Consider the following 51,549-nt stretch of genomic DNA (forward strand, 5'->3'; position numbering starts at 1 on the left):
AAAATGGGCAGCAATGAGCCTAACAGTTAGGCATCAGATAGATTCACATCAGAGTCAGAGAGATCATTGTCTTTGTCGGAGGGAGCCATATCCTTTTCAAAGCTTTGGAGAAGCAGATTGATCATTTCATTACACTTGTTCCATGCTTTTTCATTTTGATAAGCCTGCTTACGAGCTTCTTTGTAGGAACGTGCCATCAGTTTGGACATATGTGAAAGCTCATTTACAATGTCCTTGATTGATTCAGCAAGCTTAGATGGCTCAGAAGGACGACTTTCAAGATCACTATCAAACGACATGGTTGGCATCGAGCTTTTTCCTTTATTTCCTTTTCCGGTTCTAGAAACTCCGCCTCCTTTGATGGTAGACACCTTGTTTTCTACAGGCTCATTGATTAAATCAACATGAAAATGTTCAAAGATACATGTAAGAAAAATACCATAAAGCATATTCGCCTTCTTATCACTACGTACACAGTCCCACATGTGACGCACCATTAAATAAGCAAATAAAATAGATGAAGAAGTAAGAATAGCAAAGAGAACTAGGGTATCACAACCTGTTACTCTCTCATAGGAACCGCTCTGTGGCATTAGAATGTAGTTGATAATGCGGTGAAGCAGAGCTCTCACAGGCCCGAGAGCTTTGTGAGTCAGAACAGTCCCATCAAGTGCAGAGAAATTTTCACAAACTTAAGTTAGGGCAATCTTATAGGAAATCCCAACTTGAGAGTCCCACTTTTCCTGATATTTATGCTGTGGCTCCTTCATCAGTATACCCTAAGGCAGTACTAATAGTTTCTCTGTTTAAGGTCAGATGCACCTTCTTGACATAAGAATGGATTGCTCCATCATGGTACATCATGTTCGCGTAAAACTCACGAACTTAATTTGGTTAAATCGGCTTTTGAATCTTGAATAGTGGAGTCCACTTGAGATTGTCAAACAGAGTAGAGAAGTCAATTCTCTTTGTACCCAGAGTCTCTAGATTCACTATGTGAGAGGCACACAGTTGACAGTTGACTAGAACTTGACCATGGAACTCGTAGGCAACGCAAGAGTTGAACCGAGCCAGATCAAAGTGAGAATGATTCTTGTTGAACTTATTCTTGAAGTCTAGAGAATCCAAGTTTGGTGGTTCTCTAGTGTTGCGAAGAACGTAACCTTTTGAACGCTGAGAGCTTCGGCCAGATGGATGAGGAGTTGATCGCCTTGGGGTGAAGGAGGTGGAGAGGATTGTGAAGCTTCTTCTTCTTCGACCATAGGCTCTTTCTCTTTTCCAACCTTTTTGCGAGAAGAGGTTCTCTGAGCAATTACTTTCCTCCTCATGGCTTCGGTTGATTGTGAAGAAGGGGAAGAAGATGAAGTAGAATGTATATGGATATGGGTGTGGGTTTGAGGAGCAGATGAAGGATTTTTGGAAGATGGGTTCGGTTGCTTCTTTTAGGTGCCAACTTATTTTTCATGATAGAAAATGAAGAAGAGAGTGAGAAGATGAAGGGATGGCCGAATGGATTAGAGAATGGAGAGAGGTTACAACTGCATTTAATGCTGAGTGGAGAGAGGATTAATAGAATAATGGATATTTAATGGAGCGGTTATCATCAAGGAAATCTTTTAAAATTAAAAAGTAACTAAAAGATCTTTTCCTTGAATCAAGGGAGAGAGTAGGGGAAAAGATTTTGATTTGACATGAACTCTCCCTATAAAGATATGATGTGATAACCTCCAAAAATTAATTTTTTTAAAAAATGATGAAGAAATCAAACGGGCCAGAGTCATGGAATGGGTCAAAAGAGTTTGGTAGGCCTTATGTTCAGTAACGCTTGTGATCAGTCTCCCCCTGTTTCCTGGCTTATTCACTACCTTCCCAGATTTGTCTCCTTCCAACCTACGAGACAAAAACAAACAGGATCAATAAAATCACGATTTTTCAACAGAACTTAAATCCAGCATACCCAAATTGTTCCTTAATGAACAGAACCTATCTTCACACAAAGGTTTAGTGAATATATCAGCGAGTTGTTCTTTGGATTTCACAAATTGAATATCAATAGTACCTTTTTGCACATGTTCTCTAATAAAATGATATCTAACTTCAATGTGCTTAGTTCTAGAGTACAGAACATGATTTTTAGAAATATTTATTGCACTCATATTATCACAAGGTATGCTATTGATTTTCAATTTATAATCCTCTAATTGGGTTTTTAACCAAATTAATTGAGAACAACAAGCAGAGGCAGATATGTATTCAACTTCAGCCATGGATAGAGCAACTGTGGCTTATTTCTTGCTTGACCACATGTTTAGTGAGCTTCCAAGGAAGCAACACATTTTGGATGTGCTCCGTCTATCCACCCGATCTCCCGCATAATCTGCATCACAAAATCCTACTGCACAAAAATCATCAGATCTAGGATACCATAAGCCAAAATCACAAGTTCCCTTAATGTATCTAATGATTCTTTTGACGGCTGAAAGATGGGATTCTTTTGGGTGAAATTGAAACCTTGAACATACACCCACACTTTGAACAATATCCGGCCCAGAGAAAGTAAGATACATGAGTGAACTTATCATTCCTCTATACCGTGTTTCATCCATATCTTTGCCGTTTTCATCATTTTCAAGTTTAGTATTTGGATGCATAGGTGTTTCCATTGGTTTGGAATTTTCAAGGCCAAATTTTTTGATTAATTATTTTGCATATTTACCTTGGTGAATAAAAATACCACTAGGAGTTTGTTCAATTTGGAGACCAAGGAAAAAGGTTAATTCTCCCATTAAACTCATTTCAGACTCACTAGTCATAAGTTTTCCAAACTCTTCACACAAGGTTTTATTGGCCGAACCAAACACAATATCATCCACATAAACTTGAACAAGAAGAATATCATCATTAGATTCTTTGATAAATAAAGTAGTATCGGTGGTACCCCTTTGAAAGTAATTTTCCATTAAGAAGGCACTAAGCCTTTCATACCAAGCTCTTGGAGCTTGCCTAAGGCCATAAAGAGCCTTTGAAAGTTTAAAAACATGATTTAGAAATTCTTTATTTTCAAAACCGGGGGGTTGTGCCACAAATACTTCTCTATCTATAAAGCCATTAAAGAAAGCACATTTAACATCCATTTGGAACATTCTAAAACCTGAGAGCTTTGCACCTTCGCATTCTTTTGTTATGATGTCAAATACACCAAGCTCTATGACTGTCCTCAAAACCATTGGAACCACAACTGATGAACTTGTTATTTGCCTTGCAATCAAGAACCCATCCTCTTGTTCTTGTTCTTGATCATCAATTTCTGGTTTCACAACTAGAAAATGGATTAATACAGACAGATTTACAGACGGATTTAGTCTTTATTACAGACGGATTTTTGGTTACCGACGAAATTACCGATGGATTTTGTCCCTCTGTAAAAGCTCCGTCGGAAATTATTCACCGACGGATTTTTTTCCGTCGAAAAATTACAAACGGATTTTTACCAGTTACCGATGGATTTTCCCTCTGTAAATTTTCTATCCATTTCCCAAAGGCGATGAACTTTCTGATGGATTTTCCGTCTGTAATTACAGACGGATTTTCAGACGGATTTTTCGTCTGTAATTACAGACGAATTTTTCGACGGATTTTTCGTCTGTAATTACAGACAGATTTTTCGACGGATTTTTCGTCTGTAATTTGAACTTTGAAAAATCATCTCACACTATGATTATAGACAGAAAATCTGTCTGTAAATCCGTCGGTAAAGTAAAATAGAAATTTTTTTAAATTTTTCCATTGCAAAATGAATACTTTAGGTTTATTTTTTAAATTTCTTCCATCAAACACACTGTAAATTGAAAAAAAAAAGATACCCAAAAAAATAAACCATTGACAGAACTATAACTATTTACATTACTCATTGACACTACTAGTTCCTTTATTTTTAACAATTTAAACAAACAAGATTTTATATTAATCCTATTCCTTTTAGATTGCATGATGGTGACTTGCTCAGAGCCATTGACAAATACACCTCCTGGATCTCCTTGTGGTTGTGTGTAGCCACTTCAAGTTAAACTCCACATTAGCATTGCAATATACAAGTTCTTCCCTTTGGTTTTCAAGCTAGCTGAGGAAATTGCAGCCAATCTTTTGTTGAGTCGCAACCAGGTTTGCATTGTTGGAGCTAATGCAGCAAATCATCAACTAGAGAAAACCATTGTTCTCTTAAATTTGGTGCCTCAAGGAGTTAAGTTTGATGATACAATAGCATTCTTGATATACAAGAAATTCTGGCACAAAGAAATTCTCACTGATGCTTCCCTTTTTGGCACAAGAAATTCTGGCACAAAGAAAATCTAATGGCTTATTCAACCAGAAAAAGAATATATTTCAAGGTACCTAATTACTTTCATGGCTTATAAGGCAACTCGCAAAATCTTAAAAACCAGATCCTTGTGACATTGATTAATGGAAATACTGAGATAATATTCTATATATTTTATTTATTTTAATCAGCAAAGGGAAGAAAACACAGTTTGTATTGACACAGCTCTCTTCTTTATTTATAGAGTTTGCTGATATAGAAGTTGTCACAAAGCAGAGTTTTAAAAATTCATCCTTCTAAATGGTCTTCACACACACATCACAACTATACTAATATTTGGCAACTGAATTTGCCTTTCAATTGAAAGGCGCAATATAGATTTACCTCAACAAGGACCTTTGCCTTCTTTGACTTTATCTTGAATAAAATAGCTTCATCTACTAAGAAATTGCCTTCTCAATCATCTCTGCTCCAATAAATTCTGTGATTCCAACAGTAGCAGCCATGTTTGATGTTTCTTCTCTACTTTGCTTGCTTGGTTTCTTCAATTTCATCTTTCTTAGAAGTTAGAACCCTGGTTTCATTCAAAACAGTAGAATTCATCTAATATTTACATGGTATTTATTAATAAGACTATGTGATATTATAAGTCAGAAGAAGAATGAGGAAACTGGCCTAGAAAACACTTGCTTCTTAGAGTAAAAAACTATATACTCACCAAATGCTTATGCCATGTCATTCCTAAGAGGCCATCTCTGTCAGTGAATGCACGTTCATCCATCATAAGTCTATCATTCACATCTCTTACTTTCATTTGGTACTCTTTCCATGTTCTCCAACCTTTACTTGCTTCTATTTCCTGAACAAAAAGAAAAACAAAAGAAAAGAAAAGAAAACACTTTATTATATGATAGTTGTTATTTTAAGAACTTGTGTTTGTTTTAAGTTTAAACTTGGCCAAATGATACCTTTCTCTGGTCATTTATCTTGATTGCTGCTTTCTCAAGCTCCTTGATTGACTTCAATATAGGAGACAAATTCATGTCTTTATTTGAAATCTCATCTTCCAAGTTCTTCACATTAAGCTGTGATTCAAACATTTTGGTTTCATGAATATCTTTATAAAATTCAGTTACAACGATCCTTATCTCATAATGTGAGGTCGGCTACATAGATTATATGGCACTATATTGCCATGTCGAATTCAGTGACAACAGTCTGAGTGTAAAAAGTACAAAGTTAACACACCTGGAGCTCCTTAGCATATGATTGATAATCAAAAGGTAAGAACTCTTCATCTGCTAGCCATAATGCTACTAGACCCCAAATACTTGCAACTATTTTCCACAACAGAACCAATTGTCATTCAAGTGAATTAAGTATATGTAGTTACAGTTTCTCTTGTGGTTTCTATAGTTCCTTCACCTATTCTTTCGCCTAACATATGAAATGACATAGATCCTGTTACCACTTGTTAGGATTTGATTCGATTCAATGCGGAGAAACATTCTCATATCAAATAAGGTCATGAAGTGTCAAACATGATAACAGAACTTTCCCATTTGTAACACTATGTGTATATATTGTGAATATACTAATTGCGGAAAAGTTAACATATTTTAACCTGTAGTTGTATATGTAATTATTAAATTCTTAACTCTTCAAGAAACATTTTGATATCATTAGAGTTAACTGAGATGGAGTTTAATGTGACATAAACTGAAAAAAGAAATTGAATGCCACCAACCTGCAACATGCCTATGAAACATAGGATCTCCAAATTTCTGCATTCAGATGAAATCATCATACAGTGAGTGGTATACTGGATAATCTGCAGAATTCACAAAGAAACAAAGCTTGAGAATACATTTCAAAAGGAAAGAAAAATCAAATGGCTGTAGAAGACAGGGAGAACGCACGGCATAACCATAGCCCCTAGGAGTGAAATCGTGAGACCAGTAGCACCGCTTCCTTTTAGTTCTGGCACAAAAAGACCCTTCAAAACTTCTTTAGCAACAGGTTTTGCATATCCAAGCTCAGCAAAAAAGCATGCAGCAATTGTAAATACTAGAAATGCAATCAAGAATTCAAGTTTTCTAACCTGTTTCAATAACAACATAGAAACGGGCTCATATTGTTGTTATATAGATAGATAGTACCTAATATAACATGCAATGACGACCATAAATTTGTTCAGGATACAAATAATTTCCTGTCGTATAATAGTAGAGAAGAATGGAACACAGAAAACTACCCCATATTGCTGGAAAGCTAAGAGGATCAATGTACTGAGTATTGTCAGAATAACACCAATCCAAACAGGTATGCTGAAAAGCATGTTTAATGCAAAGGCTGTCCCAATTACTGCACATGTAGAGTGAGAGATCAAGATTTCAAAACATGGAAATATATGGTTGCCAATCATGGATCTAACTTTTATGTTGGTGGTTGTGCATGTTTTAAAGTCATGGACTCTGTTGTATCCTATAAAACATGGTAATTATACAAATAAATGAGATAAAAGAAAATTGCTAGATGAATCTGAATACCTTCAGGAATGTCACAGGCGACTATGGCAATTTTAGCAATAAACCAAAGAATAAAGTTGGTAGCCCAAGGATATTCATTTCTACAATGCTCTGCTAAGTGCTTTCCTGCAAGCAGTAGAGAGTGAACGAAAAACAAGAGAAAATTGCTAGTTGCTTGCGTACTTGAAAAGTATCTATAAAATGAAATTGATTTAAGTACCAGTGATGACCCCAAGATTGGCTGCCATGGATTGAATTAATAGAGCAGCGCAGGATGCCACCAATATGATCCAAAGTAGCTGATAAAACAAATGTGAAAAGGAAATGAAGGATAATTTTGACTAACCAAAAATACAGTCTCATTATACGACCTTAGAACAGTAACCACAGCCAAATCAACGATCATCAACGACTCCAGGAGCCTCCAATTTTCTAGATTCAGGCCAAATCAAATGCAGAATTTTCACTACTCAGCAAAAATTCAGCAAAGCTAGCAACAGAAAATTCAATAATCACATATCTCCAATTTTAGAATTCAGATTCAGAATATAAAATTGCAAAATTAGAGTCTACAACAGCAAAAGCTTCAAAATCAGCAAGGAATCCAAAACTTACAGAAGAAGTTCATATCAAAGGAGAAGAAGGAGACTCATCAGATTTCAATTTTACATTTTAACCTCAACAACAAACAAAATCAACAGAGCTGGCAGATCGAGCAATAATTCAGCATTCATCTTTGTCTATTTATGCAAAAAACGAAGAAGAAGCAACAGATTTGGCTGAAGAAGAAGAATTAGCTTTCAATTTTGAATTTCAACCAGTATAATCAAGAGCAATTTCAGTTTGAGTAGGATTCCAAAATTCAATTCCAAAACTGCAATCAAAATTAGCTCTCATTCCAGAACACACAAGAGAAGAACACATGGATCTACATTTGGCGCATTTGGAGGAAATGGCTCGGGCCGAGCTGAGGAGGAAGTTGCCATCCAGGACGGCGGAGTAGCAGCGGAGGGGTTGAATCGCCCACCGCCAAAGCCACCTTACTCGTTTACAAAGGTTGTGGTTGGCTGGGCGACAGACAGCGGCACCGTCGCAAAGTTGGAGGGAGATGACACCGTGCATGAAGGAGGCGGATGGGCCCAGAGCGGTGAGAACGATGACGACGCAACTACCTCCGCGACCACTAGAGGCAGAGATCTTCCCTGAAGGATGAGTGCAGTGATTCCTGAACCGGTAGATGAGGATAACCAGCGAATGGCCGTTGCTGAGGTCAGTGATGAGATTGTGCGACGCGAGCGGCGGCAGCAGCGGTGAAAGCAACTCGTGGACGGAGAGAGAGCGTGGACGGAGAGAGCGTGGACGGATAGAGGAAGAAGCTCTTCACTAGCGTGGAGGGTGAATGGAGCTCGAGAGACTAGGGTGTAAGTTAGGGTTAGCTCAATGTTTTCGACAGAAAATTTTAAGTTATAGACGGATTTTTCCGTCTGTAATAATTTGATAAAATATAGTATTTTGTCTATTTAATTACAGACGAAAAATCCGTCTGTAACTATTTTCTATGGAAAAAAATTAATTTTACCGACAAAATTATCGACGAATTTTGTTTTTCGTCTGTAATTTATGCTAATTCATTTTTTTTATTTTTCGACAAAAAAATCTCTCTAAAATTTCGTCTGTATTTTCGTGGGATAAAATCCGTCGAAAATCACCGTTTGTAATAATTAGTTTTCTAGTAGTGTTTGAGGTAGTACTTTTGGGGTTCCCCGTTGGAATCTGATGCAAGGGCCATGTTTGAGTGAGTTTTGAATTGATAGGAAAGTTATTATGAAATAGATGATGATGATGTAGTTTTAATTGGTCTCTATATATAAATTAAGGGTGGGTACTGCTAGCTAATCAATAATTTTTTTGAACAACATGAACAATCACTAATCAAATTAAAATACACTACACTTCTAAATTACCCATCTAAATTTTAATATTAGAATAACTATCCGCACACCTAGTAAAATGAACATCCAATATATTTATTATTCACATTATTTAATATTTTCATTGTCTACCTATACTTTTTCATAAATTAAAGTAAACTTGTGTAGTAGGTGGAAATTGGAACATCAGACACTACTATTTATGGATGTCAATTATTGAGTATAAACAAAATTACTGGTTTATTGCCAATAATGGGTGTTTCTTTTTGTTAACTTTTTGCTTGGTTCATGTGAAAAGCTTTTGTATCATTTATAATTATGTTAGCCACTTATTTGTTATTTCAACTAGTCTTATCATCCGCGCTTTGCGCGGAAAACATATAAGATAGAAAAAGGCAAGTTGGTATATAATGTGTCCGAAATTTATTTCGCGAATTACTCAGGTAAAATGGTAAAAGTGTACTCTATGAAAGTCATTTAGTTTACAAGTGTAAATTTTGAAAATTAATATATTTATAATATTTATTTAAAAAATAAATTGAAAAAAAGCCGAAGAAGAATTGTTATTAGATTATTCCTAAGAATGCTGGGAAAGTCATCTTAGTGGACATAATTATTCCCGTTGTACCTAATAATGTGATGAGCCTATTGCCAATACTGTTTTTTTAATTATATTTGATGATAAGATTGACAATTCAAATAAACAACCCGATTTTATTTAGTTCTTTATTGATTCATGACCCACAATTTTGTTAATTCTTTTTTTTTTAATGAGCACAATTTATTATTTTTAATTAATAATATTTAAAAATATTAGCTAAAAATATAATATTAAACTGCTCAACAAAAATATTAGATTATTGGTTAAAAATATTAATTAATATATATTAAAATTATCAACCCTTAAATTTTTCTTAATATTTATTCTTATATTTCGTTATAGTATTTTCCGGTGCTTTGCACAGATAATAAAGCTAATTATTAACAAATAACTTATTAACCTATAGATAATATACAAAAAATAATAAGATAAGTATGCCCTGTTTAAAAAAAAAATATAAGTATGTCCTGAAAATTTTAAGACAGTCTTATAAAATTCTAAATAAAAAAATTAAGTTCCCAACAAAATTTTAGGATTGTTTTATAAGTTTTCGAGTAAAAAATCCCGAGTAAAATCCTGAAAATTTGCAACGCTCAATATATATATATAACACGGAATTCATTCTATCTTTTAATCGGTTCCATACTTGCAGGCTAAGTGTTTCCCTATGATTCTTTAAAAGACTTGCACAATATTTTTCCCCCTAAAAACTCATAAATTTATTGTAAAATTGTTTTAAAGACTTATTTGACACTTATTTTTTCCTTGAAAAATTCCGAATTTATCGTTAAAATCCTTTAAAAAACTACCTCTCTTATTATTCTTAAACTTTTACGTAAGTCATACATGAGATACATAGATATGATATGATACACCAATTTCTGTATACTCTCCTAGATCGATGAGTTCAATTATTGCAGGGTTCACCCACGAATACAGTCTCTTCCCATATCCACATTATAATGTAATTCAGTTTATATAGACTCCAACTCTAAGCTACATACACAACTAACACCATCTAATAATTTCTCTGCTTTGTTGCGTGGTTTACTTAATTTCCGAATTCACATATATGGCTCTTGCATCAAATGTTTCCGATGCAAAACTTGAGAAACAAGAAGATGATGCCTTTTTGTTTGCACAAATGGCATGTTCAATTGCGGTTCCAATGGCTGTGAGGACCACAATAGAGCTTGGTGTATTTGAGATCATAGCAAAAGAAGGCGAAGGTGCAAAGCTCTCAGCAAAAGACATTGTGGATCGCATTGGAAGCAACAACCCTGAAGCAGCATCAATGTTGGATCGTGTTCTAAGGCTTCTTGCAAGTCATTCATTACTGTCTTGTTCTGTTGTTGAAGATCCAGAAAGCTCTAATAACTTGCACCACAGGCTACTGTATAGCCTCTCACCTGTTTCCAAATACTTTGTGACTGATGCTGATGGTGTGTCTTGGGGACCCTCTTTGGCGCATCTTCTGGATAAAGTCTTATATCCATGCTGGTCAGTAAACGCATCGCATCTTATCTTGGATTTTTATGCCCTTTCACTAAATATGAATTAATTAACCTACATCATACAACAAAGACCTAATATTATTTTGGATTTTATGCCCTTTCACGTAACTCTTTGAGCCATTAATTTTTTCGTGGAAATTTAAAAGTTGAACTGTTATATGATTATTTGATATATTTAACTAAATTATTGTCTAATAATTTTTAACTAACAATTTCATACCTTAATTTTTGGTTATCAATTGATCAACATAAATACTAAATTATTTTTAATAAATAAATTTTATTAATTTATGTGTGTAAATTTTAAAAAATATGTGTGTAAATGATATTGATTCATGTGTATAAAATTCTAATAAATATAAGTATAAATTATTTGTTTCTTGTATATAAAATATTCATAAATATGGGTATAAATTATTGCTGACCAAGTACTGATAAAAAATAATAATATTTGCTGATTATGTAATATTATTCTTAAATTATTCTATTTTATTAATTTTTTTCTGAAAAATTATTTTATAATACATATATTTATATGGTGAAGTCTCTAACCAGAATATTAATGGCTAAAGAGGGCCAAGAATTGACCTTCAAATAAAATAATGACACTTGGTAGATTTGGCTTCACAACTTTTCAATAGTCAAAGGGTGGTTAAGAGTGTGCAATAATTACTAAAAAGTTATCATGTAGATAAAATTATCATTTGAGGTTACTTTATATGTTATTGAATCTTGGACAAAAATATTATTAGGTCATTATACAAAATAAAATCAAAACTGCACAAGCATGAGGTCCAATAATTTTTTTTCTGGCACAATTGTAAAATAAAATTTATTTCTTTAATAATATATTCCTTAGTTTGTTTGTATTTCTCTAAAAAAATAACCGTAAAAAATATTATAATACCCTAAAAATTTTATTAAGGGAACAAAATTAATATTTTTTTACCACATATATTTGTAAGATTTATTTTTTATATTTGTTTAAAAAATTGTTGGACTGAGAGTGTTCGTTTTTTTTTAATAATTATACAAAAAAATAATAATGAATTAATATAAATATATTAACATTTGTAAAATACATGTTATAAACATTAAAGTTAGTCACCAGTATAAAATATATGTTAGAATATAAATACACATTTATTATCTATTATATACTACTAATTTTACAACTAAAATATGCCACATGTCACTTTTCATTGCAATTAAAATCAAATTTTTCTCTCGAAAATTAAAGAGTTCTCTCCTCTTCTCTCTCTCCCTTCCTCTATCTCTCTCTTTCCTTCACTCACTCTATCTCTCTTATATATCATTATCAATTACTAATTATAAATTTGACAATCAAAATATACAACATGGCATTCTCTAATTACATTCAAACAAAATTAAAATTTTGAAATTGAATATAGCTATATTATATATTATATTTATATATTACTAACAAATTTAATAACTAAAATGTGTCACATGACACTCTCTTATTAAAATTTAAAGAAAATATTTTCTTCCAAAATTACTAAATCTCCTTCTTACATTCTCTTATCTACCTCTTTTTTTTTCTACTTCTCTCTATCCTTCGCACTCTATATATAATTTATATTTTATATTAGAAATTTGACAAATCAAAATGTGCCACCAAATATTCTTTTATTGTAATTAAAATAAAAAAAATTTTAACTTCCAAAATTAACAAACTCCTACTCCCATTCTTCTTTTTTATCTTTCTCTCTCTTTTCTCTCATTGTCTATTTTTCTCTACCATTTTATTCTATAAAAAATAAAATTAACAACATAATATAATTTAAATAAAAAATCTTATTATATACATATTTTTTATTTAGCTTTAAATTTTTTCTACTTATCTTTCTAATTTATGTTTTTACTTTTTTTTCAAATATTTATTGTATATAATTTAAAAAAAATACTAATATTGTGATTAAAAGTTAGAATTGATATAAATTTTTTTATGCTAATATCTAATTATAGTTTTATATATATAGAGTAACAAATATTATTTTTAAATAACAAGCACAGAAATTAATTATTTTTATTTGTACAACAAACTTAACACCTAATTAAATATAAGAGTATACAAGTTATAAATTCTTTCAAATTTTAGATAACGAATGTTAAAATTAATTATTATTAAAAAGTTAAACTCTTTCATATGAAATACTAAAAAATTTATTGTTAATTTTGGAAGCTAAAGAAAAATTTTATTTGATTACAATAAAAGAATATTTGGCGGCATATTTTGATTTGTCAAATTACTAATATAAAATATAAATTATATATAGAGTGCGAATGATAGAGAGAAACAGAAAAAAAGAGAGATAGATAAGAGAATGTAAGAAGGAGGTTTAGTAATTTTGGAAGAAAATATTTTTTCTAAATTTTAATAAGAGAGTGTCATATGACACATTTTAGTTATTAAATTAGTTAGTAATATATAAATACAATATACAATATAACTATATTCAATTTTAAAATTTTAATTTTATTTGAATGTAATTAGAGAATGTCATGTTGTATATTTTGATTGTCAAATTTATAATTAATAATTAATAATGATATATAAGAGAGATAGAGTGAGTGAAAGAACGAGAGAGATAGAGAAAAGGTGAGAGATGATGGAATAATTCTTAAATTTTGGAAAGAAAATTTTTATTTTAATTACAATAAGAAATTAATATGTGACACATTTTGGTTGTAAAATTAGTAGTATATAATAGATATAATACATATGTATATATATTTTATATTGGTGGCTGACTTTAGTGAATAATTTTAGTGTACACATAGTACAACCCTTTATTTAGTGAAGTTTTAGTCTTGCATGGAATGGTTAATTTCATTAAAAAAAACTTTTACTGTAAATTTTACACCGAATCAATTCTACAATCAAATCACAAAAATTTATTGAATAATTAATTTACAAAGAGAAAGAGATTTCATTATTTAAACCTAAATTTAAAAAAAAATTGTGATTGTTTAGTTTGAATTTTAGTCTTTTTTAAATTTATGTTTTTTGATCTCTCTTACACAATTATATATTGACATGTACTTTTTTTTATATTATACAAAAAAAATTAGCACTATTATAAAATATAACCAATAAAATAACCAATAAAATATAATAGCACAAAATATTTACGAAGACATCACTATTATTAAACATATTATAAATAATATTATCAACCACTACTAGAAAACTAGTTATTACAGATGGATATTTCCGACGGATTTTATCCCACTGAAATACAGACGGAATTTCAGAGGGATTTTTTTGTCGGAAAACAAAAAAAATAGATTAGCATAAATTACAGACGGAAAAGAGAATCCGTCTATAATTCAGTCGGAAAAATTAATTTTTTTTTCCGTGGAATAGTTACAGACGGATTTTCCGTCTGTAATTAAGTAGACAAAACGCTACATTTTATTAAATTATTACAGACGAAAATCCGTTTGTAATTTAAAATTTTTCGTCAGAAAATATTAAAATAAGAGTTGTGAGTGAAAAGCTCCTCGTTTCAATCACGGTACTTCTCCAAATCTCTACACTCATCCCTTCCAAATCCTCCATCAGCGGCGCATCTCAGCTTTCTAATTTCATGTAATTAATTTCTCTTTTTCCAATGGATCTTCTTCGTCACGCTCTCTTCCGTTCCTCCTCCTCCTCCGCCGCCGCTCTGCTGCCATTGTTCGGTTGTTCCTCTGAGTTTTTGGCGTCTTCCGCCGCTGCCGCGACCACTCGCGTCGGACGATCTCTCTCTATCATCCTTTGCGTCGCACGAGCCCCCTCCCTGTGATTCTGTTGTTTAGGGTTCAATTTTTCTGTGCCAATTTTAGATTATCAGTTTTTCTTCGCAGTTTCTATCTTCTTGTTGTTGTTGATGCTGATTGAGCTTCTTGTTTCTGTTACAGTTTCTATCACATGCTGGTATCTCAAAACAGATGGTAATTTTGCCCTTTCCATTCTCTTTCTTCTATTTAAATGTTTCTAATTTCCAGCTTAGGGATTCGATCACCTGTTCTGAGCTTGTTCCACGATTCTACTCTATTTGTGATTTTTTTTTTGTGTGGATAAATGCATTGCTTTCAATCCTTCATCTTGGTTAATTATTTTGGAACCCTAGAATTGCACATTCTTAATTAATCAGTGTTCTAGCAATACAGTGAAATTCTTTGAACTCTTATAGATATAGAATGGAATTGAACTTCTAGATTATGGCTTCTCTTAATCACTTATTGCAGCAGATAAATTTATCTATGCAGAAATTACAGTATTAGGATTATTTATTGCAGTATTATTCTCTCTTCTGTGATTTGGAAGTTGTAGAAGTAGTTAGGTGATATGTTAAGATAGAATATTGAAAGGTTCCTTTTTTTTTCTCCTTCTGTTTTATGACCTTCTTTTCAGCTTAAATATTAATGAAAAATAAAATTAGCTTTGTCTATGACCTACTTGGCTGAGGAGTGAGGAGCAGATATTCCGATATGATATCAAGTTTGGTGGAAAAGCCTAAACAGCTTTTCATGAAAGATATCAGGTTAGTGCACTAATTGATTCTATGGATTTGTTAAATAGGAATTGGTTACTAACTTGGTTATTTTGGTGGCAGGATGCTGCCCAAGTATAATGTCACTGCCACGTTAAGGTTGGTTTTAAATTAATTTCTGTTTAAAAAATGATAAATCTAAAGCATCAAGCAGAAATTGGAAGCTAAGAATTACTAGTAGAGAGTACACTCGAAGAGACATAATGTGAAGTTATGGGCTTATTATTATTTAGAGCATAATGTGACATTAGTTTATTTGAAATTGCATGATGCATGGTTTAGAGTTTCTTCATGTGAAACCTGGAAAAGGAGCAGCATTTGTGAGAACCAAGCTCAAGAACTATGTTACAGGGAATACAGTTGAGAAGACTTTTAGAGCTGGAAGCTCGGTAATCTATTCTAAACTGCAGTTTTAGGGCTCATGCTTGGAGTTGTTATGTTCATAATTGTCACTTGAATAGGAAAAGGAAATGTTTTGGAGTTTTAGTAGCTATTATCCTCTATTAATAATATTACATAACACAACTCTCCTCTATTATCCGAGTTCTGGAGAAGCTATGCAAAGCACATCAGTGAAAAAATTGCTAATCCGAGTTTTAGTAGCAAAAAATTTCAATTTTGTTTTCATTTGCATGCTCAACGTGTACTTTATGGCAGCTTTTTATATGGTAAGCCTCTTTTCTTTAGGGTAGCAATTATATAACCACTGCAGGCTTAAGTACCGCAATTTGCTATCAATCATTAAGATCAGGTTATAGCTCTACGGATTGTGACACAAAATATCTGAATTCATATCCTACTTGTCTTGCCCCTGTGAAATTATAAATGAATTCAATTTTTCAAAATTTGGTATTTGCGTTTTTTATTTAGATTATCAGTTTATCTATCGTTCTTTTTTTACTTTCTCCAATTTGTTGCCCATTGCTTGCACCAAGTTATAATTCTTTTGCTCCTCTGGTTCCTTCTCAGCTAGTGATTCTAAAAAGATAAAGGGGTAGTAGAAAATGTAGCGTGAGAATTTGGATGCAAAAGATGAGAGGAGCAAAGAGAGCATATAGAAGAAAATGTGGCCAGCCAGGTAAGTTTGCTTATAACTGTGTAGATACCAGCCATGAACGCCACAGAGAGAGTTACAAGTGTAGTGCCAAGAAGCGGCATTGCCAGCTTCATAGCGAGAATATCTTTTGTATGGCACTAGTTTTTCAAATGGTCAAGCAATGACGTTAGATAGAAGTGTATCAGATATAATTTTAATTTTAAATTAGGTAGAACTTAGCAAATAGAATCCAAGTTGATTAAAAGGGCATGCATATGCATGAAGGAAAATGGTTCATGAGACTTATCAAAATTGTGTATAGTCTATGAAATCCAGGTCATTTTTTAGACTGTTAATAGCTTTTGCTTGTTAATTTGTTATTATACAGTTTTGTATATCCAGATGCTTAATATTTTTACTTATATGCTTAAAATTTTATGAATTATTCTCTGGAAAGAAAAAGAAAGGAAAAGCTTTAGAGGGGTTTTCTAGTAATACGTTATGTTATATCATGCTAATATCTTTTATTGTTTTGTGCTTGAATTGAAGGGATTTCATGTGGAATAAGCTGACAGGCACAATACCAAAGGAGATTGGGAATATTGCAACACTAAAACTCTTGTAAGAACCTATACCAAAGAAGATGAAATTATTATAATTGATCCTCATCAAGTTCTCTTTTTTCAAAGAAGGTGTTGTTCTATCTGTCATCCTTGTTGATATTGTCTAAGATTTGTTTCAAAAGATCAATCATGATTGCCTATGTGTATAACCAGAATTAAATTTGGACTTCTGCTGGTCCTGATGTTGTTATAAATAGACATGTATGGAGTAATCTAGTTGGCTGAGTTTAGAAGCAAGGTTTATAGAGTTGGTTGAAATTGTATATATATATATATATATATATATATATATATATATATATATATATATATATATATGATGCTTTGTACTTTCAGGCTTCTGAATGGAAATAATTTATATATATATATATATATATATATATATATATATATATATATATGATACTTTGTACTTTCAGGCTTCTGAATGGAAATAATTTATCCGGTAGCTTACCGGATGAGCTGGGCAACCTTACAAAATTAAACAGATTCCAAGTCGACGAAAACCAATTGTCGGGTCCAATCCTAGTGTCATTTGCCAACATGACCAATGTTAAACACCTGTGAGTGAATCCTGATGGCCCATATGCACAACCAACTGAACTTGAAGCTGGATTTCTTATTTATCACCTTATCTGATTTGTTTGCATATTCCCTGCAGCCACATGAACAACAACTCATTTAGTGGTCAACTTCCACCCGAACTTTCGAAGCTGCCTAATCTTATCCACCTGTGAGTATTTAAGCTCTTTATTTTGCTTCCTGAGATGCCTTCTGGACTGATTAATTGTTTTCAAGTTTTAACTGTGCCTGTTTTGTTGAAATGACTTTTAAAGGCTTATGGACAACAACAACTTATCTGGTTATCTTCCACCAGAATACTCCATGCTCCAAGGGTTGCGAATACTGTATGTCCTACTTCCATATATTTTCTTTTTTATTTGAAGCAGTTATCAACTTTTTCATCTTTGTGTATTATAGAAGTTAATATGCATCTATTTGATTTCCCTTGCAGCCAACTTGATAACAATAATTTCAGTGGGAATGGAATTCCTTCTACCTATGCAAACTTATCCATGCTTGTAAAACTGTAAGTATTATTTTAACCATGCAATCCGAATGTCTGATATCCTACCTTTGATAGTATCATTCTTAAATATAATTTGTGGTAAAAGATGGGGAGTCTTTGAATCTTTATGCTTAATCGCCAAAGAGCTTACTTGTGAAGTTATGGATTGGAACTTGGAAGTATGTAAAAAATCACATGCTTTGGGCTCCTAGCTCAAGCTCAAGCAGGATATTAAGTCACAAGCTTAACCTTCAAGAACATAAGAACAATTTTTATTTTTTATTTATTTTTCGGGGCTAATGTTTACTCTTTGGCTTGGCAGGAGTCTGAGAAACTGCAATCTACAAGGAACTGTTCCTGATTTTAGCCCAATAGCAAATCTTAGCTATTTGTATGTTTAGCTATCTCTGGTGATTTTGCATTGTGACTAGTGACATTGAAATAATTTTCTTCTCCTTTTTATGGCTACCCTCTAATTTGTGGTTGTTGGTTCATGTTGTAGAGATCTTAGCTGGAATCATCTTACAGGACACTTGCCAACAAATAAACTTTTAGACAATATATAGCCAATTTTATTTATATATTTTGTATATATAACAATGTTCGTTTATTTTCATGCTAGCGATGATCAACATGAGTCTGATGTAGTAATGCTCTTGCTGTTGCAGCAATCTGGCCAATAACAATCTCAATGGATCTATACCTCGAAACTTCTCAAACCTGCCTCTTCTTTAGGAACTGTAAGAAGATACTCGTCAACATATTATATGTGATTATTACATAACACCATCTTGGATTTCTTGAATAAAAACTGTTTAGGAGAAGCGAGTGGCGATATAAACTCTAGTGAGACACTTATACGAATGCAATTCTTTGCAGATTAGTTTGATGTTTGGCTTCTGTGGTTTATCACAGGTCACTTCAGAACAATATGTTGTCTGGATCCATCCCTGCTGGAAAAGGGTCATTCTTTTCTAGCTCTATCAAGTCTGGAACCACTTCTGCCAATTCTGTATCTGGAAGAGCACCAAAAAATCAAAATTCTGTTCTTGATTTGCGAGAACAGATTCATAATCTCAATGAAGAGCTTTTTCAGCGTGTTACTCAACAAACAGATGAGCGTATTAGTAAGTTGTTAGATACACGCTTGGGATAAGGGCTATGATGATGATGAGGATGAAGATGACACTGAAGACTATAGCTGATAGTTTTAGTATGGTTGAACAATATACTAGGAATTATAGTTGATGATCAATACATTTTATGTTTTGATTTATATTGACTTGCTTGTTTATAGTACTTTTCTTTTAGTTTGATAATACGATGAATTTGTTTATTTTTTGAAATATTATAAATATTCGAATACAAATTAGATAAAAATTTGTATTAAATTTATATTTATTTTGTATGAAAATAAGTTTATTTCGTAATTAGAAAAATAAAAAAATTCTATTTTACCTTACCGACGGATTTACAGACGGATTTTCTGTCTGTAATTAGAGTGTAAGATAATTTTCCAAAGTTCAAATTACAGACGGAAAATCCGTCTGAAAATCTGTCTGTAATACAGACGGAAAATCCGTCTGAAAGTGCGTCGCCTTTGGGAAATGGGTAGAAAATTTACAGAAGAAAAATCCGTCGGTAACTGGTAAAAATCCGTCTGTAATTTTCCGACAGAAAAAAATCCGTCGGTAAATAATTTCCGACGGGACTTTTACAGAGGGACAAAATCCGTCGGTAATTTCGTCGGTAACCAAAAATCCGTCTGTAATAAAGACTAAATCCGTCTGTAAATCTGTCTGTATTAATCCATTTTCTAGTTGTGAACATATTAAAATAGCAAGAAAATACTTTTTAATTATTAAATTTTCTGATATGTTAATTAAGTTATTAAAATTTTATTAATATACTTAATTTTACAATTGTTGATATATTTATATTAATTTATTATTATTTTTTTGTATTATTATTAAAAAAAACGAAGACTCCCACAATCCAACAATTTTTTAAACAAATATAAAAAATAAAGTTTACAAATATATCTCATAAAAAAATACTAATTTTATTCTCTTAATAAAATTTTTAGGGTATCATAACATTTTTTACGGCTATTTTTTTTAGAGAAATACAAACAAATTAAGAAACAAATTATTAAAGAAATAAACTTTATTTTACAATCTAGCCAAAAAAATTATTGGACTCTGTACTTGAGTAGTTTTCATTTTATTTTGTATAGTGGTCCAATAATATTTTTATCTAAGACCCAACAACACATGAAGTAACCTCAAATGACAATTCTATCCACAAAGTAACTTTCTAGTAATTATTGCACACTCATTTAACCTTTTAAAATATTGAAAAGTTGTAAAACCAAACTTACCAAGTGTCACTATTTTATTTGAAGGTCAACTCTTAACCATCTTTAGCCATTAATATTTTAGCCACCAGAGACTTCACCTATTTATATATTGTCATATACATTAGTAAAATACATAAATATAGAGAATCAAGCTTTAATTAATTAATATTAGTCATATTTTTGTTAAATTACCTTTTTTTTATAATCACTCTTTTTAAATTCTAAAGTTTAATTTTTAAATTCTCTATGAAATGAAAGTTAAAAAAATAACTAATTTCAATTAATTAAAAATTGATTTTCATTCTTACTTAATTACTTATTTCACACCTCCTCAGTTGCCTTCAAAACCCTGCAAGTCCTCCTTAATTACTTTAACCATTTATTCTCTCTCTGTTATAAAATACTAAATAAATAAATAAGGAAGAGATAATATAAAATAAAATGTAAATAGAAGACTCTAATATAAGTAACTTGATAAAATATTTTATATATTTATATGCAGTAAAGATAGATAAAGAAAAATTATTAATAGTGTATAAAGAGAGAAGATAATTTTATTGTTGTAAATAGAAAGAGAAAGAGAAGTATTTGTAACTGTGTAAAATCCATTTGCCTCGTTCATGCTTTTATAGGCAAATAAATTCAACTATTCAAACTTTATTAATTATACTTTTCCATGAGAATTTGCTCCTTATATAGGAAATTAGATCCACCCTTAAATGAGCATTCATCCTTATCTATCCATGCTGTAACACTCCCCCTTGGATGCTCATTTAGGATTATTGCCTCATTAAAACCTTACTAAAGGAAAACTCTGTGGAAAAAACCTTAGTGAAGGAAAAAGAGTACAATATCCTTTGTGATGGGGATTGCCTCATTAAAAACCTTGTCAAGAAAAACCCAATGGAAAAAAAACTTGACCAAGGAAAAAAGAGTACAGTCTCCCCCTCTTGCTGACATTATTTAATGTCTCGAAATCGGTGCATCCCAATCTCATGTATCAGTCTTTCAAAGGAGGATTTCGGGAGTGACTTTGTGAATAAATCTGCCAGATTGTCACTTGAACGGATCTGTTGGATATCAATTGTCCCTTGATTTTGAAGGTCATGAGTGAAGAAGAATTTGGGAGAAATATGCTTTGTTCTATCACCTTTGATGTATCCATCCTTAAGTTGAGCAATGCATGCTGTATTATCTTCAAACAGGACAGTTGGAGCTATCTTATGATCAATCAATCCACATGACGACAGAATATATTGAATCAGGCTCCTTAGCCAAAAACACTCGCGACTAGCTTCATGAATCGCTAGTATTTCAGCATGGTTAGAGGAGGTTGCTGCTATCGTCTGTTTTGTGGACCTCCATGATATAGCTGTACCACCATATGTGAACAGATATCCTGTTTGAGATCTCCCTTTATGTGGATCAGACAAGTATCCGGCATCTGCATAGCCAACTAGTTGTGACTTGGATCCATAGGGATAAAACAATCCCATATCAACCGTTCCATGAAGATATCGAAAGATTTGTTTGATTCCACTCCAATGTCTTCTAGTTGGAGAGGACTATATCTTGCTAGTAAATTCACAGCAAATGATATATCAGGTCGTGTATTATTAGCAAGATACATTAGCGCTCCAATGGCACTAAGATATGGTACTTCAAGACCAAGGATATCTTCATTTTCTTCTTTAGGACGGAATTGATCATTTTTCACATCCAAAGATCTTACGATCATTGGAGTACTTAATGGATGTGACTTATCCATATAAAATCTCTTCAAGATCTTCTCTGTGTATGTTGCTTGATGAATAAAGATCCCACTTTTTATATCACTACAAGAAAAAAGGCCTATGGTCACGCTTTTTTCTTGCCACGCTTCAAAAGCGTGGCCATAAGTGGTCTATGGCCACGCTTTTATGAGGGTGGCGATAGATTAGAGATTTGGCCACATTTTTTTTTGCCACGCTTCAAAAGCGTGGCGAAAAGGATCAACGGCCACGCTTTTGTGAGGGTGGCAATTGATTACAGAAAAGGCTACGTTTTTTTTCTGCCACGCTTCAAAAGCGTGGCCGTAGATAGAAACAAGGACGTTTTAAAAGCGTGGCCACAGGGTTTCATTACGGCCACACTTAGAAAACGTGGCTATATGCTGGTACACTTTTGCCACGCTTTAAAAGCGTGGCCAAAAGTTTCTTTTTTGCCACGCTTCAAAAGCGTGGCCGTAGAGAGCAAGAATAACGTTTTGAAAGCGTGGCGAGATGGGCCAAACCGGTTGACCCAAACCCGGCTCCCAGACCCGGCTCCCAACCCGGCCCAAACCCGGCCCCCAACCCGGTCCCTAACCCGGTCCCCAACCCTAATCTCTCTTTCCCCTTCGAAGCCACTAACCCTACTCGCCTGTATCGAAGAGCTCCTCCCTTCGCCCTTCTCCCTTCGCCCGTCGCCCTTCGCCGTCTGAGCTCCTCCCTTCGCATTCGCCCTTCGCCGTCCGAGCTCCTCCCTTCGCCCTTCGCCCTTCGCCGTCCGAGCTCCTCCCTTCGCCCTTCGCCCTTCGCCCTTCGCCCTTCGCCCGTCGCCCGTCGCCCTTCGCCCGTCGCCCTTCGCCTTCGCCTTCGTCACTGATGGAAACCACTTCTTCTTCATCTTGGTAATCTTCATACCCTTCTTCTCTTTCTTGTTCTTCTTCGAATCAGTGAGGATCTCTCTGTTCACCTTCAAGCTCCAGCAAACATGGGCGACGGCAAGCTCCTCCCTCTTCTTCTCCTCCAAGCCCTCGAATTCCATAGGTATGATCGATTTTCCTCTTTTTATTTTCTCGATTTTTCCGTTGTTTTTACGTTTAGGGCTTTCCCTTTTCATTTTCATTTTCCCCTGATTCGTTTTCTCTGATTGCATGTTCCTTTTCATTTTCATTTTCATGTCCCTGGTTAAATGATAATGCTGAAGACGCGTTGCTTGCGATGCTGTGGACGTACGTGGTTTTTTTCTGGAATGAGAAAGCCACAAAGGTGCACTCTATTCACTATATTCTCCTTTGATTTTCGATATCTTATGTTGACTGTTAATATATGTTGTTCGCGGGTAATAATGGATTCCATGGTCTTTTTCCTACTATGATGAATGCTGATGATGATGAATGAAATGTCTCAGCCACGTGAGACACAAGGCTTCTGTAATTTACTCGTGTTGGTGTCAGAAAGAGTGAAATCTATCTTCTTCCTTGTGCAGTTGTGAATGATTGAAGTCAAAACCATGTTTTATGCTGATAAATCGAATTATAGAAGTTGACTAGAACCAAACATTAATTTTATACTAGTTTTTTTTATTTTAATTTTATTTGGTGGATCAGTGTTTTTTAAGTTAAGAGTATTACTTAATTTGTATGGACGATGATGAATGAGCATTATTTCATCATCACTTTGTTTGTGTGTCTTGAATAATACAATGGTGGCCTGTGAGCCTAAAACAGTTGCATTGTTAAGACCAGCATCTTAGCATTTTTTTTATTTCTTTTTAATTCTCCGCTTGATGCTTGTTAAGTGATTATATGTGCCAGTGTGTGTGTGCGTCTGTGAGATGATATGGTTGAAACTCCCGTGCTCATTTAAAGGGACTAACGTCACTCATTTCTATTAAATATAAATGTTATCTAACATGGTTCAAACTTTCTGTCCCGTTTTTAGGACTATTTAACGTTACTTATTAGCGTCAATTGTATTTTGTTTTGGATTCTTCTCTCCACTTTGCATAAAAACTCGCTTCTGATGAAAGATGCTGAAGTCACATAAAAAGTGTGTTTTCTTGCTGGTTTTGGTATTCCATTAATTCTCACTGTTTGTTGCCTTTTGCCTAAACAGTATTTTCACCTCTAATGGCCTTATTTATTATTAGCTTTTCCCTAAAGAGATTTTAAGTTACTGACTTTATATGATGTCATTTCTATTGGTGGATTGTGACTTTGTGAATAAATATTAAGATATTCATACAATCGTCTTACTTATCAATACTTGATATGATGTCGTTTATTTGAACTAATTAGTTACCTTTATTCTTTTTCAGCATGGCACTCTCGGGGCACTTGTCCAAGATTCTGTTAAGAGCCACTACGAGACCCTGTTTTACTGTTTTCCCTTCCCTTCCCCTGCTCCAATTCTCTGCTTTCCAGGTTCCCCTTTCATCTCATTTGATTTTATTTCTGTTTGATTAATCTGGTTTAGCTCATTCTGTTTAGCTTGTTTAGTTCAATTAATTTAGTTTAGTTGAATTAGGTGGTTAGAGAATCTGGACTGGTTAGTGGATGTAGGTTTTGTTTTGTTTACTGCTGCTGTTCGGAATGAATTTGTCTTTCCTCTGAAAGTTGTCCTGGATGAACTTGTTTATTGTGCTGTTTTGGTGTTGAATTCTGGACCTGTGATTGCTGTTTGTTGTATTTTTTTTCATTGTCCAAAATAGATGCTGTGGAAGTGTTACTGTTTCATTAATTTTTCTTGGTTTGTTGTTGCTGAGTTCTGCTCTGCTTGTTGCTTGGTCCATATTATATGAACTGCAATGATTTCAGTTTGTGGAACTGGTTAAGTCATATGAATTCTGTTTGGTGCTTGCTTGAACCTGGGAAACATGCTATTTACTGCTGCTGTTTATTAAGTGTTGCTGCTTTGTGCCATGTGTTAGCAACTTGTTTCCTTGTTGAGATTCTTTGTTCTTATCATGCATTCATGCTCATTACATCCTTAATCATTGGCTGCTGCTGATTTCTCAATTTGCATTTCCTCTTCTGCTCACTTTCTATGCATGCATATATGATGTTCATTCTTGGATTCTTTTGGGGGGGGGGGGTGTTTGCCTAAATTTGCTTGGCATTGGGAAATTGTTGTGTGATCATGCAATTGTACTTGGATTCTTTTGCAACAATTATTCATGGATCTTGTTTTTCATTTTCTTTTCACTATTAAGTAAATAATTAAATTAATTTCACATTGTACAAAAGCACATGGGACTGTGGCCTAAAACATTGGATATCTGAAAGTAAATAGAAATTAAATTGATGTTTTCAGTGAGAAGGATTTCTGCTAATTCTGAAAGATTGAGGTTATACATTTGTTTGTGATAGAAAACATTGTGTGCCTACTTTGATGTGGTTTCTGATGCTTGCATTGTGTTGCTATTATCTAATATAATCTGAAATTCTGAACAGCCATTTGAATTTGTATTTGCATTTCTCAATCATGCACTATTATTATATTGTCTATTGTTAATTCAAGTATAGTACACACATCCTTTTCTTTTCTTTTATAAAAAAAAAAAGCCTGAAAATATATAGAATAACATTGGAAGTATTATTTTTGCAGTAACAAGCAATAACAACACTGAAGCTATTGAGAGAGAAGAAGAACAAGTTTGAAGAGGTTCCACTGTTTTGGCTTTGGTCCTTCCTCCCTGCTGATGCCTTCGTCTCTGTCGTTCCCTACTCAGTCTTCTCTGCCATTAGTCACAGATTTTGCAGTTTATTGCTTAGTTTTAAGGTGTGGAGCCTGGACCAAAGTAGTAGCTTCATCCACACTGAACATAAAACTTTCATTATTCTTTTTTCTTTTTTTCTTGTTTCCTTTTTTTTTTCCACGCCACATAAATTGGAGCACATACATCCACATTCCACTGTTCTTCCTTTTCCCTTTATATCATTTATTTATATTTATAATTATAATGTCATTCTATTTTTTTATAAAATTATATAGTTTTTTATTTTTCATAGCATCTTTCAATTTATAAGGGTAAGAACTAATTCGTCACAAATTTCTTTTTAAAATTTGTTGTTAGCCAATAGATTATTATATATATAAGAAGGAATTCAAATTTTTAACACTTACTTAAATAGACAATAAATTAATTACTTGACCAACTTAAGTAAGTTTTGTTGTATAATTCTTTTATATAGAAAAAAAAGCTTTAGATAAAAATGGTTATTCCTTCACTTTTTTGTCTAAGAAAAAATAGATTTAGAAAAATAATATTTTAAAATTGGGAATGCTATTAAATACTATTAAATGAATTAGGTCATTTAAGGACATTCTACTCTCTTGCTATTTTTAATTAGTTGTTTGGGTTTCAATGTAGCTTATTATAGTGTTAGATGTTTGGAGCCACTTGAGGAGAGATAATTGTTTCATTTTATCTCATGATCGAACATGTGAATAATTACTAATAAAATTTATTTGTTAAAAAATGATTTATTTATACTAAAAAATATTAAACATATTTATATTTTAATATTTACTTAAGGCTTAGTCTATTTTTGTTCAGGCTTTCGATAGTTATCTATCCACTACTACTGCCACTTCTTTGTTCTGCTGCTCCTGTGGTAATATAATAATCTGCTGCTGCCGAGTAGCTGTTCGCTGACGCTGCTACCTCTCTAATTCTACTTCTGCTGTGCTACCATTTTGTTGCTGTTGTGGAACGGATTAAGACATTAATTAAGGTTGGTTTATGCAAATTTAAATACATCTATTAATTTGTTATTGATGTCATGCGTGAAACTTGGTGCTTTCCTGAGGCACTCATCACTTTAGGCACTTCTTTAAGCATTGCTAAAATTCAATTTTCTCTGTTATTTTATGTCTAATGCCTTCAAAGTATTTTCGAGGCTTGCACAATATTGTCTCTTAGTTAAGTAGGAAGCTAGATTTGCAGTTAGTGAGACGAACAGTAAGGACTTCAATTTAGAAACTTAGCTATCTACGTGAAATATATAGGTTTTCAATGGATATGTCGAAAGACTGGATGGATACACCACGTCATGAGAAAGAATATCAAGTTGGTGTAGAAAGATTTTTACACTTTGCTTTCTCATCAAAGGGAGTTCCTCAAGGGGAAGAAATTCAATGCCCTTGTGCAAAGTGTTGTAATATATTCTGGTTAAAGAGAGATGACGTATACGATCATCTAATATGCCACGGTTTTGTAAAAGGTTATAAGCGGTGGTTTAATCATGGGGAATCACTTTTTGCTATGGATATTGACAGTGACATAGGCGGTGAATATAACTGCAATGATAACATTGATGAGTTGTTACGTGATAGATTTCGAGATAATACACAAGTTGACGGACAAAACATGGGGCCTAACGAATGTGCAAAAGAATTTTATAAATTGGTAGACGAGGCATGCCAAGAACTATACCCCGGGTGTAAAGGATTCACAAGATTATCCTTTACCATTCGTCTTTACTTGTTAAAATGCTTGCATGGTTGGAGTAATGCGTCATTTACTTCTCTCTTGGAATTATTGAAAGAAGCAATGCCATATTTGAATATTCCTATTTCTTTTGATAAAACCAAGAATATGGTGAAGAACTTGGGTCTTGACTACCAAAAGATCGATGCATGTCGCAATGACTGCATGTTGTATCGGAACGGGTATGAGAATGACTCATCTTGTCATGTCTGTGGAACATCCCGTTATATTGAGCATCATGAAGAAGAGGATGATGTTACCTCATCTAGAAAGCCTCGCAAAGTTGCTGCGAAAACTCTAAGGCATTTCCCTTTAATTCCCAGACTTCAACGGCTTTTTATGTGCACAAGAACTGTCGAAGCTATGTCTTGGCATCACAATGAGCGCGTTAAAGACGGGTCCTTAAGGCATCCTGCCGATGGTGAATCTTGGAAAGCATTTGACAATCGACATGAAGATTTTGCAAAGGAGTCTCGTAATGTGAGACTTGGGTTAGCAAGCGACGGATTCAATCCATTCCGAACTTTGAGCAGTACACACAGTACATGGCCTGTTGTTCTGATGGTGTATAATCTACCCCCTTGGATGAGCATGAAGCCTGATTATTTTATGCTATCTTTACTTATTCCTGGACCACAATCACCGGGAAATGACATTGATGTCTATCTTCAACCGTTGATTGAAGAATTAAAAGAATTATGGGAGTCAGGTGTCGAAACATATGATTCGAAAGAAAACAAAACATTCAACATGAGAGCGTGCCTTTTGTGGACAATTAATGACTTCCCTGCATATGCTATGTTATCTGGGTGGAGTACAAAGGGAAAATTGGCTTGTCCATGCTGTAATGATGAGACTTCTTCTATCTATCTGAAACATAGTCACAAGACTGTTTATATGGATCACCGAAGGTTTTTACCCATGAATCATCCATGGAGGCATAACAAAAGATCTTTCAATGGAAAAACTGAACTCAGGTCTCCACCACAGTTGTTAGAAGGTTCAGCTGTATTTGATATATTGCGAGAGGTGGATAATTCTTTTGGGAAGAAGCAAAAGAGATCAAAGAATGGCATATCAAATTGGAAAAAACGGTCAATCTTTTTTGAGTTACCATATTGGAAGTCCAACATGTTTAGACACAACCTTGATGTCATGCACATAGAGAAGAATATAGTTGATAGCATAATTGGAACTCTTTTAGATATTCCCGGAAAGACGAAAGATCATGCAGCTGCTCGTTTTGACCTTAAAGATATGGGTATCAGGAAGAACCTTCAACCAAGAGATACGGGGGATGGAAAAAAAACTAAGTTAGCAAAGGCATGCTTTTCATCATTAGAGAAGAAGATGGATGGTGTGTGTGGTTTATTAAAGATATTGGTGCACCAACTCAACCCTGGAATGAGCAATGAAGAGGTAACAGCCTTAGTTCAAGCTGCCCAAGATTCTCCTGTGGATACCTCAAGTAGCAAAGCAAAAAATACTCCTCGCTCCTCCGAAGCAACTCACATTCCACACAAAGATGATGTAGGTAAAATTGTGGCATGATTCACATTCTTTATTTTGTTAAAAAAGAGATAAAATTGAGAGAGAAATAGTCAAATAGTAGGCTTCAATTTCAAAAAAGGTGAGTGCTATTTCACTTTAATAAAGTCTATTCAAGTCTTGTATTTACTAGCTGGAGGAGTTTTATCTATAGAAGTCCTACTTAGCTTGACCATGTTAGTTGATCTCTAGTTGACTAAGGATAGAACTAATTTAGGATTGTAAGTGAAGAAAGAAAAATATCCTGCTAGTAAATGGAGATTCAGTGACTGAAACCGCTGGATTAGAAATAAAAAAGCTTGCAATATGGTCTGAAACTCTGAATAAATAGTGGCAATGTGAAAATGGAGATCAGCCTGGACCTAGAGGAGATAAGTTAAAGTGCAGTGGACTGTGGATATGAACTCTGTTATTTTGACTCCTTAAAAGACTTTATTACCAGTAATGTCTCTGGTCTTTTAGAGTGTAATATTTTTGTGTATGTCTGTATTTTTCTACTATGATTGTTTATGTCTGTAATACATTTGATGACTTCTTCCATTTAGATATTAGTCTACATGTTAAAGCTTCTGCCTGCTGTTTAGTTGCTTTGATGATGTCCACATAATTATAGTTCCAAGCTTGTCATGCTCAAAAAGCAGATGAAAATAACGTACATCTACTGAAAATATTATGCATTTTCTGTTTTTTTGAATATGTTATATCAATGCATTGAAGATTGAAGATGCTTGTTTAGCATATGCCTACATTCTCTTTGCTTCTCTTAAACTCGCATTCTTTTTAGTGCACCATTCTGATTATTCAAAATGGTATTACTTGTAAATATAGGATTCAAGAGCCTATGAATATACTTCCATGAAGAACCTGAATGAGTCCGAGAATGGATTTTGGGGTGCTCTGGCCAGGAAAGCCAAATCAATTTGTAGTTGTTCATTTGTGTTTTTTATTTTGCAGGGCACAGGTCAAAACAATTTACCTTGCAATGATGATGCATGAAGTACAAGAAGACTTTGATTAGGAATTCTAATTCATGTATTAGGAATTTCACACTTTTGGTATTTTGAAGATGACTTTGATTAGGAATTCTAATTCATGTATTAGGAATTCATGAGTAGTTATGATTTTCACTTTTGGTATTTTGTTAGTGTATGTTGTTATGTGATCACACACTTATTTTGGTGACAATTTTATGAAAGTTGGATTACTTGATAATTGGTTATTGACTAAATTATAAAATTATCTATGAATTCATATTAGGTTTTATATATTTATGAAGATTAAAAAGGGAATTAGGTTACTGACCATCTTTTTCGCCACGCTTTAAAAACGTGGCCATACGGCCATATCTCTGTCTATTGCCACGCTTAGGAAGCGTGGCTGTATCTAAGCTTTTTCGCCACGTTTTTCAAGCGTGGCCAAATCTCCTCTACTACCATGCTTTCGCCACGCTTTAAAAGCGTGGCCATATTTGGTCTACTGTCACGTTTAAAAAGCGTGGCCAGATCTACCATATCGCCACGCTTTTACAGCGTGGCCGTATTTGGTCTACTGTCACGCTTGAAAAGCGTGGCCAGATCTACCCTATCGCCACGCTTTTACAGCGTGGCCATATCTCTGCCTATCGCCACGCTTTAAAAGCGTGGCCGTATTTCCCACCTATAGCCACGCTTTTACAAGTGGTAGTTTGTAAAAAAGCGTGGCAAACAAAAAGCGTGGCAATAGGCTGTAAAAAGCGTGGCGATAGAGCAACCGCCACCCTTTGATAGGTCACCCTTTCAAAAGCGTGGCGGTAGCTCAAAAAGCGTGGCGAAAAGCTATCGCCACGCTTTTTTGAGCTTTTCGCCACGCTTTAAAAGCGTGGCAAAAAACGTGTTTTCTTGTAGTGTATGCTCGATCTGCAGGCCGAGACAAAACTTAGTCTTTCCAAGATCTTTCATCTCAAACTCTTCTTTTAGAGTTTTTATAATTGTTGGAATCTCTTCAGGAGTCCTGATAATATTTAAATCATCAACGTACACAGCAATTATAATGAACCCAGATGTAGTTTTCTTTATGAAAACACACGGGCATATATCATCATTCTTGAATCCGTTTTTGGCCAGATACTCAGTAAGACGATTATACCACATTCGTCTGGATTGCTTTAGACCATATAAAGATCTTTACAATTTGACTAAGTATAACCCTTGCAAATATTCATTGGATGGTTTAGATATCTTTAGTCCTTCAGGGACTTTCATATAGATATCCCGATCTAATGAGCCGTATAAATAGGCTGTTACCACATCCATTAAATGCATATGCAGTTTATGATATGCAGATAAACTGACCAAATAACGCAATGTTATCGCATCCACTACAGGGGAATACGTTTCTTCATAATCTATACCAGGCCTTTGTGAGAAACCTTGTGCCACAAGTCGGGCTTTATAGCGCACAACTTCATTTTTCTCATTTCGTTTTCTCACAAATACCCATTTGTATCCAACAGGTTTTACATCTTCTGGTGTACAGACTAAAGGTCCGAAGACTTCACGTTTTGCAAGTGAGTCTAACTCAGCCTTCATGGCTTCTTTCCATTTTGGCCAATCATTCCTTTGTCGACATTCTTCGACTGATCTTGGCTCAAGATCCTTATTTTCATGCATGATATCTAATGTCACATTATATGCAAATATTTCATTGACAATTGTCTTATTCCGGTCCCATTTCTCTCCTGTAAAGACATAATTTATCGAGATCTCGTCATTTTCAGAATTTTCAGGTACCTGAACGTCTTCTGGCGTTATATCAGAATTTTGGACAACTGCAGGTGTCTTTACTATGTCTTTTTCCACAGGAATATTTACCTCTTTTCTCTTTCGAGGATTTTTATCTTTGGAACCGAAAGGCCTGCCACGCTTCTGGCGTGTATTTGCTTTAGTGGCAATTTGTCCAACTGGGACATCAATTCGAATTGGGGCATTTTCCGCCCTGCCACGCTTCTGGCATGAATTTGCTTCAGTGGCTACTTGTCCTACTGGGACATCAATTCGAATTGGAGCATTTTCCGCTGGTATATACGACTTGGTTATCCTCTTTGTATCGGAAAATGCATCAGGCAATTCATTTGCTATTCTTTGCAAATGTATAATCTTTTGAACTTCTAGTTCACATTGCCCTGATCGAGGATCTAAATACATCAATGATGATGCATTCCAATTAAGTTCCTTTTCAGGAAGCTTATTCTCTCCCCCTAATGTTGGAAATTTTGATTCATCAAAATGACAATCCGCAAACCGGGCTTTAAACACATCACCAGTTTGTATCTCAAGATACCTCACTATAGAAGGAGAATCATATCCAACATATATCCCCAATTTTCTTTGGGGTCCCATTTTGGTGCGATTAGGTGGTGCAATGGGAACATATATCGCACACCCAAATATTCTTAAATGGAAAATATTTGGCTGCGGGCCAAAAGCTAGTTGCATAGGAGAGAACTGATGGTAACTCGTTGGCCTCAAACGAATAAGTGCTGCGGCATGTAAAACTGCGTGCCCCCAAACCGAGGTTGGGAGATTTTTTCTCATAAGCAAGGGTCTAGCAATTAATTGGAGGCGCTTAATAAGTGATTCTGCTAACCCATTTTGTGTGTGAACATAAGCTACTGGATGTTCAACACTTATTCCATTAGCCATACAATAAGCATCAAAATCTTGGGAAGTAAATTCTCCAGCATTATCAAGGCGAATTGCTTTGATTGGATTTTCTGAAAATTGTACTTTTAGTCGAATAATTTGAGCCAGTAATCTCGCAAACGCCAGGTTGCGAGAAGACAATAAGCACAGATGTGACCATCTCGAGGATGCGTCTATCAGGACCATAAAATATCTAAAAGATCCACATGGTGGATGAATAGGTCCACATATATCACCTTGAATCCTTTCTAGAAATTCAAGGGACTCAAATCCAATCTTTACTGTTGATGGCCTTAAAATTAACTTTCCCTGAGAACACGCAGCACAACAAAATTCACTAGTTTTAAGAATCTTCTGGTTCTTTAGTGAATGTTCATGAGAGTTTTCAATAATTCTTCTCATCATGGTTGTTCCCGGATGACCCAATCGGTCGTGCCAAGTTATGAATTCATTTGGGCTAATAAACTTCTGGTTTACAGTGGCATGTGATTCAATTGCACTAATCTTGGTATAATACAACCCAGATGAAAGTGAGGGTAATTTTTCTAATATAACTTTCTTATTTGAATCATGAGTTGTGATACATAAATACTCATGATTTCCCTCATTCATTGTCTCAACATGATATCCGTTTCGGCGAATATCTTTGAAACTCAACAAGTTCCTCCGGGACTTGGTAGATAATAGTGCATTATTTATTATAAATTTTGTTCCTCCAGGAAACAAAATTATAGCTCTTCCGGAGCCTTCTATCACATTGCCTGAGCCAATGATAGTGTTAACATACTCCTCTTTTGGCACAATATGGGTAAAATATATATCACTTTTGAGAATTGTGTGCGAACTTGCACTATCCGCAGGGCATACATCTTCATTATATATCCTTGCCATTTTCTTCAAAAACAAATAATAATAAAATGAGTAGTATGCACAGTTAAATTGAATACTTGATCAGAATTATTTTTTCAAGAAACACTGTACATAAAATAATCTCATATACTAAAATTTTATTTTAAAATTTGACACATTTAATAATTTCAAAATTCATAAACATTAATATTTCATTTTTTATATACATCACATTTGAAACTTAAATACATAGAAAATAAAACTTAACAATAAATTCTTTACATTATTTATTTACATAGATACTTCACAATCTCACATATTAAACTATTCCATCATTGATCAAATGACCAATATTTCCTTCCATAATTTTTCTTGTTATTAAAAGCTTGCCATTTACCTCTTCTGAGGTAATGATTTGCCGCATTTACTTCAGGAAATGGGGCGGCGCCAGCTGGGCGCGCTTCATGATTTTTCAATAACAACTCATTGTTGCGTTCAGCAACAAGAAGGCAAGAAATTAACTCAGAATATTTTTTAAACCCTTTCTCTCGATACTGCTGCTGCAGGAGCACATTTGAGGTATGAAAGGTTGAGAAAGTTTTCTCCAACATATCATGATCAGTTATTTTTTCCCCACACAATTTCATTCATGAGGTGATTCGAAACATTGCAGAATTATATTCATTTATAGATTTAAAATCCTGTAAACGCAAATGCGTCCATTCATATTGGGCTTGAGGAAGTATTACCGTTTTCTGATGATTATACCTTTCTTCAATGTCTTTCCAAAGATCTGCAGGATCTTTTAATGTAAGATATTCATTTTTCAATCCTTCGTCAAGATGACGACGAAGAAAAATCATGGCTTTAGCTTTATCCTTCTGGGATGCATTATTTTCAGCCTTAATGGTATCTCCAAGATCCATTGAATCAAGATGGATTTCAGCATCTAATATCCATGATAAATAATTGTTTCCAGATATATCAGGAGCATTGAATTCAAGATGAGAGAGCTTCGACATAACGAAAATTTGTTACCTGAGTCTTCCTAAAAATTTGATCAGAGTCTCGTGCTGATAACGTGTTATAAAATAACTAAATAAATAAATAAGGAAGAGATAATATAAAATAAAATGTAAATAGAAGACTCTAATATAAATAACTTGATAAAATACTTTATATATTTATATGCAGTAAAGATAGATAAAGAAAAATTATCAATAGTGTATAAAGAGAGAAGATAATTTTATTGTTGTAAATAGAAAGAGAAAGAGAAGTATTTGTAACTGTGTAGAATCTATTTGCCTCGTTCATGTTTTTATAGGCAAATAAATTCAACTATTTAAACTTTATTAATTGTACTTTTCCATGAGAATTTGCTCCTTACATAGGAAATTAGATTCACCCTTAAATGAGCATTCATCCTTATCTATCCATGCTGTAACATCCTCGTGACTTTTTCAAGATTAATTAAACTAATATTAATAAGCGATATATAATTAAGAAAAATAATAATATTATATCTAAAACAACTAATTTTGACTATGAATGAGAAAGAAGATGAACATTGTGAAGTAAAATTATTTATCGTATTGAATGTATTAGAATTCTTCTTAACTTTCGATGTCCAGTACATGCTTCTTTATATATAGGCAGTGACACACTAACTATATAGAGAGAACGCTTTGATTAGTTACAACCAATTAATCAGAATAGAGGGAAAGCTAACCATCAAACTGCTTCTGTAACAAACTAACAAACTCTTACTCATAATATGGTAACTATACTTTATCATTAAAAAGTATTCATAAATAATCATATGTCTAATCTTGTATGATCAAATCCAAATTGTTTAAGAGTAGCTTTAAGAGTTAATTAAATATTAAGTTTGGGGTACTTGTTTTAAACCATACAAAACTCAATTTAAATTTAAAAAATTTATATTCTCATAATGTTATTATAGGTAAAAACACTAGTTACTAATTAGATGAGAATCTAAGCTTTCATAACCTTCTTGAGGTTGAGCAATGTAAACTTGTTCAGTCTAACATGCCATTCAAGAAGATATTGTACAAGTCAAATTAATGCACCACCCAACCTTGTGTAATGGATATGGTGAGCACAATTCTAACTGGTTATGGTGACTATAAGATTTAGGTGTACGGTTAATAATATAAATTAAAATTTAATTTTATTAATAAGATAATTATTTTGGAATAAAGTAGTCTATGCATGATTTACGATAGGATCTTTCTTTTTTTAATTGGTGTGTTTTTAATTATCAGGGGTGAACTGAAAGGAGCAATCTTAGAAGGAGGTATACCATTCAACAGGATTTATGGTATGAATGTGTTCGAGTATGCAAATATTGATCCACGGTTCAACGAGGTTTTCAACAAAGCTATGCTCACATCCTCCACTATATCAATGAAGAGGATTCTTGATGTCTACAAAGGCTTCGACCACATCAATAAACTGGTTGACGTTGGTGGCGGTCTTGGGGCCACTCTCAACTTGATCACTTCCAAATACCCTAATATCCAGGGTGTCAATTTTGATTTGCCTCATGTTATAGAAAATGCTCCCATCTATGCTGGTATATATGATCTACCATTATTTAATTTATTTGTATAATTTTTTTTTAATAAGATGGCTTGTCTACTCTTGAAGTTGATATGATTATTAGAAATTAAGGATGGCATGATGTTACATGAAGCTAGTAGCATGACAGAACGAATTTCCAAGTTTTTTTTTTTTATTGATTTTGTATGCGATCTCTCGTGTTGTATATGTGCTTCGAAATTATGAATATTGCGTTACTAAAAAGAATTGAATGTTATGTTGTTCTATTGTTGCAGGTGTGGAGCACATAGGCGGAGATATGTTCGAGAGCGTTCCCAACGGGGATGCCATTTTTATTAAGGTGTGACTTGTGAGTTTAAAGTTACTCTGTTACTTGCAAATTATTCATCATGAGGCTAGTGGTTGAATTAAATGCAAATAGGCCTTAAAAAATATCTGAAAGACTTGGCACTAATTAAGATTGAGAGAATGATGAAAACACAGGAGAAAATTAATTCTGCAGAATATAGAAACTATGATATTGAATATGTGATTTGTGGACTTGATTACATTATACAATCATGTTATCCGCTTTATATACATGTATAAGAGATTGAGTTGGTGATTGGTCTAAGAGAGGATAACAGAACAACTAACTAACTAAGCACAAAGGGAAATTAGTTAAAACATATATTCTTGAAGGCTTTCTTGATTGTTACGTCACTTGGTCCTTATGCTTCTCCGATGCATTGCTCTTATATCTATCATATCATATACACACTAAAAATTAATAAAAATATTATTTATACACTAAAATTAGTTATCAAAATCATCCATTATGTATTTGTGTATAAATACATGTGTTATGTAGCCTATTTTTAATATATATTTTGTATTTCAATATATATTTTATACTAATAACTAATTTTAATATACATGTAATATATTCAAAAAATTATTTAATAAATTAAATTTTATATATTTGTGTATAATAAATGCGTTATGAACTCATTCTCCATATGTATTTTTTATTTTATATAAAAAAATTATTTAATAGCTAATTTTTTATGTACACATAATATTCGATCACATTAGCATGTCTTAATAAAATTTTTCTCCGAAACATTTACACTAGAAACCGGAGTTAGTGTTAATGGAACAAACTATATACATTATGATTGAGTTGATCCCATAGTTTTTTTAGATTATATTATTTTATTTCTAGAACATACTTCATGATTGAGATGACGAAGAATGCTTGAAGATATTAAAGAATTGCCGGAAGACTATACTGAATGATGGGAAGGTGATTGTGGTAGACAAAGTTCTTCTTGCAGTGCCAGAGCAGACAAATGTTGCTAAGATGGCTTCCAGGTCTGATGTTTTCATGATGATTCAAACGCTAAAAGGAAAGGAACGAACCCACCAAGATTTCATGCATTTGGCCAAAGCATCTGGATTTAGTAGCACAACATTGCTTTGTAATGTATCCAGCTTATGGGTCATGGAGTTCTTCAATCAGTAGCCACACCACAAACTTTCAAATGTCTTAGAAACAAGAGTTAATAATTTAGTTTTGATAAATTTTAAGTTAAATCATCAGTTAGGTCTTTATATCTTTTAGTGTTCTCACAATTGTGTTTAATTTCAATAGATATGAATAGAGATGTTAATTTGGCTCTAGGCTCTCGATTTAGTTCATACCCACACTCTAAAATCTTGATCTTAAATTAATCCTATCTTCTAAAAAGTCTTTTTTAGTCCTAGTTCCCAATAGTTCTTCAATTAAAATGCTAGACTTGATAATCTATGAAGTTAGTCCTAAACTATTTAAAATTTTAGGTTACTGATTGAACAACACCAATCAACTCTAATAATCATTAACCGACCTTCAATTAAAAGGCTAGACTTGCAAGAAGCCTAAGAAGACGATCCAACATTGATGCTCCTTCAGGGTTGTTGGTTCCAATGTGATCCACAATGCCTTTTGCTGAGAGCTTTGCACTTTCGCCTTCTTTTGCTATGATCTCAAATACACCAAGCTCTATGGCTGTCCTCAAAACCATTGGAACCACAACTGATGAACTTGTTATTTGCCTTGCAATCAAGAACCCATCCTCTTGTTCTTGTTCTTGATCATCAATTTCTGGTTTGAGGTAGTACTTTTGGGGTTCCCCATTGGAATCTGATGCAAGGGCCATGTTTGTGTGAGTTTTGAATCGATAGGAAAGTTACTATGAAATAGATGATGATGACGATAATGTAGCTTAAATTGGTCTCCATATATAAATTAAAGTGAACTTATGTAGTAGGTGGAAATTGGAACATCAGATACTACTATTTATGGATGTCAATTGTCGAGTATAAACAAAATTTCTGGTTTATTGCCAATAACGGGTGTTTTTTTTTTTGTTTACCTTTTGCTTGGGTTCATGTGAAAAGCATTTGTATCATTCATAATTATGTTAGCCACTTATTTGTTATTTTAAGGGTTAAGTACTTTTTTCGTCCTTAATATGTTGGATGAAAATCAAAATCGTTCTCGACCTTTTTTATTATTAAAATCATTTTCAACGTTACAAAACGTTATAAAATTATTTTTTTGTCCGCGCTTTACACGGAAAACATATAATAAGATAAGAGCAATGTTATAGGACCAAGTAAATATTATTATTTTTTATTAATATTTAGTCAATAATTTATATTTATATTTATAGAATTTGTACGTATAAACTAATATAGTTTGTACTTATATTTTTTAAAGTTTATAATATGAATTAATAAAATTTATTTGTTAAAATAATTTAATATTTATGTTAGTCAAATAATGACAAAAAATATTAAAAATTGATGATTTTAAAAAGTTTTCATAAGATATATACTTAATTAAATTTTTTTAAAAATTCAAATGAAATTGATTTTAATTGTTAATTATATAATATTCAATGTTGATTTTGCTTTTGTTTACATTATATATTACCAGGCCAGTGTAGTGTTTTTTTATTTTTAATTAACATGTCTCTTAAGGATATATATTAAAATTATTTTTAATAAAATTTTTTAAATTTTTTATTTTAATAAATATATAATAAATATATTAAAAATTTAAACTTTATATTTTTAGTTTCTATAATTTTTTAATTGATAACTTTAATATATATATATATATATATATATATATATATATGTTTTTAAGAAACATGTTAATTAAACACTTTTAATTAATATTATTGGCTTCTATTTATCATGGATCTTTGGTTTACTAACATTAGTTGAATACAATATCAGAAAGTATTTAATTTTGAAATCAGTCTTGTTACATATACAAGTATTTTTGGCAAACAATTCCATACAAGTTAATTCTAACCCAACAAAACCTACCTACATAACGCGCATGTGAAATCATGTCATTCCTCTTCCAACGTTTGTATCCTGCGTTCCTCCTCCTCCTCCTCCTCCTTTGAGTTTTTCCTCCTTTTTCTTTGCGTTCCTTCTTTTTCTTCTTCGCGTATTTTATCCTCTTCATTGTTCTTTTTATTACTGCTGTTGTTCTTCTTATCAGTATAAATAAACCAAAAATTCTTAACAATACACATAAATATCTTAGTTTTACATCGAAATTTACTACAAATACATAAAAATATTTTTTTAGTGCTGCATTTTTTATTTTCTTCTTTTTTTCTTATTTCTTTCTTTCTTTCTTTTAGTTAAATGAATGTAGTAGGTTCATCCTATTCCAAGTAATTTTGCAGTATTATGTGTTTCTTCTTCTTTGTTTGATTTTTTTTGTTTTTATTCTTGTTAAGAGAGTAAAACAATAAGAAAATGATAAATAAAAAAGAAGATAATAATGATAATGATGAAAAGGAAGAAGAAGTAACAAAAGATGAAGATGAGAAAGAGAAAGAGTTTTGAATTATGCAGAACTTATCAGTACACATATACCGAAAATTCTTAACAATAGACATAAATATCTTAGTTTTACACTGAAATTAGCTACAAATACACAAAAATATTTTCTTTAATGCTGTATTTTTTTTCTTCTTTTTTTCCATATTTCTTTCTTTTAGTTGAATGAATGTATATTCATCCTCTTCTAAGTAATTTTGTAGTATTATGTGTTTTTTCTTTTCCTTTATTTGATTTTTTTGTTTTTATTCTTGTTAAGAGAGTAAAACAAGAAAAAACTTAAGAAGGTAAAATAAAAAAAAAAGATGAATAAGAAAAAAAAAAGATGATGATGATCATGATAATGATGAAAAAGAAAAAGAAGCAGCAGAAGATGAAGAGGAGGAAGAGAAAGAGTTTTGAATTATGCAAAACTTATCAGTGTAAATACACCGAAAATTTTTAACAATACACATAAATGTCTCAGTTTTACCCCGAAATTTGCTACAAATACACAAAAACACTACAAGAGACACGCCAAATAGCGGCGGTTTTATTATGGATTTGCTGCGGTTTAAAACCGCCGCGAAACAAAATTCCAGCGGTTCCACAAGCGTTGCCTATTAGGGGGTGGAGATTTGATTTTGCGGCGATTTTGAGAAACCGCTGGCACAACCGCAACAAATCAGATATTCGATTTTGCAGCGGTTGCAGAACCGCCGCTATTTTGCTCAGTGGATTTTAAAAAAATCTGCGGCGGTTTCAAAACCGCCGCAATTTTATACATGAGCTTAAAAAAAACCACATTTATAAACTCATACCAAAGTAGTAGTTCAAATGGGAAGAAGCACCAAATCATTCAACCCTTTATAGTAGTTATAATAAATAACTCAACACTTTATATTTACCACAAAGCCACAAAACCGCCTCTAATGTAAAGGACAAGTGAAAAACCACCGTTGAGGAAAAAACTTTTCTAGTGTAATCCTTTCTCAGGGTAAATACTACTCAATCTTAGAAAAAAAATATAATATATAAATCAAATTAAAACTTTACTGCCCTACTTACAATGAAACATGGTTCAATTGATCAAAAAGTACAAAAAATTTACTTGATATATAAATGACCAATCAGATCATCATGAGTCATGACTCGTCTCTTCACATAATTTATGGAACCACCGCCAAACCTGAAAAGAAATAAAAAATAACTTGCTGAACGAATACATGACACAAAGAACTTCTAAAAACACAAAAGGATGAAGATAAAATATATGAAAATAAAATTGAATCTAACCACGCAAGTACACCAACTTTGTGAGCAGTAACTATATAATTAAATCTAACCAAACAAGTACACTAAGTTAGTGAGGATTTTTCTAAATGAAAAAATGAAAGAAAATTGAAAGAAAATCCTTACCTATCTCCATGCCTTTTTGTTGGGCTAATTCAATAAACTCTTCAACTTTTCTTGATCTAGTGAGTAGCTTGTCTCAAGGTTCTGGAATTATCTATACAAATCTTAAGCCTCTGGATAAAGAGAAATATCTTTGGTCCTAAATATGACATGCAAGAATACCATAAACATTAATTAAGATACAGTACAGTATAAAATATTATGTCCCTTACAAACAGTTCAAAAAATGGCATAAAAACAAGTTAAGCATATATGTATAAATTTCCACTATCAATTTATAAATATACAATTAGACAGACATGTAAGTCTGTGTTGGCCAAGAATATATATATATATATATATATATATATATATATATATATATATATATATATATATATATATATATAGCATATGGATTATAATTATCATGTAACGGTGGCAAAATTTTAAAGAACTAACATGTAACGGTGGTAACCTTTTGATAAACTTTACCACATAGTGATTTGCTTTGATAACAATAGATGAGGATAGTTTGCCTAAAATGGTTTGGCCATTTATGACCCACTAACACATTATTGACAAGAAGAATGCTTATGAAAATTAAAACCCAAAAAGCATGAATCAAAGTTAAGAATAATTATGCTAAAGTAAAGATGATACTCCAAAAATTGTCCACCAAACTTGGATCCACTTCAGATACTGTATGCATGCACCGATATTACAACTTTAATTTTTCAAATTATTGGCCAAAAATTGTCCTAATTGGTTTTCAATTGCTTAAAAATTAAAACGGACTAAATCATATTTAAACCATTCAAAACATTTAAAGCTTCTTGAGATAAAAATGTACTGTTTATTCGTAATATAAACAATATCATATTGTCCCAGTATTTCACCATTGCTCATAAGGCTTTGGGGGCAAAAGTCCTTAGAAGAATGCTTGCAGAAGATTTTTATCAATTAAGAGTGAAGGGTTTAGTAAATGAAGCTTGTAAAGAGGGTGTAGTACTCTAAACATTGATGCACTCACTTGCCATATCTGTATTGGGTCAAGTCTAAAACTAGCACAAAACAAAGATACACAAAAGTCTAAGAAGACAATAATTATGTTTTTCACTTGCTCTAACAACAAAAATGTGTCTATAACAGAATTTCACTTTTGGGTAGTTTTACTTTGACCCGTATTAATCCAATCTGATTTGATTTAGACTAATTCTCTCTAATTAGGATTATTTAGAAAGACAATTCAACTTCACAAGATTTTTTTTAATTATTAGAGTTAATTCTATCCGAGTAATTTCTTAATCTTTTTTCCCTTTATAGGAAATTAGAAAGGATAAGCAAACAGAGAAGAAAATTTTGGTCTCCAAAAAAGATGGGAGGGAAAAAAAATTAGACATACCAACACCCCACATACTATACCCAAAAAGGAAAGTTTTATTTTTTATTAATGAAAAATAAGAAAAAAGTTAAAATTGTTGCAGCACATACCTTCAATGTTCAGGTTTGAAAAGAGTCCAGCAGGTGAACTACCATGCCTAATAAGATTAGAAGCATTTCCACGACCAGTTTTCATTTGATTCGGCAAAGGTGGTCTTCCTGAACTTTGATAAAAACTCTGAGTTGGAGGATTATTACCACTCAAAGATCCATAATTATTGTTACTCATACTATTCATCTGCTGCTGTGGTTGCTGCACCAATGATTCATTATTCATTGAAGAAGGCAAAGGCTGAGGCTGAAGAGTATTATTGGTATTAATGGTATTAATGCACATTTCTTTTTCTTATAAGAAGAAAGATAATTCTAGATATCCAAGGGGTAATAAAGGAAACTAAAAATATCTTATATAGATAGATACTAACTTGAGAGTTACTTAGAAGTTAGAACTATGAACTGTGAAGTATGGTGCCTCAAAATCAGGAAGAGATCAAGCAAGGGAACATGGAGAAACAAAAAAAAAAAACAAAAAAGGAACAGGAAAATTTAATATAAAAATTAAAAAAAAACAAAAGAGGGGTGTGAAGGAATGGAAGTAATGAAAAGATAAGTTGTGTGGTTTGAATCACATAAGCATAAAAAAGTCATGGAAACTAACGGCAACCGGTTCCTATGTTCCTGTTCCTGAAAGTGAATCAATCCACTTAGTTTCACTAAGACAAGACCAATTTCAAAGTTGCAACAAAAGCAACATTTGAACATAAACTAATGAACATAGAAACAGTAAATGCTTTTTTTTTTTACCGAAGTATATAAGTATATAACATTTAAACCATTTAAAACGGACTAAATCACATTTAAACCATTCAAAACATTTAAAGCTTCTTGAGATAAAAATGTACTGTTTATTCATAATATAAACAATATATGTAAACATTGATGCACTCACTTGTCATATATGTATTAGGCCAAGAAAAATCATGTATTCCTCTTGAACTTTAATGAACATTTACTTCAACCAAATGAGCAAATCAGCACTTCCACTCTGTTTTTTCTTCTACAACTTGAGGTCCAACAGGCTGAAACCCCAGTTTGAGACCTGCAGAGCAGCTTCCTTTGCATTTCCTTGCCTAATTGATTCTTCCACATCCCTTTGCTAGAATTCCTCATAGATTGGATCTTCCATCAATGCTTTATCCTGCAAGAAACCTTTCGTGAGGGGATATGCTTAATCCAAGTTACTGGAATGCAAGTGAAAGACAAACATAACATGGACATCACATGGAAGTGTAGATCTCTTGATATGGATACTAAACACATTTGTGTTGACCATAAGACAGAAAAGAAGAAACAAATAAGGCTACAAAATTACATAGAAGAAGATGAACTTACATTCATTTAACTAAAAAAAAAAGAAATAAGAAAAAAAATACAGCATTAAAGAAAATATTTAAATATTTTCTTTAATGCTGTATTTTTTTTCTTATTTCTTTTTTTTTAGTTGAATGAATGTAAGTTCATCTTCTTCTATGTAATTTTGTAGCCTTATTTGTTTCTTCTTTTTTGTTTGATTTTTTTTTTGTTTTTATTCTTGTTAAGAGAGTAAAATAATAAGAAGAAACTTTTGAGAACATTCTATGGCAAAAATTTTGAATATGGCAAAACTTCTACGATAACGATAACAATAGCGACGATAACGATAACGACGATATGTATAAGAAGAAGACGGCGATGATTATAACGATGATGATCATGATGATGAAGATGATGGAGGAAAAGGAGGAAAAGTAAGGAGAAGAAGAAAGTCCAATGAGAAAAGAAGGAGGAAGAGAGGAGGAGGAGGAGGAGGAGGTGGTGTTGGTGACGACGATAACGAAAGAGAAAAATAACAAAAAAAAAGAGAAAAAAAAGACGAAAGAGTGACGAAGAAGAAGGAGGAGGAGAAGAAAAACAGACAACAAGAACACGCAAATATAAATAACTTGTATGTAGATATTAATTGTTTTAAAATGGGTATAAAATTAGGGAAACACAATAAAAAAATAATAAAGGGTGATTTACAAAAAATATGTTAGATTCATATTGCAAGGGGCAATTTTTATGGCTCATCTTTATTAAGCAAATGGGTGTCATATATTTTGTTAATTAAATAAATCTTTAGTTTTTATTTATTATATTTTATATTACATGCCTACTACACATACAAGCTTTTTTGGCTTACAAGTCATACAAGTTGACCCAGCCCCAAAAAAAATCACGCGCACACACTCTTTAGAATGGAGTGTCAAATGCACGCGCCTCACACAATAGTTGCGTTTTTCAAAACACGCTCATTATGACACACTCTTCCTCTTCTTCCTCAAACAAAATGCAAACCGTCAAGTTTCAAGCCACATTCGAAACAAATTACGATTCTGAAAAAACGTTCCAACTCCTCGCGAAGAGTAGAAGAAATCAAAAACAAAAGATACAAATCTCCATAAAAAATCAGCAGAAAAAAGGAAGAAACATTATTCAAGGTAACGTACTATTTTACTGTTATTCAAGGTTTTTCACATTTCTGTTTCTGATTTCGAATTTGAAGCACTATATCGTCAGTATTTCTCGCTCTGTTTCTTCTAGGTTCTTCTAGGTTTTACCGTTCTTCTTGTTTTAGATCTCATATTACTGTTCTGATAAAACTGTTCTTCGTTTACGCTATCTTACATACTTCTAATGAATGCTTTAACGTGTGTTTTGGTACATATTTTGTGCATGTTTACATATTTTTTAAGTAGGTTTGTGCATGTTTACATGAAAGACTCTTCCTCTTCTAACTGATTTTTGGGTGTATATGACGGATTTTTGGGTGTATATGACCGATTGTTGGGTGTATATCTCGGACTTGGCATGCAACTGTTGCTTCTAGTGGCATTTTGAACTTAAATATATTTCTGAACTCATAATGTCATATAATCCAAAAAATGTAGAGGTGTATGGTACTAATATATATATATATATTAGGAGTTTTGAAGTCTAACTGGTACTGTTCTAATTGTGCTTGACCTTGTAGTGTCATTTTATGCATGTTTGAGTGAATTGAATATGATTTTGAACTGATTTAATTAAATGATTATGGGACTGGGTTGGGTGTATGTGGATGATATTTGGGTGTATCTGATTGATATATGGGTGTATTTTTTATATATTGATAGCATCTCTTTTTTATTGCAGTAAAAATAGCAAGCAAAAACCAAGGTGGAAAAAATGTAAGCACAAATATATGTCTTAGATAAAATCAATTTTTCATAATACAAATATATCTTATTCTAATGACTCTAATTTTGCTTTGTTTACATCAAACCAAAGACTTGAAGTGTGCAACCCATTTGTTGAGTGAAAAATTTGGAAATATGAGCGAGGAAAAGAAAGCAATTATTCGGGATTTAAGTTTTGGTGGACTGATGCACATCCCGCCACTAAGGGTGCATCACAAATTATTAAAGGAGTTGGCTAACTCCTTTAAATTGGGGAAAAACACACTCGAAACTGGCTACGGTTCGTTCAGAGTTAAACCCAGTACAATAGGGGCTGCGCTTGGCCTCAACGCATCAGGTAACTCATTACAGAAAACCTCTATACTTCTATTCTTCGTAATATCTCATTCTGCTATCATATAATCAAGAAACAAACATATGTGTATATAAGTCATATTGGGGTGTATATGAGTGATGTTTGGGTGTATTTCAAGTGATTTTCAGTGTAAGTTATTTTCTTTTTTGTAGGAGATCTATTTCCTCAGAAAGTCAGTTATAAGGAACTTTCTGAAGATAAACAGATTTTTAGAAGATTTCAAGGAAGACTCTAAAAAATCTGACGGATGAGATGATGAGTATTGGTGTTGGAAATGAACAGGATCGCCTCATGTTCAAGAGGATTTTCATCCTCTATATACAGATGGCGTTCCTGTTGCCAACCACAATAAACAAAATCTCCCCTGTGCACCTAGCACCAATTTTTAAGATGGACAAAATAAAAGAGGGAAACTGGAGAGCCCATGTTCTGGATTTCATCATCAAGGGTATAACTGATTACAATCTGAAAAAGAAAAAGTCAATCGATGGCTGCTTGTTTGCCCTAATGATAGTCTACTTCCATCTGTCAAAAAACAAAGACAAGAAAGGAGAAGAAAGACCTGCGCAACCCTGGATTGCCAACTGGAATAGAGAGCAGTTGGTTGAAAGGATGAGAGCAGAAATGGATGAACATATGGTAAGTGAAAAGAATACCTTGGGTGTATTTTATTTACGTGAATGCTGTTAACTAACATTTCTACTATTTCAGGGAATTGTAAAGATGGCCGAAACAAAAGATAAATTGAAACAAATGAAGAAAAAAGAAAAGAAAGAAAAAAAGGAAGGCAAGTTCATCATCATCTGAGAGTGAAACATCTGAAGTTGAAGTCTATTCTTCCTCTGAGTTTGAGACTGAAGAAGACTCAGAGGAATAAAAGAGGAAACAACCCACTCGAACAGCCAAAAAGTAAGTAACATACTTGGGTGTATTTTGTCACTTTTAGGGTATTTTTTAATAATGATTGTTTGCCTTCCAGAATGGAATCCAAAAAAAGAAAGAAGAATCAGGAGGATTCCAATTCAGAAACTGAATCGAATGATGAGTAATGTTCTGAAATTATCATCGCTTTCTTTTCCGTTTATTCTCAAAATTTCATGTATTAACAGAGAGTTTCTTATTAACTTTCAGAAGCGAAGAATCATCACCAGTTAAAAAACAAAAAACAAAGAAAAAAATTCAGACTAGAGCCAAAAAGTAAGCACTGCTTTGGATAGTATTTTCTGATCAATTTTATTTTGTCTTTCTGATTCATACTTTTTTTCCCTAGGATGCAATCTAAAAAGAGCAAGCTCATTGTTGAGGATTCATCTCCTGAACAAACTCAATCCTATCATGGCTAGGATACTTTGTAAAGCTATATTACCATTTATCATCAAAATTATATTTGTTAACATGTAGTTTTATGCATGTACTGTCAGATCTGAAATTAGAACTGAAGAATTAGAAGAATTCTTAAGGGAATCTAGAAAGAAGAAAAATAATGAAAAATCTGTTGCACAAGGGTTTGTTATGTTTGAGGTGTATATTACTGATTTTAAGGTGTTTTCGTTGCTAAAAATTATTTCTGGTTTCCCATGGAGAAGGGAGCTGACCTGCGATCGACAGAAGGTCACTATGACTCATCCGAGACGTAAGAACCTTTATTTGATAAAATCTTGTTATCCTGATTTAACCGTATGGTATTTTTACTGAATGGTATCTATTCTATGTTTAGAATACCGGAGGTAAACTTAGGAAGCGATGATTCTTTGTCTCAAGGACACACGGATCAAAGCAACATAAACAAACCGACGGAGAGCATGTAATTTCTCTTTCTAATACCGGTTGCTTTTATCTTTTATTACCTTCTGCTTCTAATTCTGTATATATTTTTTTAGAAAAAAAAAGTCCTTTAATGTTTTATTCAAGAAAAAAAAGGCAGGAAAAAAAAAGCAAAAACTGCAACTACGTAAGTTCTCAAAAAATAAAGCCTGTGTTTCTTTTGAATGCTTCGGGTGTATTTTTGACTTTCTTTGGGTGTATTTCAGGTTGAACCTAGTAGAAGAATCTGCCAATGACCCAACTGAAGAGAACATGATGGTTGTACGGGTAGAGACACAGTCACAAACTGAAGCGCTTTCAATGTGAGTTTTTCAAGTATATTTCAACCTTATAACCATTTTATTTTCACGGGCTTTGTTAACCTTTTATTTTTGTCTTGTTTAGAGTTCCAATTCAAGTTTATCTACCTCTGTCCCAGTCAACCCCTGTGCCAGAAATTGAACCAACCCCTACAAAGTCTCCAAGTGAAAAAATTAATGAAGAAACTAGAAAAAGGTAAGGAATAATCTTGGGGTGTATTTGGTTATTATTTGGGTGTATATTTTTCTTATTGGGGTGTATATCTTCACAATTGATCTCTAACTAGTTTTTTTTATAACATGATTCGTTTTATGTAACCCTGCAACACTCCAGAACCACCCCCAAAACCTGAAGAAAACACACCCACGCTTCCACCAGCTCCATCTAAAATGTAAGTTCAGCAGAGTAAAATTCGGTTTTCAATATCATTCGTCTATTCTTATTCTTATAGTACGTTATATGTCATCACGCAGTAATGCAGCCCCAGAAGACGCTGATGCACTGATGATGATGGTACGAACAGTATCGTACATTCCTAAAGAAGGTCCGATGCCATCATTCAGCCTCGGCTTGACTGATTCAAGCCAAAAAGAAGCAGCAATGCAAGAGGGGGAGAGGGCAAAAACTCCTAAAACGCCAAAACTAATAGAACAATTAGGGGAGCTGGTGGAAAAAATAGCAAGCAGTGGGGTGAAAACAGAAGGTAAAAGTCCACAGATTCAAAAGCAAAGTGGCGAAGAAAGTTTTGAAAAGTTTGAAACTCCTGCGAGGACTAATGAGATGACGGCTGAAATGAAAGAGAAATGCTACATCTGGGCCAAACGTGTGAAAACATACGGAGATTGAGGCACTAATGAGTATGACGCCATGTGCACACTCAATGCCCAAGATCGATACATTTTGTCAAAAGTGCACTTCGAATCTCTCAAAGCTGATACACATATAGAAGCTGAGGTAATATTAGAATAACATTAATGATTTTATCATGAAAAGTAACTGCAATGTTGATTGATGTAAATTGATTTGGGCTTTTTTTTCTAGATTGTCTCTGCCATGTGCCTCATCCTTAACCAGCAAAACATTAAAAGGTTTCAAGAAGAAATATACTGTCTCCCCCCTGATATTATGGTAAGTTGTACTTCAACGAATCTTGGGTGTATTTTCTGTATTTATTTGGGTGTGTTTTCTGTATTCATTTGGGTGTATTTTCTGTATTCATTTGGGTGTATTTTCTGTATTCATTTGGTGTTTCACAATTGTTATAGAACATGGCCAGTGGAAATCATCCAACTGGAGAATTCTTACATCCTAAAACCAATAAGCCATTCAGGGTGGAAGACTACCCAATGTTTATACTCTTTTTGGACCTTAAAAAATTAGCATCACATCCATATGTAAGTTTTCGTTTCTAAAACTTCTTATTACCATTCTTTACTTATGTACCAAATAAACTAAAACACTGTTCAATGTGGACATGCTTCAGATTTTTGCACCTGTATGGTATTCAAACCATTGGTGGTTATGGGTGGCTGATGCAAGAAAGAGAAAATTTTATATACTCGACGCATATCACAAGACATGTCCATCTGATGCCAGAATGAACATAAATAAATTAATTATAAGTTGGTTCTGTGTTTTGTATTTTAATATTTGGGTGTATTTCTGTTCAATATAAGGTGTAACTTTGTGCTCCTTTGGGTGTATTCCTTTATTAAATTTATTCATATATTACTAATTTGTTTTATGTTTTAAGGGATATGTAATTTCAAGAATGAGAGTATATGCTAGGGGGCACCTCTGAAGAGAAAGGATCACGAAATTCATCCACCATACATTAACATCTCAGGCCAAAAGATAAGGTATAAATCTTTCACTCTGAAAATTAAACTTTCCTATATGTAATTTGCTAATTTATTTCTTATTTTTCAGCTCTGACTGTGCTATTTATGTAATGAAGTGGCTTGAGATAATTCAGCCCGAAAACGTTAAAAGGGGGAAGTATGATTGGGACAACTGGACCCAGGTAATTGTGTTTAAAAACTATATAACTCTGTATTACTTTACTAAATTAACATGGTTGATTAAAAAGAATATTCTTTTAAACTGCAGGACGAGGTGGACCACTATAGAGTAGAATATGCTTCCTGGATTCTATTCAATGAAATGAATCAAGACAGAGCTGAAGCCATTAGGGGAAGTGATGCAATAAGACTGTCCAAGCAATCCTCATTGTTATCGAGTCCATCTTGTCAGATAGATTCTAATGATATTGACACTGATTAATCTAACTATTATATAGTCTTGTAACAAATTGAACACATGCTGTAAAAATTTGCCAATTATAATCCATTTTATTATAAAAAAATTTTCCATAATTAAACTGTCTCTGCTGTATTCAAAAGGTCTGAATTACAGGTACTAAAATATGAAGGAAAACATTAAACCAGATATACACCCATAACATGAAATTTTACACCCAAGAAAAGTTGAATATACACCCAAACTTCTATCCCCTAATGCTTTATCCCTAAAACCCTAAACCTCTAAACCCTAAACCCTAAATCATAAAAACCTAAACCCTAAACCCTAAACCACCCAACTTACTATACACTCAAAACATGGACTTTTACACCCATAACATTAAATTTTACACCCAAGGAAAGTTAAATAT

At 33.0% G+C, this 51,549-nt stretch overlaps 5 protein-coding genes and 1 long non-coding RNA gene across 9 annotated transcripts; 4 read left to right on the plus strand and 2 right to left on the minus strand.

The window, feature by feature from the left end:
• Positions 1–4,753: 4,753 nt before the first annotated feature.
• Positions 4,754–5,626, minus strand: LOC112762940 (probable glutamate carboxypeptidase LAMP1). Its single transcript, XM_072222574.1, has 3 exons — positions 5,287–5,626; positions 5,037–5,177; positions 4,754–4,892 (listed from the first exon to the last, which is right to left on the minus strand). Exons 1-3 carry the CDS (start codon positions 5,416–5,418, stop codon positions 4,878–4,880), a joined length of 288 nt encoding a protein of 95 aa, XP_072078675.1. The 5' UTR covers positions 5,419–5,626; the 3' UTR covers positions 4,754–4,877.
• A 472-nt stretch (positions 5,627–6,098) lies between these two features.
• LOC140180514 (metal transporter Nramp1-like) lies at positions 6,099–7,252 on the minus strand. Its single transcript, XM_072221733.1, has 5 exons — positions 7,193–7,252; positions 7,067–7,145; positions 6,868–6,972; positions 6,573–6,682; positions 6,099–6,419 (listed from the first exon to the last, which is right to left on the minus strand). Exons 1-5 carry the CDS (start codon positions 7,250–7,252, stop codon positions 6,189–6,191), a joined length of 585 nt encoding a protein of 194 aa, XP_072077834.1. The 3' UTR covers positions 6,099–6,188.
• A 2,749-nt stretch (positions 7,253–10,001) lies between these two features.
• LOC112764389 (uncharacterized) lies at positions 10,002–26,430 on the plus strand. Of its 4 annotated transcripts, none has more exons than XR_011875037.1 (10): positions 10,002–10,878; positions 14,820–14,852; positions 17,040–17,111; positions 17,533–17,676; positions 17,775–17,846; positions 17,950–18,021; positions 18,129–18,203; positions 18,505–18,573; positions 18,685–18,922; positions 19,098–19,577. XR_011875037.1 is itself a non-coding variant. In XM_072222571.1 (10 exons), the coding sequence occupies exons 1-9, from the start codon at positions 10,451–10,453 to the stop codon at positions 18,915–18,917; spliced, it is 1,032 nt and encodes a 343-aa protein (XP_072078672.1). In that variant the 5' UTR covers positions 10,002–10,450; the 3' UTR covers positions 18,918–18,922; positions 19,098–19,577. The 4 variants fall into 4 exon arrangements, 3 of the variants coding, with proteins under 3 accessions (XP_072078672.1, XP_072078673.1, XP_025665734.1); XM_072222571.1 differs by having other exon boundaries at positions 18,851–18,922; XM_072222572.1 differs by lacking the exons at positions 18,505–18,573; positions 18,685–18,922; positions 19,098–19,577 and adding exons at positions 24,604–24,709; positions 25,893–26,430.
• An 879-nt stretch (positions 26,431–27,309) lies between these two features.
• Positions 27,310–29,024, plus strand: LOC112762942 (uncharacterized). The gene is made up of 2 exons (XM_025808741.1): positions 27,310–28,871; positions 28,982–29,024. The coding sequence occupies exons 1-2, from the start codon at positions 27,310–27,312 to the stop codon at positions 29,022–29,024; spliced, it is 1,605 nt and encodes a 534-aa protein (XP_025664526.1).
• A 92-nt stretch (positions 29,025–29,116) lies between these two features.
• LOC140180910 (uncharacterized) lies at positions 29,117–30,561 on the plus strand. Its single transcript, XR_011875038.1, has 2 exons — positions 29,117–29,307; positions 30,154–30,561. It is a non-coding gene; the product is annotated as an uncharacterized lncRNA (long non-coding RNA).
• A 5,579-nt stretch (positions 30,562–36,140) lies between these two features.
• Positions 36,141–37,066, plus strand: LOC112762943 (cathecol O-methyltransferase 1-like). Its single transcript, XM_025808742.2, has 2 exons — positions 36,141–36,450; positions 36,713–37,066. The coding sequence occupies exons 1-2, from the start codon at positions 36,198–36,200 to the stop codon at positions 36,781–36,783; spliced, it is 324 nt and encodes a 107-aa protein (XP_025664527.2). The 5' UTR covers positions 36,141–36,197; the 3' UTR covers positions 36,784–37,066.
• The last annotated feature ends 14,483 nt before the right edge of the window (positions 37,067–51,549 follow it).

Source organism: Arachis hypogaea, chromosome 17, assembly GCF_003086295.3.
Source record: "Arachis hypogaea cultivar Tifrunner chromosome 17, arahy.Tifrunner.gnm2.J5K5, whole genome shotgun sequence".
In the NCBI taxonomy this organism is placed as follows: Eukaryota; Viridiplantae; Streptophyta; class Magnoliopsida; order Fabales; family Fabaceae; genus Arachis; species Arachis hypogaea.

Bases quoted from the DNA above. Each gene is read 5' to 3' on its own strand.
- LOC112762942 (XM_025808741.1), top strand. From the start codon at position 27,310: ATGTCGAAAGACTGGATGGATACACCACGTCATGAGAAAGAATATCAA. The intron at 28,872-28,981 runs GTCAATCTTTTT...GAACTCTTTTAG, and splicing joins ATATCAAATTGGAAAAAACG to ATATTCCCGGAAAGACGAAA.
- LOC112762943 (XM_025808742.2), top strand. From the start codon at position 36,198: ATGAATGTGTTCGAGTATGCAAATATTGATCCACGGTTCAACGAGGTT. The intron at 36,451-36,712 runs GTATATATGATC...CTATTGTTGCAG, and splicing joins AAATGCTCCCATCTATGCTG to GTGTGGAGCACATAGGCGGA.
- LOC140180514 (XM_072221733.1), bottom strand. From the start codon at position 7,252: ATGATCGTTGATTTGGCTGTGGTTACTGTTCTAAGGTCGTATAATGAG. The intron at 6,973-7,066 runs GTACTTAAATCA...TACTGCTTGCAG, and splicing joins CAATCTTGGGGTCATCACTG to GAAAGCACTTAGCAGAGCAT. The intron at 6,683-6,867 runs GTATTCAGATTC...CTACATGTGCAG, and splicing joins CGCCTGTGACATTCCTGAAG to TAATTGGGACAGCCTTTGCA.
- LOC112764389 (XM_072222571.1), top strand. From the start codon at position 10,451: ATGGCTCTTGCATCAAATGTTTCCGATGCAAAACTTGAGAAACAAGAA. The intron at 17,677-17,774 runs GTGAGTGAATCC...TATTCCCTGCAG, and splicing joins ATGACCAATGTTAAACACCT to CCACATGAACAACAACTCAT. The intron at 18,022-18,128 runs GTATGTCCTACT...TTTCCCTTGCAG, and splicing joins CTCCAAGGGTTGCGAATACT to CCAACTTGATAACAATAATT.
- LOC112762940 (XM_072222574.1), bottom strand. From the start codon at position 5,418: ATGTTTGAATCACAGCTTAATGTGAAGAACTTGGAAGATGAGATTTCA. The intron at 5,178-5,286 runs GTATCATTTGGC...CTTTTTGTTCAG, and splicing joins AGATAAATGACCAGAGAAAG to GAAATAGAAGCAAGTAAAGG.